This window comes from Melospiza melodia, chromosome 2 (genome assembly GCF_035770615.1).
Source record: "Melospiza melodia melodia isolate bMelMel2 chromosome 2, bMelMel2.pri, whole genome shotgun sequence".
NCBI lineage: Eukaryota > Metazoa > Chordata > Aves > Passeriformes > Passerellidae > Melospiza > Melospiza melodia.
This window is the reverse complement of record NC_086195.1, coordinates 56030499-56101654: the sequence shown is the minus strand read 5'-3', so window position 1 is coordinate 56101654 and position 71156 is coordinate 56030499.

The following is a 71156-nucleotide window of genomic DNA, read 5'->3' as shown; positions in this document are numbered from 1 at the left end:
TGTTTGCCAGGGAAACGGGCCGAGCTTTGTGTCTGGGGGCCTATGGCTGGGAGTGACCGGCTAGGTCCTGAAAAGCTACGATAGGCAGGATGGTGACCAGACCCATGGTGGCACCAGTGCCAAGTTTGGCTGGTTTGATAGTACCAAGTGGCTCCTGCAATCTGCCATCAAATAGTTGGCAGGCGAGTTTTGTTTTCCAGGGAAAAGCGCCGTTGTTTGTGTTTGGGGCCTGTGGCTGGGAGTGGCCGGCCGGCTCCTTAGAACCCATGACACGCAGCATGGTTCCCAGACCAGAGGTGGCACCAGTGCCAAGTTGGGCTGGTTTGATAGCACCAAGTGCGTCCTGCAATCTGCCATTCAGAAGCGGGGTAGCTTACTTTTGTTTGCTAGGGAAACGGGCCGAGGTTTATGTCTCGGGACCTATGGCTGGGAGTGACCGGCTGGCTCCTGAAAAGCTACGATAGGCAGGATGGTGACCAGACCCATGGTGGCACCAGTGCCAAGTTGGGCTGGTTTGATAGTACCAAGTGGCTCCTGCAATCTGCCATCAAAAAGTTGGCAGGCGAGTTTTGTTTTCCAGGGAAAAGGTCCGTTGTTTGTGTTTGGGGGCCTGTGGCTGGGAGTGGCCGGCTGGCTCCTTAGAATCCACGATACGCAGGATGGTTCCCAGACCAGAGGTGGCACCAGTGCCAAGTTGGGCTGGTTTGATAGTACCAAGCGCGTCCTGCAATCTGCCATCCAGAAGCGGGGCAGCTTACTTTTGTTTGCCAGGGAAACGGGCCGAGCTTTGTGTCTGTGGGCCTATGGCTGGGAGTGACCGGCTAGGTCCTGAAAAGCTACGATAGGCAGGATGGTGACCAGACCCATGGTGGCACCAGTGCCAAGTTGGGCTGGTTTGATAGTACCAAGTGGCTCCTGCAATCTGCCATCAAATATTTGGCAGGCGAGTTTTGTTTTCCAGGGAAAAGCGCCGTTGTTTGTGTTTGGGGGCCTGTGGCTGGGAGTGGCCGGCTGGCTAATTAGAATCCACGATACGCAGGATGTTTCCCAGACCAGAGGTGGCACCAGTGCCAAGTCGGGCTAGTTTGATGGTGCAAAGTGGCTCCTGCAATCTGCCATCCAGAAGCAGGGCAGCCTACTTTTGTTTGCCAGGGAAAAGCTCCGAGGATTTGTCTGGGCGCGTATGGCTGGGAGTGACCGGCTAGGTGCTGAAAAGCTACGATAGGCAGGATGGTGACCAGATCCATCCAGTCCCAGGTTGGGCTGGTTTGATAGTACCAAGTGGCTCCTGCAATCTGCCATCCAGAAGCGGGGTAGCTTACTTTTGTTTGCCAGGGAAACGGGCCGAGGTTTTTGTTTGGGGCCCTATAGCTGGGAATGACCGGCTGGCTCCTGAAAAGCTACGATAGGCAGGATGGTGACCTGACCAGAGGTGGCACCAGTGCCAAGTTGGGCTGATTTGATAGTACCAAGTGGCTCCTGCAATCTGCCATCAAAAAGTTGGCAGGCGAGTTTTGATTTCCAGGGAAAAGCGCCGTTGTTTGTGTTTGGGGGCCTGTGGCTGGGAGTGGCCGGCTGGCACCTTAGAATCCACGATACGCAGGATGGTTCCCAGACCCCTGGCGGCACCAGTGCCAAGTCGGGCTGGTTTGATAGTACCAAGCGCGTCCTGCAATCTGCCATCCAGAAGCAGGTCAGCTTACTTTTGTTTGCCAGGGAAACGGGCCGAGCTTTGTGTCTGGGGGCCTATGGCTGGGAGTGACCGGCTGGATCCAGTAAACTACGATAGGCAGGATGGTGACCAGACCCATGGTGGCACCAGTGCCAAGTTGGGCTGATTTGATAGTACCAAGAGGCTCCTGCAATCTGCCATCAAAAAGTTGGCAGGCGAGTTTTCTTTTCCAGGGAAAAGCGCCGTTGTTTGTTTTTGGGGGCCTGTGGTTGGGAGTGGCCGGCTGGATCCTTAGAATCCACGATACGCAGGATGGTTCCCAGACCTGAGGTGGCACCAGTGCCAAGTCGGGCTGGTTTGATAGTACCAAGTGGTTCCTGCAATCTGCCATCCAGAAGCGGGGCAGCTTACTTTTGTTTGCCAGGGAAACGGGCCGAGCTTTGTGTCTGGGGGCCTATGGCTGGGAGTGACCGGCTAGGTCCTGAAAAGCTACGATAGGCAGGATGGTGACCAGACCCATGGTGGCACCAGTGCCAGGTTGGGCTGGTTTGATAGTACCAAGTGGCTCCTGCAATCTGCCATCCAGAAGCGGGGCAGCTTACTTTTGTTTGCCAGGGAAAAGGGCCGAAGTTTTGGTCTGGGCGCCTATGGCTGGGAGTGACCGGCTAGGTCCTGAAAAGCTACGATAGGCAGGATGGTGACCAGATCCATGGTGGCACCAGTGCCAAGTTGGGCTGGTTTGATAGTACCAAGCGGCTCCTGCAATCTGCCATCAAGAGCTGGCAGGCGAGTTTTGTTTTCCAGGTAAAAGCGCCGTTGTTTGTGTTTGGGGGCCTGTGGCTGGGAGTGGCCGGCCGGCTCTTTAGAACCCATGATACGCAGCATGGTTCCCAGACCAGAGGTGGCACCAGTGCCAGGTCGGGCTGGTTTGATAGTACCAAGTGGCTCCTGCAATCTGCTCACAAAAAGTAGGCAGGCGAGTTTTGTTTTCCAGGGAAAAGCGCCGTTGTTTGTGTTTGGGGCCTGTGCCTGGGAGTGGCCGGCTGGCTAATTAGAATCCACGATACGCAGGATGTTTCCCAGACCAGAGGTGGCACCAGTGCCAAGTCGGGCTAGTTTGATGGTGCAAAGTGGCTCCTGTAATCTGCCATCCAGAAGCAGGTCAGCTTACTTTTGTTTGCCAGGGGAAAGGGCCGAGGTTTTTGTCTGGGCGCGTATGGCTGGGAGTGACCGGCTAGGTCCTGAAAAGCTACGATAGGCAGGATGGTGACCAGATCCATGGTGGCACCAGTGCCAAGTTGGGCTGGTTTGATAGTACCAAGTGGCTCCTGCAATCTGCCATCAAAATATTGGCAGGCGAATTTTGTTTTCCAATGAAAAGCGACGTTGTTTGTGTTTGGGGGCCTGTGGCTGGGAGTGGCCGGCTGGCTCATTAGAATCCACGATACGCAGCATGGTTCCCAGACCCCTGGCGGCACCAGTGCCGAGTTGGGCTGGTTTGATAGTACCAAGTGGCTCCTGCAATCTGCCATCCAGAAGCGGGGTAGCTTACTTTTGTTTGCCAGGGAAACGGGCCGAGCTTTGTGTCTGGGGGCCTATGGCTGGGAGTGACCGGCTAGGTCCTGAAAAGCTACGATAGGCAGGATGGTGACCAGACCCATGGTGGCACCAGTGCCAGGTTGGGCTGGTTTGATAGTACCAAGTGGCTCCTGCAATCTGCCATCCAGAAGCGGGGCAGCTTACTTTTGTTTGCCAGGGAAAAGGGCCGAAGTTTTGGTCTGGGCGCCTATGGCTGGGAGTGACCGGCTAGGTCCTGAAAAGCTACGATAGGCAGGATGGTGACCAGATCCATGGTGGCACCAGTGCCAAGTTGGACTGGTTTGATAGTACCAAGCGGCTCCTGCAATCTGCCATCAAGAGCTGGCAGGCGAGTTTTGTTTTCCAGGTAAAAGCGCCGTTGTTTGTGTTTGGGGGCCTGTGGCTGGGAGTGGCCGGCCGGCTCTTTAGAACCCATGATACGCAGCATGGTTCCCAGACCAGAGGTGGCACCAGTGCCAGGTCGGGCTGGTTTGATAGTACCAAGTGTCTCCTGCAATCTGCTCACAAAAAGTAGGCAGGCGAGTTTTGTTTTCCAGGGAAAAGCGCCGTTGTTTGTGTTTGGGGCCTGTGCCTGGGAGTGGCCGGCTGGCTAATTAGAATCCACGATACGCAGGATGTTTCCCAGACCAGAGGTGGCACCAGTGCCAAGTCGGGCTAGTTTGATGGTGCAAAGTGGCTCCTGTAATCTGCCATCCAGAAGCAGGTCAGCTTACTTTTGTTTGCCAGGGGAAAGGGCCGAGGTTTTTGTCTGGGCGCGTATGGCTGGGAGTGACCGGCTAGGTCCTGAAAAGCTACGATAGGCAGGATGGTGACCAGATCCATGGTGGCACCAGTGCCAAGTTGGGCTGGTTTGATAGTACCAAGTGGCTCCTGCAATCTGCCATCAAAAAGTTGGCAGGCGAATTTTGTTTTCCAATGAAAAGCGACGTTGTTTGTGTTTGGGGGCCTGTGGCTGGGAGTGGCCGGCTGGCTCATTAGAATCCACGATACGCAGCATGGTTCCCAGACCCCTGGCGGCACCAGTGCCGAGTTGGGCTGGTTTGATAGTACCAAGTGGCTCCTGCAATCTGCCATCCAGAAGCGGGGTAGCTTACTTTTGTTTGCCAGGGAAACGGGCCGAGGTTTTTGTTTGGGGCCCGATAGCAGGGAATGACCGGCTGGCTCCTGAAAAGCTACGATAGGCAGGATGGTGACCAGACCCATGGTGGCACCAGAGCCAAGTTGGGCTGATTTGATAGTACCAAGTGGCTCCTGCAATCTGCCATCAAAAAGATGGCAGGCGAGTTTTGTTTTCCAGGGAAAAGCGCCGTTGTTTGTGTTTGGGGGCCTGTGGCTGGGAGTGGCCGGCTGGCTCCTTAGAATCCACGATACGCAGGATGGTTCCCAGACCAGAGGTGGCACCAGTGCCAAGTCGGGCTGGTTTGATAGTACCAAGTGGTTCCTGCAATCTGCCATCCAGAAGCGGGGCAGCTTACTTTTGTTTGCCAGGGAAACGGGCCGAGGTTTGTGTCTGGGGGCCTATGGCTGGGAGTGACCGGCTAGGTCCTGAAAAGCTACGATAGGCAGGATGTTGACCAGACCCATGGTGGCACCAGTGCCAAGTTGGGCTGGTTTGATAGTACCAAGTGGCTCCTGCAATCTGCCATCAAATAATTGGCAGGCGAGTATTGTTTTCCAGGGAAAAGCGCCGTTGTTTGTGTTTGGGGCCTGTGGCTGGGAGTGGCCGGCCGGCTCCTTAGAACCCATGACACGCAGCATGGTTCCCAGACCAGAGGTGGCACCAGTGCCAAGTTGGGCTGGTTTGATAGCACCAAGTGCGTCCTGCAATCTGCCATCCAGAAGCGGGGTAGCTTACTTTTGTTTGCTAGGGAAACGGGCCGAGGTTTATGTCTCGGTACCTATGGCTGGGAGTGACCGGCTGGCTCCTGAAAAGCTACGATAGGCAGGATGGTGACCAGACCCATGGTGGCACCAGTGCCAAGTTGGGCTGGTTTGATAGTACCAAGTGGCTCCTGCAATCTGCCATCAAAATGTAGGCAGGCGAGTTTTGTTTTCCAGGGAAAAAGTCCGTTGTTTGTGTTTGGGGGCCTGTGGCTGGGAGTGGCCGGCTGGCTCCTTAGAATCCACGATACGCAGGATGGTTCCCAGACCAGAGGTGGCACCAGTGCCAAGTTGGGCTGGTTTGATAGTACCAAGCGCGTCCTGCAATCTGCCATCCAGAAGCAGGTAAGATTACTTTTGTTTGCCAGGGAAACGGGCCGAGCTTTGTGTCTGGGGGCCTATGGCTGGGAGTGACCGGCTGGATCCAGTAAACTACGATAGGCAGGATGGTGACCAGACCCATGGTGGCACCAGTGCCAAGTTGGGCTGATTTTATAGTACCAAGAGGCTCCTGCAATCTGCCATCAAAAAGTTGGCAGGCGAGTTTTCTTTTCCAGGGAAAAGCGCCGTTGTTTGTGTTTGGGGGCCTGTGGTTGGGAGTGGCCGGCTGGATCCTTAGAATCCACGATACGCAGGATGGTTCCCAGACCTGAGGTGGCACCAGTGCCAAGTCGGGCTGGTTTGATAGTACCAAGTGGTTCCTGCAATCTGCCATCCAGAAGCGGGGCAGCTTACTTTTGTTTGCCAGGGAAACGGGCCGAGCTTTGTGTCTGGGGGCCTATGGCTGGGAGTGACCGGCTAGGTCCTGAAAAGCTACGATAGGCAGGATGGTGACCAGACCCATGGTGGCACCAGTGCCAGGTTGGGCTGGTTTGATAGTACCAAGTGGCTCCTGCAATCTGCCATCCAGAAGCGGGGCAGCTTACTTTTGTTTGCCAGGGAAAAGGGCCGAAGTTTTGGTCTGGGCGCCTATGGCTGGGAGTGACCGGCTAGGTCCTGAAAAGCTACGATAGGCAGGATGGTGACCAGATCCATGGTGGCACCAGTGCCAAGTTGGGCTGGTTTGATAGTACCAAGTGGCTCCTGCAATCTGCTATCAAAAGTTGGCAGGCGAGTTTTGTTTTCCAGGTAAAAGCGCCGGTGTTTCTGTTTGGGGGCCTGTGGCTGGGAGTGGCCGGCCGGCTCTTTAGAACCCATGATACGCAGCATGGTTCCCAGACCAGAGGTGGCACCAGTGCCAAGTCGGGCTCGTTTGATAGTACCATGCGCGTCCTGCAATCTGCCATCCAGAAGCGGGGCAGCTTACTTTTGTTGGCCAGGGAAAAGGGCCGAGGTTTATGTCTCGGGGGCTATGGCTGGGAGTGACGGGATGGCTCCTGAAAAGCTACGATAAGCAGGATGGTGACCAGATCAGAGGTGGCACCAGTGCAAAGTTGGGCTGGTTTGATAGTACCAAGTGGCTCCTGCAATCTGCCATCCAGAAGCGGGGTAGCTTACTTTTGTTTGCCAGGGAAACGGGCCGAGGTTTTTGTTTGGGGCCCGATAGCTGGGAATGACCGGCTGGCTCCTGAAATCTACGATAGGCAGGATGGTGACCAGACCCATGGTGGCACCAGAGCCAAGTTGGGCTGATTTGATAGTACCAAGTGGCTCCTGCAATCTGCCATCAAAAAGATGGCAGGCGAGTTTTGTTTTCCAGGGAAAAGCGCCGTTGTTTGTGTTTGGGGGCCTGTGGCTGGGAGTGGCCGGCTGGCTCCTTAGAATCCACGATACGCAGGATGGTTCCCAGACCAGAGGTGGCACCAGTGCCAAGTCGGGCTGGTTTGATAGTACCAAGTGGCTCCTGCAATCTGCCATCCAGAAGCGGGGCAGCTTACTTTTGTTGGCCAGGGAAACGGGCCGAGCTTTGTGTCTGGGGGCCTATGGCTGGGAGTGACCGGCTGGCTCCTGAAAAGCTACGATAGGCAGGATGGTGACCAGACCCATGGTGGCACCAGTGCCAAGTTGGGCTGGTTTGATGGTAGCAAGTGGCTCCTGCAATATGCCATCAAAAAGTTGGCAGGCAAGTTTTGTTTTCAAGGGAAAAGCGCCGTTGATTGTGTTTGGGGGCCTGTGCCTGGGAGTGGCTGGCTGGCTCCTTAGAACCCATGACACGCAGCATGGTTCCCAAACCAGAGGTGGCACCAGTGCCAAGTTGGGCTGGTTTGATGGTGCAAAGTGGCTCCTGCAATCTGCCATCCAGAAGCAGGGCAGCTTACTTTTGTTTGCCAGGGAAAAGCGCTGAGGTTTTTGTCTGGGCGCGTATGGCTGGGAGTGACCGGCTAGGTCCTGAAAAACTACGATAGGCAGGATGGTGACCAGATCCATCCAGTGCAAAGTTGGGCTGGTTTGATAGTACCAAGTGGCTCCTGCAATCTGCCATCAAAAAGTTGGCAGGCGAGTTTTGTTTTCCAGGGAAAAGCGCCGTTGTTTGTGTTTGGGGGCCTGTGGCTGGGAGTGGCCGGCTGGCTCCTTAGAATCCACGATACGCAGGATGGTTCCCAGACCCCTGGCGGCACCAGTGCCGAGTTGGGCTGGTTTGATAGTACCAAGTGGCTCCTGCAATCTGCCATCCAGAAGCGGGGTAGCTTACTTTTGTTTGCCAGGGAAACGGGCCGAGGTTTTTGTTTGGGGCCCTATAGCTGGGAATGACCGGCTGGCTCCTGAAAAGCTACGATAGGCAGGATGGTGACCAGACCAGAGGTGGCACCAGTGCCAAGTTGGGCTGATTTGATAGTACCAAGTGGCTCCTGCAATCTGCCATCAAAAAGTTGGCAGGCGAGTTTTGTTTTCCAGGGAAAAGCGCCGTTGTTTGTGTTTGGGTTCCTGTGGCTGGGAATGGCCAGCTGGCTCCTTAGAATCCACAATACGCAGGATGGTTCCCACACCCCTGGCGGCACCAGTGCCGAGTTGGGCTGGTTTGATAGTACCAAGTGGCTCCTGCAATCTGCCATCCAGAAGCGGGGTAGCTTACTTTTGTTTGCCAGGGAAACGGGCCGAGGTTTATGTCTCGGGACCTATGGCTGGGAGTGACCGGCTGGCTCCTGAAAAGCTACGATAGGCAGGATGGTGACCAGACCCATGGTGGCACCAGTGCCAAGTTGGGCTGGTTTGATAGTACCAAGTGGCTCCTGCAATCTGCCATCAAAAACTTGGCAGGCGAGTTTTGTTTTCCAGGGAAAAGCTCCGTTGTTTGTGTTTGGGGGCCTGTGCCTGGGAGTGGCCGGCTGGCTCCTTAGAATCCACGATACGCAGGATGGTTCCCAGACCAGAGGTGGAACCAGTGCCAAGTTGGGCTGGTTTGATAGTACCAAGTGGCTCCTGCAATCTGCCATCCAGAAGCGGGGCAGCTTACTTTTGTTGGCCAGGGAAACGGGCCGAGGTTTATGTCTCGGGGGCTATGGCTGGGAGTGACCGGCTGGCTCCTGAAAAGCTACGATAGGCAGGATGGTGACCAGACCCATGGTGGCACCAGTGCCAAGTTGGGCTGGTTTGATAGTACCAAGTGGCTCCTGCAATCTGCCATCAAAAAGTTGGCAGGCGAGTTTTGTTTTCCAGGGAAAAGCGCCGTTGTTTGTGTTTGGGGGCCTGTGGCTGGGAGTGGCCGGCTGGCTCCTTAGAATCCACGATACGCAGGATGGTTCCCAGACCCAAGGTGGCACCAGTGCAAGTTGGGCACGTTTGATAGTACCAAGTGCGTCCTGCAATCTGACATCCAGAAGCGGGGCAGATTACTTTTGTTTGCCTGGGAAAATGCCCGAGGTTTGTGTCTGGGGGCTTATGGCTGGGAGTGACCGGCTGGCTCCTGAAAAGCTACGATAGGCAGGATGGTGACCAGACCCATGGTGGCACCAGTGCCAAGTTGGGCTGATTTGATAGTACCAAGTGGCTCCTGCAATCTGCCATCAAATAGTTGGCAGGCGAGTTTTCTTTTCCAGGGAAAAGCGCCGTTGTTTGTGTTTGGGGGCCTGTGGCTGGGAGTGGCCGCCTGGCGCCTTAGAATCTACGATACGCAGCATGCTTCCCAGAGCCAAGGTGGCACCAGTGCCAAGTCGGGCTGGTTTGATAGTACCAAGTGGCTCCTGCAATCTTCCATCAAAAAGTTGGCCGGCGAGTTTTGTTTTCCAGGTAAAAGCGCCGTTGATTTTGTTTGGGGGCCTGTGGCTGGGAGTGGCCGGCCGGCTCCTTAGAACCCATGATACGCAGCATGGTTCCCAGACCAGAGGTGGCACCAGTGCAAAGTCGGGCTGGTTTGATAGTACCAAGCGCATCCTGCAATCTGCCATCCAGAAGCGGGGCAGCTTACTTTTGTTTGCCAGGGAAAGGGGCCGAGGTTTATGTCTGGGGGTCTATGGCTGGGAGTGACCGGCTGGCTCCTTAAAAGCTAGGATAGGCAGGATGGTGACCAGACCCATGGTGGCACCAGTGCCAAGTTGGGCTGGTTTGATAGTAGCAAGTGGCTCCTGCAATCTGCCATCAAAATGTTGGCAGGCGAGTTTTGTTTTCCAGGGAAAAGCGCCGTTGTTTGTGTTTGGGGGCCTGTGGCTGGGAGTGGCCGGATGGCTAATTAGAATCCACGACAGGCAGGATGGTTCCCAGACCAGAGGTGACACCAGTGCCAAGTCGGGCTAGTTTGATGGTGAAAAGTGGCTCCTGCAATCTGCCATCCAGAAGGGGGTTAACTTACTTTTGTTTCCCAGGGAAAAGGGCCGAGGTTTTTGTCTGGGGGCCTATGGCTGGGAGTGACCGGCTGGCTCCTGAAAAGCTACGATAGGCAGGATGTTGACCAGACCCATGGTGGCACCAGTGCCAAGTTGGGCTGGTTTGACAGTACCAAGTGGCTCCTGCAATCTGCCATCAAAAAGTTGGCAGGCGAGTTTTGTTTTCCAGGGAAAAGCGCCGTTGTTTTTGTTTGGGGGCCTGTGGCTGGGAGTGGCCGGATGGCTAATTAGAATCCACGATACGCAGCATGGTTCCCAGACCTGAGGTGGCACCAGTGCCAAGTTGGGCTGGTTTGATGGTGCAAAGTGGCTCCTGCAATCTGCCATCCTGAAGCAGGGCAGCTTACTTTTGTTTGCCAGGGAAAAGCGCCGAGGATTTTGTCTGGGCGCGTATGGCTGGGAGTGACCGGCTAGGTCCTGAAAAGCTACGATAGGCAGGATGGTGACCAGATCCATCCAGTGCCAAGTTGGTCTGGTTTGATAGTACCAAGTGGCTCCTGCAATCTGCCATCAAAAAGTTGGCAGGCGAGTTTTGTTTTCCAGGGAAAAGCGCCGTTGTTTGTGTTTGGGGGCCTGTGGCTGGGAGTGGCCGGCTGGCTCCTTAGAATCCACGATACGCAGGATGGTTCCCAGACCCCTGGCGGCACCAGTGCCGAGTTGGGCTGGTTTGATAGTACCAAGTGGCTCCTGCAATCTGCCATCCAGAAACGGGGTAGCTTACTTTTGTTTGCCAGGGAAACGGGCCGAGGTTTTTGTTTGGGGCCCTATAGCTGGGAATGACCGGCTGGCTCCTGAAAAGCTACGATAGGCAGGATGGTGACCAGACCAGAGGTGGCACCAGTGCCAAGTTGGGCTGATTTGATAGTACCAAGTGGCTCCTGCAATCTGCCATCAAAAAGATGGCAGGCGAGTTTTGTTTTCCAGGGAAAAGCGCCGTTGTTTGTGTTTGGGTTCCTGTGGCTGGGAGTGGCCGGCTGGCTCCTTAGAATCCACGATACGCAGGATGGGTCCCAGACCCCTGGCGGCACCAGTGCCGAGTTGGGCTGGTTTGATAGTACCAAGTGGCTCTTGCAATCTGCCATCCAGAAGCGGGGCAGCTTACTTTTGTTTGCCAGGGAAACGGGCCCAGGTTTATGTCTCGGGACCTATGGCTGGGAGTGACCGGCTGGCTCCTGAAAAGCTACGATAGGCAGGATGGTGACCAGACCCATGGTGGCACCAGTGCCAAGTTGGGCTGGTTTGATAGTACCAAGTGGCTCCTGCAATCTGCCATCAAAAACTTGGCAGGCGAGTTTTGTTTTCCAGGGAAAAGCTCCGTTGTTTGTGTTTGGGGGCCTGTGCCTGGGAGTGGCCGGCTGGCTCCTTAGAATCCACGATACGCAGGATGTTTCCCAGACCAGAGGTGGCACCAGTGCCAAGTTGGGCTGGTTTGATAGTACCAAGCGCGTCCTGCAATCTGCCATCCAGAAGCGAGGCAGCTTACTTTTGTTGGCCAGGGAAACGGGCCGAGGTTTATGTCTCGGGGGCTAAGCCTGGGAGTGACCGGCTGGCTCCTGAAAAGCTACGATAGGCAGGATGGTGACCAGACCCATGGTGGCACCAGTGCCAAGTTGGGCTGGTTTGATAGTACCAAGTGGCTCTTGCAATCTGCCATCAAAAAGTTGGCAGGCGAGTTTTGTTTTCCAGGGAAAAGCGCCGTTGTTTGTGTTTGGGGGCCTGTGGCTGGGAGTGGCCGGCTGGCTCCTTAGAATCCACGATACGCAGGATGGTTCCCAGACCCAAGGTGGCACCAGTGCAAGTTGGGCACGTTTGATAGTACCAAGTGCGTCCTGCAATCTGACATCCAGAATCGGGGCAGATTACTTTTGTTTGCCTGGGAAAAGGGCCGAGGTTTCTGTCTGGGAGCTCATGGCTGGGAGTGACCGACTGGCTCCTGAAAAGCTACGATAGGCAGGATGGTGACCAGACCCATGGTGGCACCAGTGCCAAGTTGGGCTGATTTGATAGTACCAAGTGGCTCCTGCAATCTGCCATCAAATAGTTGGCAGGCGAGTTTTCTTTTCCAGGGAAAAGCGCCGTTGTTTGTGTTTGGGGGCCTGTGGCTGGGAGTGGCCGCCTGGCGCCTTAGAATCTACGATACGCAGCATGGTTCCCAGAGCCAAGGTGGCACCAGTGCCAAGTCGGGCTGGTTTGATAGTACCAAGTGGCTCCTGCAATCTGCCATCAAAACTTGGCCGGCGAGTTTTGTTTTCCAGGTAAAAGCGCCGTTGATTTTGTTTGGGGGCCTGTGGCTGGGAGTGGCCGGCCGGCTCCTTAGAACCCATGATACGCAGCATGGTTCCCAGACCAGAGGTGGCACCTGTGCAGAGTCGGGCTGGTTTGATAGTACCAAGCGCATCCTGCAATCTGCCATCCAGAAGCGGGGCAGCTTACTTTTGTTTGCCAGGGAAAGGGGCCGAGGTTTATGTCTGGGGGTCTATGGCTGGGAGTGACCGGCTGGCTACTTAAAAGCTAGGATAGGCAGGATGGTGACCAGACCTATGGTGGCACCAGTGCCAAGTTGGGCTGGTTTGATAGTAGCAAGTGGCTACTGCAATCTGCCATCAAAATGTTGGCAGGCAAGTTTTGTTTTCCAGGGAAAAGCGCCGTTGTTTGTGTTTGGGGGCCTGTGGCTGGGAGTGGCCGGATGGCTAATTAGAATCCACGACAGGCAGGATGGTTCCCAGACCAGAGGTGACACCAGTGCCAAGTCGGGCTAGTTTGAAGGTGAAAAGTGGCTCCTGCAATCTGCCATCCAGAAGGGGGTTAACTTACTTTTGTTTCCCAGGGAAAAGGGCCGAGGTTTTTGTCTGGGGGCCTATGGCTGGGAGTGACCGGCTGGCTCCTGAAAAGCTACGATAGGCAGGATGGTGACCAGACCCATGGTGGCACCAGTGCCAAGTTGGGCTGGTTTGACAGTACCAAGTGGCTCCTGCAATCTGCCATCAAAAAGTTGGCAGGCGAGTTTTGTTTTCCAGGGAAAAGCGCCGTTGTTTTTGTTTGGGGGCCTGTGGCTGGGAGTGGCCGGATGGCTAATTAGAATCCACGATACGCAGCATGGTTCCCAGACCTGAGGTGGCACCAGTGCCAAGTTGGGCTGGTTTGATACTACCAAGTGCGTCCTGCAATCTGCCATCCAGAAGCGGGGCAGCTTACTTTTGTTTGCCAGGGATACGGGCCGAGGTTTTTGTCTGGGGGCTTATGGCAGGGAGTGGCGGCTGGCTCCTGAAAAACTACGATAGGCAGCATGGTTCCCAGACCCATGGTGGCACCAGTGCCAAGTTGGGCTGGTTTGATAGTACCAAGTGCGTCCTGCAATCTGCCATCCAGAAGCGGGGCAGCTTACTTTTGTTTGCCAGGGAAACGGGCCGAGCTTTGTGTCTGGGGGCCTATGGCTGCGAGTGACCGGCTGGCTCCTGAAAAGCTACGATAGGCAGGATGGGGACCAGACCCATGGTGGCACCAGTGCCAAGTTGGGCTGGTTTGATAGTACCAAGTGGCTCCTGCAATCTGCCATCAAAAAGTTGGCAGGCGAGTTTTGTTTTCCAGGGAAAAGCGCCGTTGTTTGTGTTTGAGGGCCTGTGGCTGGGAGTGGCCGGCTGGCTCCTTAGAATCCACGATGCGCAGCATGGTTCCCAGACCAGAGGTGGCACCAGTGCCAAGTCGGGCTGGTTTGATAGTACCAAGTACGTTCTGCAATCTGCCATCCAGAAGCGGGGCAGCTTACTTTTGTTTGCCAGGGAAACGGGCCGAGCTTTGTGTCTCGGGGCCTATGGCTGGGCGTGGCCGGCTGGCTAATTAGAATCCACGACAGGCAGGATGGTTCCCAGACCAGAGGTGGCACCAGTGCCAAGTCGGGCTAGTTTGATGGTGAAAAGTGGCTCCTGCAATCTGCCATCCAGAAGCGGGTTAACTTACTTTTGTTTGCCAGGGAAACGGGCCGAGGATTGTGTCTGGGGGCCTACGGCTGGGAGTGACCGCCTGCCTCCTGAAAAGCTACGATAGGCAGGATGGTGACCAGACCCAAGGTGGCACCAGTGCCAAGTTGGGCTGGTTTGATAGTACCAAGTGGCTGCTGCAATCTGCCATCAAAAAGTTGGCAGGCGAGTTTTTTATCCAGGGAAAAGCGCCGTTGTTTTTGTTTGGGGGCCTCTGGATGGGAGTGGCCGGATGGCTAATTAGAATCCACGATACGCAGGATGGTTCCCAGACCAGAGGTGGCACCAGTGCCAAGTCGGGCTAGTTTGACGGTGCAAAGTGGCTCCTGCAACCTGCCATCCAGAAGCGGGGCAGCTTACTTTTTTTTGCGAGGGAACCGACCGAGGTTTGTGTCTGGGGGCCTATGGCTGCGAGTGACCGGCTAGGTCCTGAAAAGCTACAATAGGCAGGATGGTGACCAGACCCATGGTGGCACCAGTGCCAAGTTGGGCTGGTTTGATAGTAGCAAGTGGCTCCTGCAATCTGCCATCAAAATGTTGGCAGGCGAGTTTTGTTTTCCAGGAAAAAGAGCCGTTGTTTGTGTTTGGGGGCCTGTGGCTGGGAGTGGCCGGCTGGCTCCTTAGAATCCACGATACGCAGGATGGTTCCCAGACCAGAGGTGGCACCAGTGCCAAGTCGGGCTAGTTTGATGGTGCAAAGTAGCTCCTGCAATATGCCATCCAGTAGCGGGGTAGCTTACTTTTTTTTGCCAGGGAAACGGGCCGAGGATTTTGTCTGGAGGCCTATGGCTTGGATTGACCGGCTGGCTCCTGAAAAGCTACGATAGGCAGGATGGTGACCAGACCCATGGTGGCACCAGTGCCAAGTTGGGCTGGTTTGATAGTACCAAGTGGCTCCTGCAATCTGCCATCAAAAAGTTGACAGGCGAGTTTTGTTTTCCAGGGAAAAGCGCCGTTGTTTGTGTTTGCGGGCCTGTGGCTGGGAGTGGCCGGCTGGCTCCTTAGAATCCACGATACGCAGGATGGTTCCCAGTCCCGAGGTGGCACAATTGCCAAGTCGGGCTAGTTTGATGGTGAAAAATGGCTCCTGCAATCTGATATCCAGAAGCGGGGCAGCTTACTTTTGTTTGCCAGGGAAACGGGCAGAGCTTTGTGTCTGGGGGCCTATGGCTGGGAGTGACCGGCTGGCTCCTGAAAAGCTACGAAAGGCAGGATGGTGACCAGACCCATAGTGGCACCAGTGCCAAGTTGGGCTGATTTGATAGTACCAAGTGGCTCCTGCAATCTGCCATCAAAAAGTCGGCAGGCGAGTTTTGATTTCCAGGGAAAGGCGCCGTTGTTTGTGTTTGAGCGCCTGTGGCAGGGAGTGGCCGGCTGGCTGCTCTAGAATCTACGATACGCAGGATGGTTCCCAGACCAGAGGTGGCACCAGTGCCAAGTTGGGCTGGATTTATAGTACGAAGTGGTTCCTGCAATCTGCCATCCAGAAGCGGGGCAGCTTACTTTTGTTTGCCAGGGAAACGGGCCGAGCTTTGTGTCTGGGCGCCTATGGCTGGGAGTGACCTGCTAGGTCCTGAAAAGCTACGATAGGCAGGATGGTGACCATATCCATGGTGGCACCAGTGCCAAGTTGGGCTGGTTTGATAGTACCAAGTGGCTCCTGCAATCCGCCATCAAAAAGTTGGCAGGCGAGTTTTGTTTTCCAGGGAAAAGCGCCGTTGTTTGTTTTTGGGGGCCTGTGGCTGCGAGTGGCCGGCTGGCTCCTTAGAATCCACGATACGCAGGATGGTTCCCAGACCAGAGGTGGCACCATTGCCAAGTCGGGCTAGTTTGATGGTGAAAAGTGGCTCCTGCAATCTGATATCCAGAAGCGGGCCAGCTTACTTTTGTTTGCCAGGGAAACGGGCAGAGCTTTGTGTCTGGGGGCCTATGGCTGGGAGTGACCGGCTGGCTCCTGAAAAGCTACGATAGGCAGGATGGTGACCAGACCCATGGTGGCACCAGTGCCAAGTTGGGCTGGTTTGATAGTACCAAGTGGCTCCTGCAATCTGCCATCAAGAAGTTGACAGGCGAGTTTTGTTTTCCAGGGAAAAGCGCCGTTGTTTGTGTTTGCGGGCCTGTGGCTGGGAGTGGCCGGCTGGCTCCTTAGAATCCACGATACGCAGGATGGTTCCCAGTCCCGAGGTGGCACAATTGCCAAGTCGGGCTAGTTTGATGGTGAAAAATGGCTCCTGCAATCTGATATCCAGAAGCGGGGCAGCTTACTTTTGTTTGCCAGGGAAACGGGCAGAGCTTTGTGTCTGGGGGCCTATGGCTGGGAGTGACCGGCTGGCTCCTGAAAAGCTACGAAAGGCAGGATGGTGACCAGACCCATAGTGGCACCAGTGCCAAGTTGGGCTGATTTGATAGTACCAAGTGGCTCCTGCAATCTGCCATCAAAAAGTCGGCAGGCGAGTTTTGATTTCCAGGGAAAGGCGCCGTTGTTTGTGTTTGAGCGCCTGTGGCAGGGAGTGGCCGGCTGGCTGCTCTAGAATCTACGATACGCAGGATGGTTCCCAGACCAGAGGTGGCACCAGTGCCAAGTTGGGCTGGATTTATAGTACGAAGTGGTTCCTGCAATCTGCCATCCAGAAGCGGGGCAGCTTACTTTTGTTTGCCAGGGAAACGGGCCGAGCTTTGTGTCTGGGCGCCTATGGCTGGGAGTGACCTGCTAGGTCCTGAAAAGCTACGATAGGCAGGATGGTGACCATATCCATGGTGGCACCAGTGCCAAGTTGGGCTGGTTTGATAGTACCAAGTGGCTCCTGCAATCCGCCATCAAAAAGTTGGCAGGCGAGTTTTGTTTTCCAGGGAAAAGCGCCGTTGTTTGTTTTTGGGGGCCTGTGGCTGCGAGTGGCCGGCTGGCTCCTTAGAATCCACGATACGCAGGATGGTTCCCAGACCAGAGGTGGCACCATTGCCAAGTCGGGCTAGTTTGATGGTGAAAAGTGGCTCCTGCAATCTGATATCCAGAAGCGGGCCAGCTTACTTTTGTTTGCCAGGGAAACGGGCAGAGCTTTGTGTCTGGGGGCCTATGGCTGGGAGTGACCGGCTGGCTCCTGAAAAGCTACGATAGGCAGGATGGTGACCAGACCCATGGTGGCACCAGTGCCAAGTTGGGCTGGTTTGATTGTACCAAGTGGCTCCTGCAATCTGCCATCAAAATGTTGGCAGGCGAGTTTTGTTTTCCAGGGAAAAGCGCCGTTGTTTGTGTTTGGGGGCCTGCGGCTGGGAGTGGACGGATGGCTAATTAGAATCCACGATACGCAGGATGGTTCCCAGACCAGAGGTGGCACCATTGCCAAGTCGGGCTAGTTTGATGGTGAAAAGTGGCTCCTGCAATCTGATATCCAGAAGCGGGGCAGCTAACTTTTGTTTGCCAGGGAAACAGGCCGAGCTTTGAGTCTGGGGGCCTATGGCTGGGAGTGACCGGCTGGCTCCTGAAAAGCTACGATAGGCAGGATGGTGACCAGACCCATGGTGGCACCAGTGCCAAGTTGGGCTGGTTTGATAGTACCAAGTGGCTCCTGCAATCTGCCATCAAAAAGTTGGCAGGCGAGTTTTGTTTCCCAGGGAAAAGCTCCGTTGTTTGTGTTTGGGGGCCTGTGGCTGGGAGTGGCCGGCTGGCTGCTCTAGAAACTACGATACGCAGGATGGTTCCCAGACCAGAGGTGGCACCAGTGCCATGTTGGGCTGGATTTATAGTACGAAGTGGTTCCTGCAATCTGCCATCCAGAAGCGGGGCAGCTTACTTTTGTTTGCCAGGGAAACGGGCCGAGCTTTGTGTCTGGGCGCCTATGGCTGGGAGTGACCTGCTAGGTCCTGAAAAGCTACGATAGGCAGGATGGTGACCATATCCATGGTGGCACCAGTGCCAAGTTGGGCTGGTTTGATAGTACCAAGTGGCTCCTGCAATCCGCCATCAAAAAGTTGGCAGGCGAGTTTTGTTTTCCAGGGAAAAGCGCCGTTGTTTGTTTTTGGGGGCCTGTGGCTGGGAGTGGCCGGCTGGCTCCTTAGAATCCACGATACGCAGGATGGTTCCCAGACCAGAGGTGGCACCATTGCCAAGTCGGGCTAGTTTGATGGTGAAAAGTGGCTCCTGCAATCTGATATCCAGAAGCGGGCCAGCTTACTTTTGTTTGCCAGGGAAACGGGCCGAGGTTTGTGTCTGGGGGCCTATGGCTGGGAGTGACCGGCTGGCTCCTGAAAAGCTACGATAGGCAGGATGGTGACCAGACCCATGGTGGCACCAGTGCCAAGTTGGGCTGGTTTGATTGTACCAAGTGGCTCCTGCAATCTGCCATCAAAATGTTGGCAGGCGAGTTTTGTTTTCCAGGGAAAAGCGCCGTTGTTTGTGTTTGGGGGCCTGCGGCTGGGAGTGGACGGATGGCTAATTAGAATCCACGATACGCAGGATGGTTCCCAGACCAGAGGTGGCACCATTGCCAAGTCGGGCTAGTTTGATGGTGAAAAGTGGCTCCTGCAATCTGATATCCAGAAGCGGGGCAGCTAACTTTTTTTTGCCAGGGAAACAGGCCGAGCTTTGAGTCTGGGGGCCTATGGCTGGGAGTGACCGGCTGGCTCCTGAAAAGCTACGATAGGCAGGATGGTGACCAGACCCATGGTGGCACCAGTGCCAAGTTGGGCTGGTTTGATAGTACCAAGTGGCTCTTGCAATCTGCCATCAAAAAGTTGGCAGGCGAGTTTTGTTTCCCAGGGAAAAGCGCCGTTGTTTGTGTTTGGGGGCCTGTGGCTGGGAGTGGCCGGATGGCTAATTAGAATCCACGATACGCAGGATGGTTCCCAGACCTGAGGTGGCACCAGTGCCAGATTGGGCTGGTTTGATAGTACCAAGTGCGTTCTGCAATCTGCCATCCAGAAGCGGGGCAGCTTACTTTTGTTTGCCAGGGAAACGGGCCGAGGTTTGTGTCTGGGGGCCTATGGCTGGGAGTGACCGGCTGGCTCCTGAAAAGCTACGATAGGCAGGATGGTGACCAGACCCATGGTGGCACCAGTGCCAAGTTGGGCTGGTTTGATAGTACAAAGTGGCTCCTGCAATCTGCCATCAAAAACTTGGCAGGCGAGTTTTGTTTCCCAGGGAAAAGCGCCGTTGTTTGTGTTTGGGGGCCTGTGGCTGGGAGTGGCCGGCTGGCTAATTAGAATCCACGACAGGCAGGATGGTTCCCAGACCAGAGGTGACACCAGTGCCAAGTCGGGCTAGTTTGATGGTGAAAAGTGGCTCCTGCAATCTGCCATCCAGAAGCGGGTTAACTTACTTTTGTTTCCCAGGGAAAAGGGCCGAGGTTTTTGTCTGGGGGCCTAGGGCTGGGAGTGACCGGCTGGCTCCTGAAAAGCTACGATAGGCAGGATAGTGACCAGACCCATGGTGGCACCAGTGCCAAGTTGGGCTGGTTTGATAGTACCAAGTGGCTCCTGCAATCTGCCATCAAAAAGTTGGCAGGCGAGTTTTGTTTTCCAGGGAAAAGCGCCGTTGCTTTTGTTTGGGGGCCTGTGGCTGGGAGTGGCCGGATGGCTAATTAGAATCCACGATACGCAGCATGGTTCCCAGACCTGAGGTGGCACCAGTGCCAAGTTGGGCTGGTTTGATACTACCAAGTGGCTCCTGCAATCTGCCATCCAGAAGCGGGGCAGCTTACTTTTTTTTGCCAGGGAAACGGGCCGAAGTTTTTGTCTGGGGGCTTATGGCAGGGAGTGACCGGCTGGCTCCTGAAAAACTACGATAGGCAGGATGGTGACTAGACCCATGGTGGCACCAGTGCCAAGTTGGGCTGATTTGATAGTACCAAGTGGCTCCTGCAATCTGCCATCAAAAAGTTGGCAGGCGAGTTTTGTTTTCCAGGGAAAAGCGCCGTTGTTTGGGTTTGGGGGCCTGTGGCTGGGAGTGGCCGGCTGGCTCCTTAGAATCCACGATACGCAGGATGGTTCCCAGACCAGAGGTGGCACCAGTGCCAAGTTGGGCTGGTTTGATAGTAGCAAGTGGTTCCTGCAATCTGCCATCCAGAAGCGGGGCAGCTTACTTTTGTTGGCCAGGGAAACGGGCAGAGCTTTGTGTCTGGGGGCCTATGGCTGGGAGGGACCGGATGGCTCCTGAAAAGCTACGATAGGCAGGATGGTGACCAGACCCATGGTGGCACCAGTGCCATGTTCGGCTGATTTCATAGTACCAAGTGGCTCCTGCAATCTGCCATCAAAAAGTCGGCAGGCGAGTTTTGTTTTCCAGGGAAAAGCGCCGTTGTTTGTGTCTGCGGGCCTGTGGCTGGAGTGGCCGGCTGGCTCCTTAGAATCCACGATACGCAGCATGGTTCCCAGACCCAAGGTGGCACCAGTGCCAAGTTGGGCTGGTTTGATAGTACCAAGTGGTTCCTGCAATCTGCCATCAAAAAGTTGGCAGGCGAGTTTTGTTTTCCAGGGAACAGCGCCGTTGATTTTGTTTGGGGGCCTGTGGCTGGGAGTGGCCGGCTGGCTCCTTAGAATCAACGATACGCAGGATGGTTCCCAGACCAGAGGTGGCACCAGTGCCATGTCGGGCTGGTTTGATAGTACCAAGTGCGTCCTGCAATCTGCCATCCAGAAGCGGGGCAGCTTACTTTTGTTTGCCAGGGAAACGGGCCGAGCTTTGTGTCTGGGGGCCTATGGCTGGGAGTGACCGGCTGGCTCCTGAAAAGCTACGATAGGCAGGATGGTGACCAGACCCATGGTGGCACCAGTGCCAAGTTGGGCTGGTTTGATAGTACCAAGTGGCTCCTGCAATCTGCCATCAAAAAGTTGGCAGGTGAGTTTTGTTTTCCAGGGAAAAGCGCCGTTGTTTGTGTTTGGGAGCCTGTGGCTGGGAGTTGTCGGCTGGCTAATTAGAATCCACGATACGCAAGATGGTTCCCAGACCTGAGGTGGCACCAGTGACAAGTCGGGCCAGTTTGATGGTGCAAAGTGGCTCCTGCAGTCTGCCATCCAGAAGCGTGGCAGCTTACTTTTTGTTTGCCAGGGAAAGGGGCCGAGGTTTTTGTCTGGGGGCCAATGGCTGGGAGTGACCGGCTGGCTCCTGAAAAGCTAGGATAGGCAGGATGGTGACCAGACCTATGGTGGCACCAGTGCCAAGTTGGGCTGGTTTGATAGTAGCAAGTGGCTCCTGCAATCTGCCATCAAAAAGTTGGCAGGCGAGTTTTGTTTTCCAGGGAAAAGCGCCGTTGTTTGTGTTTGGGGGCCTGTGGCTGGGAGTGACCGGCTGGCTCCTTAGAATCCACGATACGCAGGATGGTTCCCAGACCTGAGGTGGCACCAGTGCCAGGTTGGGCTGGTTTGATAGTACCAAGTGGCTCCTGCAATCTGCCATCCAGAAGCGGGGCAGCTTACTTTTGTTTGCCAGGGAAACGGGCCGAGCTTTGTGTCTGGGGGCCTATGGCTGGGAGTGACCGGCTGGCTCCTGAAAAGCTACGATAGGCAGGATGGTGACCAGACCCATGGTGGCACCAGTGCCAAGTTTGGCTGGTTTGATAGTACCAAGTGGCTCCTGCAATCTGCCATCAAAAAGTTGGCAGGCGAGTTTTGTTTTCCAGGGAAAAGCGCCGTTGTTTGTGTTTGGGGGCCTGTGGCTGGGAGTGGCCGGCTGGCTCCTTAGAATCCAGGATGCGCAGCATGGTTCCCAGACCAGAGGTGGCACCAGTGCCAAGTCGGGCTGGTTTGATAGTACCAAGTGCGTTCTGCAATCTGCCATCCAGAAGCGGGGCAGCTTACTTTTGTTTGCCAGGGAAACGGGCCGAGGTTTGTGTCTGGGGGCCTATGGCTGGGAGTGACCGGCTGGCTCCTGAAAAGCTACGATAGGCAGGATGGTGACCAGACCCATGGTGGCACCAGTGCCAAGTTGGGCTGGTTTGATAGTACCAAGTGGCTCCTGCAATCTGCCATCAAATACTTGGCAGGCGAGTTTTGTTTCCCAGGGAAAAGCGCCGTTGTTTGTGTTTGGGGGCCTGTGGCTGGGAGTGGCCGGCTGGCTAATTAGAATCCACGACAGGCAGGATGGTTCCCAGACCTGAGGTGGCACCAGTGCCAAGTTGGGCTGGTTTGATACTACCAAGTGAGTCCTGCAATCTGCCATCCAGAAGCGGGGCAGCTTACTTTTGTTTGCCAGGGAAACGGGCCGAGGTTTTTGTCTGGGGGCTTATGGCAGGGAGTGACCGGCTGGCTCCTGAAAAACTACGATAGGCAGGATTGTGACTAGACCCATGGTGGCACCAGTGCCAAGTTGGGCTGATTTGATAGTACCAAGTGGCTCCTGCAATCTGCCATCAAAAAGTTGGCAGGCGAGTTTTGTTTTCCAGGGAAAAGCGCCGTTGTTTGTGTTTGGGGGCCTGTGGCTGGGAGTGGCCGGCTGGCTCCTTAGAATCCACGATACGCAGGATGGTTACCAGACCAGAGGTGGCACCAGTGCCAAGTTGGGCTGGTTTGATAGTACCAAGTGGTTCCTGCAATCTGCCATCCAGAAGCGGGGCAGCTTACTTTTGTTGGCCAGGGAAACGGGCAGAGCTTTGTGTCTGGGTGCCTATGGCTGGGAGGGACTGGATGGCTCCTGAAAAGCTACGATAGGCAGGATGGTGACCAGACCCATGGTGGCACCAGTGCCATGTTCGGCTGATTTCATAGTACCAAGTGGCTCCTGCAATCTGCCATCAAAAAGTCGGCAGGCGAGTTTTGTTTTCCAGGGAAAAGCGCCGTTGTTTGTGTCTGCGGGCCTGTGGCTGGAGTGGCCGGCTGGCTCCTTAGAATCCACGATACGCAGCATGGTTCCCAGACCCAAGGTGGCACCAGTGCCAAGTTGGGCTGGTTTGATAGTACCAAGTGGTTCCTGCAATCTGCCATCAAAAAGTTGGCAGGCGAGTTTTGTTTTCCAGGGAACAGCGCTGTTGTTTTTGTTTGGGGGCCTGTGGCTGGGAGTGGCCGGCTGGCTCCTTAGAATCAACGATACGCAGGATGGTTCCCAGACCAGAGGTGGCACCAGTGCCATGTCGGGCTGGTTTGATAGTACCAAGTGCGTCCTGCAATCTGCCATCCAGAAGCGGGGCAGCTTACTTTTGTTTGCCAGGGAAACGGGCCGAGGTTTGTGTCTGGGGGCCTATGGCTGGGAGTGACCGGCTGGCTCCTGAAAAGCTACGATAGGCAGGATGGTGACCAGACCCATGGTGGCACCAGTGCCAAGTTGGGCTGGTTTGATAGTACCAAGTGGCTCCTGCAATCTGCCATCAAAAAGTTGGCAGGTGAGTTTTGTTTTCCAGGGAAAAGCGCCGTTGTTTGTGTTTGGGGGCCTGTGGCTGGGAGTTGTCGGCTGGCTAATTAGAATCCACGATACGCAAGATGGTTCCCAGACCTGAGGTGGCACCAGTGACAAGTCGGGCCAGTTTGATGGTGCAAAGTGGCTCCTGCAGTCTGCCATCCAGAAGCGTGGCAGCTTACTTTTTGTTTGCCAGGGAAAGGGGCCGAGGTTTCTGTCTGGGGGCCAATGGCTGGGAGTGACCGGCTGGCTCCTGAAAAGCTAGGATAGGCAGGAGGGTGACCAGACCTATGGTGGCACCAGTGCCAAGTTGGGCTGGTTTGATAGTAGCAAGTGGCTCCTGCAATCTGCCATCAAAAAGTTGGCAGGCGAGTTTTGTTTTCCAGGGAAAAGCGCCGTTGTTTGTGTTTGGGGGCCTGTGGGTGGGAGTGGCCGGATGGCTAATTAGAATCCACGATACGCAGGATGGTTCCCAGACCTGAGGTGGCACCAGTGCCAGGTTGGGCTGGTTTGATAGTACCAAGTGGCTCCTGCAATCTGCCATCCAGAAGCGGGGCAGCTTACTTTTGTTTGCCAGGGAAACGGGCCGAGCTTTGTGTCTGGGGGCCTATGGCTGGGAGTGACCAGCTGGCTCCTGAAAAGCTACGATAGGCAGGATGGTGACCAGACCCATGGTGGCACCAGTGCCAAGATTGGCTGGTTTGATAGTACCAAGTGGCTCCTGCAATCTGCCATCAAAAAGTTGGCAGGCGAGTTTTGTTTTCCAGGGAAAAGCGCCGTTGTTTGTGTTTGGGGGCCTGTGGCTGGGAGTGGCCGGCTGGCTCCTTAGAATCCAGGATGCGCAGCATGGTTCCCAGGCCAGAGGTGGCACCAGTGCCAAGTCGGGCTGGTTTGATAGTACCAAGTGCGTTCTGCAATCTGCCATCCAGAAGCGGGGCAGCTTACTTTTGTTTGCCAGGGAAACGGGCCGAGGTTTGTGTCTGGGGGCCTATGGCTGGGAGTGACCGGCTGGCTCCTGAAAAGCTACGATAGGCAGGATGGTGACCAGACCCATGGTGGCACCAGTGCCAAGTTGGGCTGGTTTGATAGTACCAAGTGGCTCCTGCAATCTGCCATCAAAAACTTGGCAGGCGAGTTTTGTTTCCCAGGGAAAAGCGCCGTTGTTTGTGTTTGGGGGCCTGTGGCTGGGAGTGGCCGGCTGGCTAATTAGAATCCACGACAGGCAGGATGGTTCCCAGACCAGAGGTGACACCAGTGCCAAGTCGGGCTAGTTTGATGGTGAGAAGTGGCTCCTGCAATCTGCCATCCAGAAGCGGGTTAACTTACTTTTGTTTGCCAGGGAAAAGGGCCTAGGTTTTTGTCTGGGGGCCTATGGCTGGGAGTGACCGGCTGGCTCCTGAAAAGCTACGATAGGCAGGATGGTGACCAGACCCATGGTGGCACCAGTGCCAAGTTGGGCTGGTTTGACAGTACCAAGTGGCTCCTGCAATCTGCCATCAAAAAGTTGGCAGGCGAGTTTTGTTTTCCAGGGAAAAGGTCCGTTGTTTGTGTTTGGGGGCCTGTGGCTGGGAGTGCCCGGCTGGCTCCTTAGAATCCACGATACGCAGGATGGTTCCCAGACCAGAGGTGGCACCAGTGCCAAGTTGGGCTGGTTTAATACTACCAAGTGCGTCCTGCAATCTGCCATCCAGAAGCGGGGCAGCTTACTTTTGTTTGCCAGGGAAACGGGCCGAGGTTTTTGTCTGGGGGCTTATGGCAGGGAGTGACCGGCTGGCTCCTGAAAAACTACGATAGGCAGGATGGTGACCAGACCCATGGTGGCACCAGTGCCAAGTTGGGCTGGTTTGATAGTACCAAGTGGCTCCTGCAATCTGCCATCCAAAATTTGGCAGGCGAGTTTTGTTTTCCAGGGAAAAGCGCCGTTGTTTTTTTTTGGGGGCCTGTGGCTGGGAGTGGCCGGCTGGCTCCTTAGAATCCACGATACGCAGGATGGTTCCCACACCTGATGTGGCACCAGTGCCAAGTTGGGCTGGTTTGATAGTAGCAAGTGGTTCCTGCAATCTGCCATCCAGAAGCGGGGCAGCTTACTTTTGTTTGCCAGGGAAACGGGCCGAGCTTTGTGTCTGGGGGCCTATGGCTGGGAGGGACCGGATGGCTCCTGAAAAGCTACGATAGGCAGGATGGTGACCAGACCCATGGTGGCACCAGTGCCATGTTCGGCCGATACCATAGTACCAAGTGGCTCCTGCAATCTGCCATCATAAAGTCGGCAGGCGAGTTTTGTTTTCCAGGGAAAAGCGCCGTTGTTTGTGTCTGCGGGCCTGTGGCTGGAGTGGCCGGCTGGCTCCTTAGAATCCACGATACGCAGCATGGTTCCCAGACCCAAGGTGGCACCAGTGCCAAGTTGGGCTGGTTTGATAGTACCAAGTGGTTCCTGCAATCTGCCATCAAATAGTTGGCAGGCGAGTTTTGTTTTCCAGGGAACAGCGCCGTTGTTTTTGTTTGGGGGCCTGTGGCTGGGAGTGGCCGGCTGGCTCCTTAGAATCAACGATACGCAGGATGGTTCCCAGACCAGAGGTGGCACCAGTGCCATGTCGGGCTGGTTTGATAGTACCAAGTGCGTCCTGCAATCTGCCATCCAGAAGCGGGGTAGCTTACTTTTGTTTGCCAGGGAAACAGGCCGAGCATTGTGTCTGGGGGCCTATGGCTGGGAGTGACCGGCTGGCTCCTGAAAAGCTACGATAGGCAGGATGGTGACCAGACCCATGGTGGCACCAGTGCCAAGTTGGGCTGGTTTGATAGTACCAAGTGGCTCCTGCAATCTGCCATCAAAAAGTTGGCAGGCGAGTTTTGTTTTCCAGGGAAAAGCGCCGTTGTTTGTGTTTGGGGGCCTGTGGCTGGGAATGGCCAGCTGGCTCCTTAGAACCCACGATACGCCGGATGGTTCCCAGACCAGAGGTGGCACCAGTGCCAAGTTGGGCTGGTTTGATGGTGCAAAGTGGCTCCGGCAATCTGCCATCCAGAAGCGGGGTAGCTTACTTTTCTTTGCCACGGAAACGGGCCGAAATATTTGTCTGGGGGCCTCTGGCTGGGGGTGGCTGGCTGGCTCCTGAAAAGCTACGATAGGCAGGATGGTGACCAGACCCATGGTGGCACCAGTGCCAAGTTGGGCTGGTTTGATAGTACCAAGTGGCTCCTGCAATCTGCCATCAAAAGTTTGGCCGGCGAGTTTTGTTTTCCAGGGAAAAGGACCGTTGTTTGTGTTTTGGGGCCTGTGTCTGGGAGTGGCCAGCTGGCTCCTTAGAATCCACGATATGCAGGATGGTTCCCAGACCCAAGGTGGCACCAATGCCAAGTCGGGCTGGTTTGTTAGTACCAAGTGGTTCCTGAAATCTGCCATCCAGAAGAGGGGCAGTTGAGTTTTGTTTTCCAGAGAAATGGGCTGTGGTTTGTGTTTTGGGCCTATGGCTGAGAGTGACCGGCTGGCCCCTGAAAATCCACGATAGGAAGGATGGTTCCCAGATCCAAGGTGGCAGCAGTGCCATGTTGTGCTGGTGTGATAGTCCCAAGTGGCTCCTGCAATCTGCCATCCAGAAGCGGGGCAGCTGAATTTTGTTTGCCAGAGAAAAAGGCTGTGGTTTGAGTTTGGGGGCCTGTGGCTGGGAGTGGCCGGCTGGCTCCTGAAAATCCATGATACGCAGCATGGTTCCCAGACCCAAGGTGGCACCAGTGCCAAGTGGGGCTGGTTTCACAGTGTCAAGTGCCTCCTGCAATCTCCCATCCAGAAGCGGGGCAGCTGAGTTTTGTTTGCCTGTGAAACGGGCCGTTGTTTTTGATTGGGGTCTGTGGCCGAGAGTGTTCGGCTGGCTCCTGACAACCCACAATACGCAGGATGGTTCCCAGACCCAAGGTGGCACCAGTGCCAAGTTGGGTTGGTTTGATAGTACCAAGTGGCTACTGCAATCTGCCATCCAGAAGCGGTGCAGTTGAGTATTGTTTGCCAGAGAAAAGGGCCGTGGGTTGTGTTTGGGGGCATATGGCTGGGAGTGGCCGGCTCTCTCATTAAAAAGATCGATACGCAGGATGGTTCCCAGACCCAAGGTGGCACCAGTGCCAAGTAGGGCTGTTTTTATAGTACCAAGTGCGTCCTGCAATTTCCCATCCAGAAGAAGGGCAGTTGAGTTTTGTTTGCCAGAGAATAGCGCCGTTGTTTGTGTTTGGGGGCTTGTGGCTGGGAGTGGCCAACTGGCGCCTTAGAATCTGTGTTACGCAGCATGGTTCCCAGACCAGAGGTGGCACCAGTGACAAGTTGGGCTGGTTTGATAGTACCAAGTGGCTCCTGCAATCTGCCATCCAGAAGCGGGGCAGCTTACTTTTGTTTGCCAGGGAAACGGGCCGAGGTTTGTGACTTGGGACCTATGGCTGGGATTGACCAGCTGGCTCCTGGAAAGCTACAATAGGCAGGATGGTGACCAGACCCATGGTGGCACCAGTGCCAAGTTGGGCTGGTTTGATAGTACCAAGTGGCTCCTGCAATCTGCCATCAAAATGTTGGCAGGCGAGTTTTGTTTTCCAGGGAAAAGCGCCGTTGTTTCTATTTGGGGGCCTGTGGCTGGGAGTGGCCGGCTGGCTCCTTTGAACCCACGATACGCAGGATGGTTCCCAGACCCAAGGTGGCACCAGTGCCAAGTCGGGCTGGTTTGATACTACCAAGTGCGTCCTGCAATCTGCCATCCAGAAGCGGGGCAGCTTAATTTTGTTTGCCAGGGAAACGGGCCGTGGTTTTTGTTTGGGGGCATATAGCTGAGAGTGGACGGCTGGCTCCTGAAAATCCACGCTAGGCAGCATGGTTCCCAGATGCAAGGTGGCACCAGTGCCAAGTCGGGCTGGTTTGATGGTGCAAAGTGGCTCCTGCAATCTGCCATCCAGAAGCGGGGCAGCTGATTTTTGTTTGCCAGAGAAAAATTCCGTGGATTGTTTTTGGGGGCATATTGCTGGGAGTGGCCGGCTGGCTCCTGAAAATGCTCGATACGCATGATGGTTCCCAGGCCCAAGGTGTCACCACTACCAAGTCGGCCTGCGGTTTTAGTATCAAGTTCATCCTGCAATTTGCCATCCAGAAGAGGGGGAGTTGAATTTTGTTTGCCAGAGAAACGGGCTGAGGTTTCTGTTTGGGGGCATATGGCTGAGAGTGGCCGGCTGGCCCCTGAATATCCACAATACACAGCATGGTTCCCAGATCCAAGGTGGCACCAGTGCCAAGTTGGGCTGGTTTGATAGTACCAAGTGTCTCCTGCAATCTGCCATCCAGAAGCGGGGCAGCTTACTTTTGTTTGCCAGAGAAATAGGCCTAGGTTTTTGTTTGGGGCCCTGTGGCTAGGAGTGGCCGGGTGGCTCCTAAGAATCCACGATACGCAGGATGTTTCCCAGACCCAAGGTGGCACCAGTGCCAAGTCGGGCTGGTTTGATAGTACCAAGTGGCTCCTGCAAACTCCATCAAAAAGTTGGCAGGGGTGTTTTGTTTTCCAGGGAACAGCGCCGTTGATTTTGTTTGGGGGCCTGTGGCTGGGAGTGGCCGGCTGGCTCCTTAGAATCCACGATACGCAGGATGGTTCCCAGACCCAAGGTGGCACCAGTGCCAAGTCGGGCTGGTTTGATTACACCAAGTGGCTCCTGCAATCTGCCATCCAGAAGTGAGGCAGCTAAGTTTTGTTTGCTAGAAAAAAGGGCCGTGGTTTTTGTTGGGGGCCTGTGGCTGGGAGTACCCGGCTGGCTCCTTAAAATCCACGATAGGCAGGATGGTTCCCAGACCCAAGGTGGCACCAGTGCCAAGTTGGGCTGGTTTGATAGTACCAAGTGGCTCCTGCAATCTGCCATCCAGAAGCGGGGCAGCTGAGTTTTGTTTGCCAGAGAAAAAGGCTGTGGTTTGTGTTTGGGGGCCTGTGGCTGGGAGTGGCCGGCTGGCTCCTGAAAATCCATGATACGCAGCATGGTTCCCAGACCCAAGGTGGCACCAGTGCCAAGTGGGGCTCGTTTGACAGTGTCAAGTGCCTCCTGCAATCTCCCATCCAGAAGCGGGGCAGCTGAGTTTTTTTTGCCAGGGAAACGGACCTTTGTTTTTGATTGGGGTCTGTGGCCGAGAGTGGTCGGCTGTCTCCTGACAACCCACAATACGCAGGATGGTTCCCAGACCCAAGGTGGCACCAGTGCCAAGTCGGGCTGGTTTGATAGTACCAAGTGTCTCCTGCAATCTGCCATCCAGAAGCGGGGCAGCTGAGTTTTGTTTGCCAGAGAAAAGGGCCGTGGGTTGTGTTTGGGGGCATATGGCTGGGAGTGGCCACCTGGCTCCTTAAAATGCACGATACGCCGCATGGTAACCAGACGCAAGGTGGCACCAGTGCCAAGTCGGGCTGTTTTTGTAGTACCCAGTGTCTCCTGCAATTTGCCATCCAGAAGCGGGGCAGCTAAATTTTGTTTGCTAGAGAAAAGGGCTGTGGTTTGTGTTTGGGGGCCTATGGCTGAGAGTGGCCGGCTGGCCCCTGAAAATCAACGATAGGCAGGATGGTTCCCAGATCCAAGGTGGCACCAGTGCCAAGTAAGGCTGGTTGTATGGTTCAATGTGACTCCTGCAATCTGCCATCCAGAAGCGGGACAGCTGAGTTTTTTTTGCCAGAGAAAAGGTCCATGGTTTCTTTTTGGAGCATACGGCTGGGAATTGCCGGCTGGCTCCTTAAAATGCTCGATACGCAGGATGGTTCCCAGAGCCAAGGTGGCACCACTGCCAAGTCGGGCTCTTTTTGTAGTACCAAGTGCGTCCTGCAATTTGCCATCCAGAAGCGGGGCAGTTGGGTTTTGTTTGCCAGAGAAAAGGGCCGAGGTTTGTGTTTGGGGGCATATGGCTGGGAATGACCGGCTGGCCCCTTAAAATCCACGATACGCCAGATGGTTCCCAGATCCAAGGTGGTACCATTACCAAGTCGGGCTGGTTTGATAGTCCCAAGTGGCTCCTGCAAACTGCCATCCAGAAGCGGGGCAGCTGAGTTTTGTTTGCCAGGGAAATGGGCCGTTGTTTGTGTTTGGGGGCCTGTGGCTGGGAGTGTTCGGCTGGTTCCTGAATATGTACGATACGCAGGATTTTTCCCAGATCCAAGGTGGCACCAGAGCCATGTTGTGCTGGTGTGATAGTCCCAAGTGGCTCCTGCAATCTGCCATCCAGAAGTGGGGCAGCTGATTTTTGTTTGCCAGAGAAAAGGTCCGTGGTTTGTTTTTGGGGGCATATGGCTGAGAGTGACCGGCTGGCTCCTGAAAAGCTACAATAGGCAGGATGGTGACCAGACCCATGGTGGCACCAGTGCCAAGTTGGGCTGGTTTGATAGTACCAAGTGGTTCCTGCAATCTGCCATCCAGAAGCAGGGCAGCTGAGTTTTGTTTGCCAGAGAAAAGGGCCTTGGTTTGTGTTTGGGGGCATATGGCTGGGTGTGGCCAGCTGGCTCCTTAAAATGCACGATATGCAACATGGCTCCCAGACCCAAGGTGACACCAGTGCCAAGTTGGGCTGGTTTGATAGTACCAAGTGGCTCCTGCAATCTTCCATGATCACGTGGAGAAATACTTTCTGGTTTCAGCCTCATGCTCTTTCTTCTCTCCCTCAACTTCTCTATCACCTCTCATCTGGTTCACATGCGCTGTCTTCAAGGTCCACAGGCTACTTTTCACAGAATCTTCTGGCCTGATGAAGTAAGAATGATGAATAGAACAGAGCTGGGATCTATTTTCCAGTTTGGATAAAATGCATTCTGCACACAAATCCAAGGAGAACGGGCTGCCCCGATGCCCAGAAAATCTTTCACTCCTGCTAGTGTTCTACGTCAACCGCAACTTAGTCTGAAAGAAAAGCTTTTTCTCTGAGAGCATCTGAGAGGTTTGCATGAAGCACTGATATCTGACATATGCAATTTTGAATAGGAGAGGAAAAAGAAAATGGCAAGGAGTTTTTAATTTTAGTGGTTTCAATTTTAATTTCCGTGCACTTTTTCAAAACTTGTCAGCTCAAATGCCCATCAACATCTTTTAGTCATCTGTAAGTCAGTATTCATATAAAATGTGCTTCAAATCCAAAGAATTTCAAATTTGCACTCCAAGCTTCTATGCCTAGATTTATGATTTCCTACACATATTAGATGAAAGGAAGGCCTTTTTTACTGTGGGAGTGCTGGAACACTGGAACAGGTTGCCCAGAGAAGTTGTGGGTGTCCCATCCCTGAAAGTATTCAAGGTCACCTTGGACGGGGCTTGGAGCAGCAACAAAGGAGAAGCTTGATGGTAGAGAAACAAAGTTGGACTATAGAAGAAACTCGGATTGAAGTATAGGATCAAGTTTTCTCTCAGCTCTTGGGGTAAATTCAAAGTTGTACAAAATGACATTTATCTGTGCTATTCACTACTGTAACAGAAAGTTTCATGAAAACTGTACAGAAGATAGTAAATTTTAAAAGAGATAAGAATTACAGCATAAAATCCATGGGATAGGTTACAACATGAGACACTCTCTAAGAGAAAATCTCTGTGTTTCAGCACTTCATCGGGGTAAGATTTCATGAAGTGCCAAAGAAGGCGGCAAAATATCATTCGGGACATTATTTACTGGAATTCAGCCTGGCCATTAGTAGGAACTGCCTTTGAACATATCATGTAGATATACCACACACGCTTTCCCTTCACTGAAAAATTACTGTTTACAACAAATAAGCAATTGACGATCAAAATTGATTGAAAGCATCTTAAACATGTCAAGTATTTCATTGTAGATGATCTGTGATCCAAATGCTTCTTCCACCTTCGAGAGGGACAGAAGAATTCTTCCATATCATGATGGTTTAAAATTGTATCAACCAATGTTTTCTGCTGAAAAGATATCATCTATTTTTTTCTATTTTTGGAAGAAAATATTCCTAGACATACAACAGGTGAGAACTAAGTAATTTTAAAGAAACAAATGAAATGAAAATATTCTGTAAATAGAATGAAATGAAAAGCTGTGTTTTAAATAGGAGCTAAATATTAAACAGAATTTTTGTACCAGGCATTTGAATTACTGCACCAGCTCTTTTGCCCATCAAGAGAGGCATTTAGCATTTCAGTCTTTTCCAAGGTGTTCATGATCTGCTATGCTGATCTCTGTGTGTGCCTAGGTGTGTGTGGAGGGGGGGGCATATGAAGGGGAGTGTGTATGTTTGCTTTACAATTGTTGTGGCAGATTCATGCCTCAGCTCCACATTTTGTTTTAAAAAGGTCACACCGAGTGGATATGAAGTTTACTATCAACAAGAGATCGATTCCCAAATCATCCATTTGACTCTCCCTTATAAATCATGTGCTTTGTTGCATATTTTATCAAATATACTTTCAAGCCAGATGGAGGAAGGAGGATGTGGGAATCCCTCCACCATCTTGCAACTTTTATGTAAGTAGGTTTTCAAGAAAATCATCATTTCTCTTTTAAATATGTCTGGAACAGGCATGATGGTAGTGTCAACCTGTTGGAGTTTTTGTTGCTGGAAGAAGTTGTACAAAAGGATTGGTTTTTACATTGACCAGTTACTGAATCAAGCGCAGGAATACATTGGAAATTTAGCTGGGGGTTCCTTTTCCCAGCAGACTACTTCTAGAACGAGCTTGTACACTGAAGCTGACTCTTTTGCTCTCTTTTTGTTTCTTTCCTATTTTCTTGGCTTCTTTGCCACTATCTAGACAATTTTGGAACTTTGTTCCCAACTAAAATGGTTTCAATAGTCTGATTGTGATCATACATTTTTACAAGGAATTTTTAAAATCTTTCCTCGAGTCCAGAAAGTCAAGGACTTAGATCTTTTTCTTCCCTTATCAATATTGCCATGAAATTGATAAATAAAGACCAACTCTTTATTTTTGTTTTTAACCCACGTAGATAATTCCCATCCATTAATCCATTTTGTGGACCAATAGCTGCCATTCTGATGGAAGCTGTCACTTCTTAACAATAGGCATTCTGTGACTATGTTGACAGCACTTTGGGTGAAGATCCTAACTGGTCTTAGATATACATAGGGAGAAATTTGCTCAGCCAGTGTCAGTCTTAAGCATGCGTATCAGAAGATCTTTCTAGAGCTGGGAATTTTCCCATGAAAGGGATTCAGTTAGGGAAGAGACACTTGTGCCAGAGTTTTACATTCTTCTTGAACACTGCTTAAGGAACTTAGATGCCATGTCCATTTGGATCTCTGTCTGCACAGAACTTTGTCATGCCAGTGCTTTGAAATGCATCTTGAAGAGAATTCACTAGCACAGAATGAAAGAGAGTGGAAGGGGTTGGTGGGGCTAACCAGGCCCAACCCCCCTGCCTAAACCAGGATACCTAGAGCCTCTTGCCCAGGATTCTATCTGGGTGTACTTTTAATGTCTTCAAAGATCCAGGCTCCACAATCTTTCTGGGCAGTCTGTGCCGTGGTTCAGTCACCCTGACAGTAAAGAAACATTTACTGATGTTCAAAGGCAATCTCCTGTATTTCAGTGTGTGCCCACTGCCTCTTGTCTTTTCCCGCAGCATCACTGAAAAGACACTGATTCCCTCCCCTTTGCACTATTGCTTCCATATGTATGTGTGATGCCATGTAGAGGTATGTCAAAAACCTCCCTGAAGCCCAGGCAGATAATATTCCCTTCATCTACCAGTCAAGTTGATTCATCAGAGGAGTTTAAAGTGATGTTCAGCATGAAATTCCCCTGAAAAATCATGCTAACTACATTATTTGGTCATCTTTCATGTGCCTGGCAAGGATTTCCAGGAAGAGCTGCTTCATCAACTTCCTGGGGATAAAAAAGAGGCTGGCTGGTTTGTACTATGGCGAGTCCTCTTAATTGCCTTTTTTGAAGATGGGTGTCATTTGCTAACATCCACTCTTTAGCCTCTCTTGTCGTCTACATCTTAGCAAAACGCTTTTCCACTATGTCTGGCTAGGAAAAACTGTGCCAGCACAGAAAACATCTCCCATCGTGTTCTAGAAGTTGCACGGATGTCTGCCAAGTGTTTGGCAGGAAGAAAAGAAAAGTTGTCCAAAACAGCTTCCAATCGAATGTTCCTGTGATTGGAAAAGTCAGGAGAGTGCAAAGGTACTGTTTTCTATCAGTTGGCAAGGTGCGCACACAATCCCAGTGTTGTACAGCTTGCTTCTTCACCTTCCCGAAGCTGCCGCTCTCGCCGGCTGCCGGAACCGAAGAAGCGGCTTCTTCGTGCAAAGACGATTGTGCCGCTCACAGTGCTCTCCTTAGCGCGGCTTCTGCCGAAAGACGCCCGGCAGCGGCTCTTAACTCCGGAGAGCATCCTACCTTCGTCTTTAGCTCCTCTTCTCATCTACACCTCGGCAAAAAGCTTTTCCACTATGTCTGGCTAGGAAAAACTGTGCCAGCACAGAAAACATCTCCCATCGTGTTCTAGAAGTTGCACGGATGTCTGCCAAGTGTTTGGCAGGAAGAAAAGAAAAGTTGTCCAAAACAGCTTCCAATCGAATGTTCATGTGATTGGAAAAGTCAGGAGAGTGCAAAGGTACTGTTTTCTATCAGTTGGCAAGGTGCGCACACAATCCCAGTGTTGTACAGCTTGCTTCTTCACCTTCCCGAAGCTGCCGCTCTCGCCGGCTTCCAGAGCCCAAGAAGCGGCTTCTTCGCGCAAAGACGATTGTGCCGCTCACAGTGCTCTCCTTAGCGCGGCTTCTGCCGAAAGACGCCCGGCAGCGGCTCTTACCTCCGGAGAGCATCCTACCTTCGTCTTTAGCTCCTCTTCTCATCTACACCTCGGCAAAAAGCTTTTCCACTATGTCTGGCTAGGAAAAACTGTGCCAGCACAGAAAACATCTCCCATCGTGTTCTAGAAGTTGCACGGATGTCTGCCAAGTGTTTGGCAGGAAGAAAAGAAAAGTTGTCCAAAACAGCTTCCAATCGAATGTTCCTGTGATTGGAAAAGTCAGGAGAGTGCAAAGGTACTGTTTTCTATCAGTTGGCAAGGTGCGCACACAATCCCAGTGTTGTACAGCTTGCTTCTTCACCTTCCCGAAGCTGCCGCTCTCGCCGGCTGCCGGAGCCCAAGAAGCGGCTTCTTCGTGCAACGACGATTGTGCCGCTCACAGGGCTCTCCTTAGCGCGGCTTCTGCCGAAAGACGCCCGGCAGCGGCTCTTACCTCTGGAGAGCATCCTACCTTCGTCTTTCACGTCTTTTGTAGTCTACATCTTAGCAAAACGCTTCTCCACTATGTCTGGCTAGGAAAAACTGTGCCAGCACAGAAAACATCTCCCATCGTGTTCTAGAAGTTGCACGGATGTCTGCCAAGTGTTTGGCAGGAAGAAAAGAAAAGTTGTCCAAAACAGCTTCCAATCGAATGTTCATGTGATTGGAAAAGTCAGGAGAGTGCAAAGGTACTGTTTTCTATCAGTTGGCAAGGTGCGCACACAATCCCAGTGTTGTACAGCTTGCTTCTTCACCTTCCCGAAGCTGCCGCTCTCGCCGGCTGCCGGAGCCCAAGAAGCGGCTTCTTCGCGCAAAGACGATTGTGCCGCTCACAGGGCTCTCCTTAGCGCGGCTTCTGCCGAAAGACGCCCGGCAGCGGCTCTTACCTCCGGAGAGCATCCTACCTTCGTCTTTCGCGTCTTTTGTAGTCTACATCTTAGCAAAACGCTTTTCCACTATGTCTGGCTAGGAAAAACTGTGCCAGCACAGAAAACATCTCCCATCGTGTTCTAGAAGTTGCACGGATGTCTGCCAAGTGTTTGGCAGGAAGAAAAGAAAAGTTGTCCAAAACAGCTTCCAATCGAATGTTCCTGTGATTGGAAAAGTCAGGAGAGTGCAAAGGTACTGTTTTCTATCAGTTGGCAAGGTGTGCACACAATCCCAGTGTTGTACAGCTTGCTTCTTCACCTTCCCGAAGCTGCCGCTCTCGCCGGCTCCCGGAACCGAAGAAGCGGCTTCTTCGCGCAAAGACGATTGTGCCGCTCACAGGGCTCTCCTTAGCGCGGCTTCTGCCGAAAGACGCCCGGCAGCGGCTCTTACCTCCTGAGAGTGGCAGCTTCGGGAAGGTGAAGAAGCAAGCTGTACAACACTGGGATTGTGTGCGCACCTTGCCAACTGATAGAAAACAGTACCTTTGCACTCCTGACTTTTCCAATCACATGAACATTCGATTGGAAGCTGTTTTGGACAACTTTTCTTTTCTTCCTGCCAAACACTTGGCAGACATCCGTGCAACTTCTAGAACACGATGGGAGATGTTTTCTGTGCTGGCACAGTTTTTCCTAGCCAGACATAGTGGAAAAGCGTTTTGCTAAGATGTAGACTACAAAAGACGCGAAAGACGAAGGTAGGATGCTCTCCGGAGGTAAGAGCAGCTGCCGGGCGTCTTTCGGCAGAAGCCGCGCTAAGGAGAGCCCTGTGAGCGGCACAATCGTCTTTGCGCGAAGAAGCCGCTTCTTCGGCTCCGGCAGCCGGCGAGAGCGGCAGCTTCGGGAAGGTGAAGAAGCAAGCTGTACAACACTGGGATTGTGTGCGCACCTTGCCAACTGATAGAAAACAGTACCTTTGCACTCTCCTGACTTTTCCAATCACATGAACATTCGATTGGAAGCTGTTTTGGACAACTTTTCTTTTCTTCCTGCCAAACACTTGGCAGAAATCCGTGCAACTTCTAGAACACGATGGGAGATGTTTTCTGTGCTGGCACAGTTTTTCCTAGCCAGACATAGTGGAAAAGCGTTTTGCTAAGATGTAGACTACAAAAGACGCGAAAGACGAAGGTAGGATGCTCTCCGGAGGTAAGAGCCGCTGCCGGGCGTCTTTCGGCAGAAGCCGCGCTAAGGAGAGCCCTGTGAGCGGCACAATCGTCTTTGCACGAAGAAGCCGCTTCTTGGGCTCCGGCAGCCGGCGAGAGCGGCAGCTTCGGGAAGGTGAAGAAGCAAGCTGTACAACACTGGGATTGTGTGCGCACCTTGCCAACTGATAGAAAACAGTACCTTTGCACTCTCCTGACTTTTCCAATCACAGGAACATTCGATTGGAAGCTGTTTTGGACAACTTTTCTTTTCTTCCTGCCAAACACTTGGCAGACATCCGTGCAACTTCTAGAACACGATGGGAGATGTTTTCTGTGCTGGCACAGTTTTTCCTAGCCAGACATAGTGGAAAAGCGTTTTGCTAAGATGTAGACTACAAAAGACGCGAAAGACGAAGGTAGGATGCTCTCCGGAGGTAAGAGCCGCTGCCGGGCGTCTTTCGGCAGAAGCCGCGCTAAGGAGAGCACTGTGAGCGGCACAATCGTCTTTGCGCGAAGAAGCCGCTTCTTCGGTTCCGGCAGCCGGCGAGAGCGGCAGCTTCGGGAAGGTGAAGAAGCAAGCTGTACAACACTGGGATTGTGTGCGCACCTTGCCAACTGATAGAAAACAGTACCTTTGCACTCTCCTGACTTTTCCAATCACAGGAACATTCGATTGGAAGCTGTTTTGGACAACTTTTCTTTTCTTCCTGCCAAACACTTGGCAGACATCCGTGCAACTTCTAGAACACGATGGGAGATGTTTTCTGTGCTGGCACAGTTTTTCCTAGCCAGACATAGTGGAAAAGCGTTTTGCTAAGATGTAGACTACAAAAGACGCGAAAGACGAAGGTAGGATGCTCTCCGGAGGTAAGAGCCGCTGCCGGGCGTCTTTCGGCAGAAGCCGCGCTAAGGAGAGCACTGTGAGCGGCACAATCGTCTTTGCGTGAAGAAGCCGCTTCTTGGGCTCCGGCAGCCGGCGAGAGCGGCAGCTTCGGGAAGGTGAAGAAGCAAGCTGTACAACACTGGGATTGTGTGCGCACCTTGCCAACTGATAGAAAACAGTACCTTTGCACTCTCCTGACTTTTCCAATCACAGGAACATTCGATTGGAAGCTGTTTTGGACAACTTTTCTTTTCTTCCTGCCAAACACTTGGCAGACATCCGTGCAACTTCTAGAACACGATGGGAGATGTTTTCTGTGCTGGCACAGTTTTTCCTAGCCAGACATAGTGGAAAAGTTTTTTGCCGAGGTGTAGATGAGAAGAGGAGCTAAAGACGAAGGTAGGATGCTCTCCGGAGGTAAGAGCCGCTGCCGGGCGTCTTTCGGCAGAAGCCGCGCTAAGGAGAGCCCTGTGAGCGGCACAATCGTCTTTGCGTGAAGAAGCCGCTTCTTGGGCTCCGGCAGCCGGCGAGAGTGGCAGCTTCGGGAAGGTGAAGAAGCAAGCTGTACAACACTGGGATTGTGTGCGCACCTTGCCAACTGATAGAAAACAGTACCTTTGCACTCTCCTGACTTTTCCAATCACAGGAACATTCGATTGGAAGCTGTTTTGGACAACTTTTCTTTTCTTCCTGCCAAACACTTGGCAGACATCCGTGCAACTTCTAGAACACGATGGGAGATGTTTTCTGTGCTGGCACAGTTTTTCCTAGCCAGACATAGTGGAAAAGCGTTTTGCTAAGATGTAGACGACAAGAGAGGCTAAAGAGTGGATGTTAGCAAATGACACCCATCTTCAAAAAAGGCAATTAAGAGGACTCGCCATAGTACAAACCAGCCAGCCTCTTTTTTATCCCCAGGAAGTTGATGAAGCAGCTCTTCCTGGAAATCCTTGCCAGGCACATGAAAGATGACCAAATAATGTAGTTAGCATGATTTTTCAGGGGAATTTCATGCTGAACATCACTTTAAACTCCTCTGATGAATCAACTTGACTGGTAGATGAAGGGAATATTATCTGCCTGGGCTTCAGGGAGGTTTTTGACATACCTCTACATGGCATCACACATACATATGGAAGCAATAGTGCAAAGGGGAGGGAATCAGTGTCTTTTCAGTGATGCTGCGGGAAAAGACAAGAGGCAGTGGGCACACACTGAAATACAGGAGATTGCCTTTGAACATCAGTAAATGTTCCTTTACTGTCAGGGTGACTGAACCACGGCACAGACTGCCCAGAAAGATTGTGGAGCCTGGATCTTTGAAGACATTAAAAGTACACCCAGATAGAATCCTGGGCAAGAGTCTCTAGGTATCCTGGTTTAGGCAGGGGGGTTGGGCCTGGTTAGCCCCACCAACCCCTTCCACTCTCTTTCATTCTGTGCTAGTGAATTCTCTTCAAGATGCATTTCAAAGCACTGGCATGACAAAGTTCTGTGCAGACAGAGATCCAAATGGACATGGCATCTAAGTTCCTTAAGCAGTGTTCAAGAAGAATGTAAAACTCTGGCACAAGTGTCTCTTCCCTAACTGAATCCCTTTCATGGGAAAATTCCCAGCTCTAGAAAGATCTTCTGATACGCATGCTTAAGACTGACACTGGCTGAGCAAATTTCTCCCTATGTATATCTAAGACCAGTTAGGATCTTCACCCAAAGTGCAGTCAACATAGTCACAGAATGCCTATTGTTAAGAAGTGACAGCTTCCATCAGAATGGCAGCTATTGGTCCACAAAATGGATTAATGGATGGGAATTATCTACGTGGGTTAAAAACAAAAATAAAGAGTTGGTCTTTATTTATCAATTTCATGGCAATATTGATAAGGGAAGAAAAAGATCTAAGTCCTTGACTTTCTGGACTCGAGGAAAGATTTTAAAAATTCCTTGTAAAAATGTATGATCACAATCAGACTATTGAAACCATTTTAGTTGGGAACAAAGTTCCAAAATTGTCTAGATAGTGGCAAAGAAGCCAAGAAAATAGGAAAGAAACAAAAAGAGAGCAAAAGAGTCAGCTTCAGTGTACAAGCTCGTTCTAGAAGTAGTCTGCTGGGAAAAGGAACCCCCAGCTAAATTTCCAATGTATTCCTGCGCTTGATTCAGTAACTGGTCAATGTAAAAACCAATCCTTTTGTACAACTTCTTCCAGCAACAAAAACTCCAACAGGTTGACACTACCATCATGCCTGTTCCAGACATATTTAAAAGAGAAATGATGATTTTCTTGAAAACCTACTTACATAAAAGTTGCAAGATGGTGGAGGGATTCCCACATCCTCCTTCCTCCATCTGGCTTGAAAGTATATTTGATAAAATATGCAACAAAGCACATGATTTATAAGGGAGAGTCAAATGGATGATTTGGGAATCGATCTCTTGTTGATAGTAAACTTCATATCCACTCGGTGTGACCTTTTTAAAACAAAATGTGGAGCTGAGGCATGAATCTGCCACAACAATTGTAAAGCAAACATACACACTCCCCTTCATATGCCCCCCCCTCCACACACACCTAGGCACACACAGAGATCAGCATAGCAGATCATGAACACCTTGGAAAAGACTGAAATGCTAAATGCCTCTCTTGATGGGCAAAAGAGCTGGTGCAGTAATTCAAATGCCTGGTACAAAAATTCTGTTTAATATTTAGCTCCTATTTAAAACACAGCTTTTCATTTCATTCTATTTACAGAATATTTTCATTTCATTTGTTTCTTTAAAATTACTTAGTTCTCACCTGTTGTATGTCTAGGAATATTTTCTTCCAAAAATAGAAAAAAATAGATGATATCTTTTCAGCAGAAAACATTGGTTGATACAATTTTAAACCATCATGATATGGAAGAATTCTTCTGTCCCTCTCGAAGGTGGAAGAAGCATTTGGATCACAGATCATCTACAATGAAATACTTGACATGTTTAAGATGCTTTCAATCAATTTTGATCGTCAATTGCTTATTTGTTGTAAACAGTAATTTTTCAGTGAAGGGAAAGCGTGTGTGGTATATCTACATGATATGTTCAAAGGCAGTTCCTACTAATGGCCAGGCTGAATTCCAGTAAATAATGTCCCGAATGATATTTTGCCGCCTTCTTTGGCACTTCATGAAATCTTACCCCGATGAAGTGCTGAAACACAGAGATTTTCTCTTAGAGAGTGTCTCATGTTGTAACCTATCCCATGGATTTTATGCTGTAATTCTTATCTCTTTTAAAATTTACTATCTTCTGTACAGTTTTCATGAAACTTTCTGTTACAGTAGTGAATAGCACAGATAAATGTCATTTTGTACAACTTTGAATTTACCCCAAGAGCTGAGAGAAAACTTGATCCTATACTTCAATCCGAGTTTCTTCTATAGTCCAACTTTGTTTCTCTACCATCAAGCTTCTCCTTTGTTGCTGCTCCAAGCCCCGTCCAAGGTGACCTTGAATACTTTCAGGGATGGGACACCCACAACTTCTCTGGGCAACCTGTTCCAGTGTTCCAGCACTCCCACAGTAAAAAAGGCCTTCCTTTCATCTAATATGTGTAGGAAATCATAAATCTAGGCATAGAAGCTTGGAGTGCAAATTTGAAATTCTTTGGATTTGAAGCACATTTTATATGAATACTGACTTACAGATGACTAAAAGATGTTGATGGGCATTTGAGCTGACAAGTTTTGAAAAAGTGCACGGAAATTAAAATTGAAACCACTAAAATTAAAAACTCCTTGCCATTTTCTTTTTCCTCTCCTATTCAAAATTGCATATGTCAGATATCAGTGCTTCATGCAAACCTCTCAGATGCTCTCAGAGAAAAAGCTTTTCTTTCAGACTAAGTTGCGGTTGACGTAGAACACTAGCAGGAGAGAAAGTTTTTCTGGGCATTGGGGCAGCACGTTCTCCTTGGATTTGTGTGCAGAATGCATTTTATCCAAACTGGAAAATAGATCCCAGCTCTGTTCTATTCATCATTCTTACTTCATCAGGCCAGAAGATTCTGTGAAAAGTAGCCTGTGGACCTTGAAGACAGCGCATGTGAACCAGATGAGAGGTGATAGAGAAGTTGAGGGAGAGAAGAAAGAGCATGAGGCTGAAACCAGAAAGTATTTCTCCACGTGATCATGGAAGATTGCAGGAGCCACTTGGTACTATCAAACCAGCCCGACTTGGCACTGGTGCCACTATGGGCCTGGAGCCATGTTGCATATCGTGCATTTTAAGGAGCCAGCTGGCCACACCCAGCCATATGCCCCCAAACACAAACCAAGGCCCTTTTCTCTGGCAAACAAAACTCAGCTGCCCTGCTTCTGGATGGCAGATTGCAGGAACCACTTGGTACTATCAAACCAGCCCAACTTGGCACTGGTGCCACCATGGGTCTGGTCACCATCCTGCTTATTGTAGCTTTTCAGGAGCCAGCCGGTCACTCTCAGCCATAGGCCCCCAAACACAAAGCTCGGCCCGTTTCCCTGGCAAACAAAAGTAAGCTGCCCCGCTTCTGGATGGCAGATTGCAGGAGCTACTTAGTACTATCAAATCAGCCCGACTTGGCACAGGTGCCACCTTGGATCTGGGAACCATCCTGTGTATCGTGGATTTTCAGGGGCCAGCCGGCCACTCTCAGCCATATGCCCCCAAACACAAACCACGGACCTTTTCTCTGGCAAACAAAAATCAGCTGCCCCACTTCTGGATGGCAGATTGCAGGAGCCACTTGGGACTATCACACCAGCACAACATGGCACTGCTGCCAACTTGGATCTGGGAACAATCCTGCGTATCGTACATATTCAGGAACCAGCCGAACACTCCCAGCCACAGGCCCCCAAACACAAACAACGGCCCATTTCCCTGGCAAACAAAACTCAGCTGCCCCGCTTCTGGATGGCAGTTTGCAGGAGCCACTTGGGACTATCAAACCAGCCCGACTTGGTAATGGTACCACCTTGGATCTGGGAACCATCCGGCGTATCGTGGATTTTCAGGGGCCAGCCGGTCATTCCCAGCCATATGCCCCCAAACACAAACCTCGGCCCTTTTCTCTGGCAAACAAAACTCAACTGCCCCTCTTCTGGATGGCAAATTGCAGGACGCACTTGGTACTACAAAAAGAGCCCGACTTGGCAGTGGTGCCACTTTGGCTCTGGGAACCATCCTGCGTATCGAGCATTTTAAGGAGCCAGCCGGCAATTCCCAGCCGTATGCCCCAAAAAGAAACCACGGACCTTTTCTCTGGCAAAAAAAAATCAGCTGTCCCGCTTCTGGATGGCAGATTGCAGGAGTCACTTTGAACCATACAACCAGCCTTACTTGGCACTGGTGCCACCTTGGATCTGGGAACCATCCTGCCTATCGTTGATTTTCAGGGGCCAGCCGGCCACTCTCAGCCATAGGCCCCCAAACACAAACCACAGCCCTTTTCTCTAGCAAACAAAATTTAGCTGCCCCGCTTCTGGATGGCAAATTGCAGAAGCCACTGGGTACTACAAAAACAGCCCGACTTGGCACTGGTGCCACCTTGCGTCTGGTTACCATGCGGCGTATCGTGCATTTTAAGGAGCCAGGTGGCCACTCCCAGCCATATGCCCCCAAACACAACCCACGGCCCTTTTCTCTGGCAAACAAAACTCAGCTGCCCCGCTTCTGGATGGCAGATTGCAGGAGACACTTGGTACTATCAAACCAGCCCGACTTGGCACTGGTGCCACCTTGGGTCTGGGAACCATGCTGCGTATCGTGGATTTTCAGGAGCCAGCCGGCCATTGCCAGCCACAGGCCCCCAAACACAAACCACAGCCTTTTTCTCTGGCAAACAAAACTCAGCTGCCCCGCTTCTGTATGGCAGATTGCAGGAGCCACTTGGTACTATCAAACCAGCCCGACTTGGCACTGGTGCCACCTTGGGCCTGGAAACCATCCTGCCTATCGTGGATTTTAAGGAGCCAGCCGGCTACTCCCAGCCACAGGCCCCCAACAAAAACCACGGCCCTTTTTTCTGGCAAACAAAACTTAGCTGCCTCACTTCTGGATGGCAGATTGCAGGAGCCACTTGGTACTATCAAACCAGCCCGACTTGGCACTGGTGCCACCTTGGGTCTGGGAACCATCCTGCGTATCGTGGATTCTAAGGAGCCAGCCGGCCACTCCCAGCCACAGGCCCCCAAACAAAATCAACGGCGCTGTTCCCTGGAAAACAAAACACGCCTGCCAACTTTTTGATGGAGTTTGCAGGAGCCACTTGGTGCTATCAAACCAGCCCAACTTGGCACTGGTGCCACCATGGGTCTGGTAAACATCCTGCGTATCGTGGATTCTTAGGAGCCAGCCGGCCACTCCTAGCCACAGGCCCCCAAACAAAAACCTAGGCCTATTTCTCTGGCAAACAAAAGTAAGCTGCCCCGCTTCTGGATGGCAGATTGCAGGAGACACTTGGTACTATCAAACCAGCCCAACTTGGCACTGGTGCCACCTTGGATCTGGGAACCATGCTGTGTATCGTGGATTTTCAGGGGCCAGCCGGCCACTCTCAGCCATATGCCCCCAAACAGTAACCTCGGCCCGTGTCTCTGGCAAACAAAACTCAACTGCCCCTTTTCTGGATGGCAAATTGCAGGATGAACTTGATACTAAAACCGCAGGCTGACTTGGTATGGTGACACCTTGGGCCTGGGAACCATCATGCCTATCAAGCATTTTAAGGAGCCAGCCGGCCACTCCCAGCAATATGCCCCCAAAAACAATCCACGGAATTTTTCGCTGGCAAACAAAAATCAGCTGCCCCGCTTCTGGATGGCAGATTGCAGGAGCCACTTTGCACAATCAAACCAGCCCAACTTGGCACTGGTGCCACCATGGGTCTGGTAACCATCCTGCCTATTGTATCTTTCCAGGAGCCAGCCGGTCACTCCCAGCCATAGGCCCCCAGTCACAAACCTCGGCCCGTTTCCCTGGCAAACAAAAGTAAGCTGCCCCGCTTCTGGATGGCAGATTGCAGGAGCCACTTGGTACTATCAAACCAGCCCGACTTGGCACTGGTGCCACCTTGGGTCTGGGAACCATGCTGCGTATCGCAGATTCTAAGGCGCCAGTCGGCCACTCCCAGCCACAAGCCCCCAAACACAAACAACGGCGCTTTTCTCTGGCAAACAAAACTCAACTGCCCCTCTTCTGGATTGCAAAATGCAAGACGCACTTGGTACTATAAAAACAGCCCGACTTGGCAATGGTGCCACCTTGGGTCTGGGAACCATGCTGCGTATCATGGATTTTCAGGTGCCAGCCGGCCACTCCCAGCCACAGGCCCCCAAACACAAACCACAGCCTTTTTCTCTGGCAAACAAAATTCAGCTGCCCCACTTCGGGATGGCAGATTGCAGGAGGAACTTGGGACTATCACACCAGCACAACATGGCACTGCTGCCACCTTGGATCTGGGAACCATCATTCCTAACGTGGATTTTCAGGGGCCAGCCGGTCACTCGCAGCCATAGGGCCCAAACACAAACCACGGCCCTTTTCTCTGGAAAACAAAACTCAACTGCCCCTCTTCTGGATGGCAGATTGCAGGAGCCACTGGGTACTATGAAACCAGCCCTACTTGGCACTGGCACCACCTTGGGTCTGGGAACCATGCTGCGTATCATGGATTTTCAGGAGCCAGCCGGCCACTGCCAGCCACAGGCCCCGAAACACAAACAACAGCCTTTTTCTCTGGCAAACAAAATTCAGCTGTCCCGCTTCTGGATGGCAGATTGCAGGAACCACTTGGTAATAACAAACAAGCCCGACTTGGCACTGGTGCCACCTTGGGTCTGGGAACCATCCTGCGTATCGTGGATTCTAATTAGCCAGCCAGCCACTCCCAGCCACAGGCCCCCAAACACAAACAACGGTGCTTTTCCCTCGAAAACAAAACTGGCCTGCCAACTTTTTGATGGCAGATTGCAGGTGCTATTTAGTACTATCAAACCAGCCCGACTTGGCACTGGTGCCACCTCTGGTCTGGGAACCATCCTGCCTATCGTGGATTTTCAGGGGCCAGACGGCCACTCTCAGCCATATGCCCCCAAAAACAAACCACAGCCCTTCTCTCTGATAAACAAAACTCAACTGCCCCTCTTCTGGATGGCAAATTGTAGGACGCACTTTGTACTGCGAAAACCGCCCGACTTGGCACTGGTGCCACCTTGGGTCAGGGAACCATCCTGCCTATCGTAGCTTTTTAAGGAGCCAGCAGGCCACGCCCAGTCATATACCCCCAAAAACAAACCAGGGAACATTTCTCTGGAAAACAAAAATCCGCTGCCCCGCGTCTGGATGGCAGATTGCAGGAGCCACTTTGCACCATCAAACCAGCCCGACTTGGCTCTGGTGCCACCTTGGATCTGGGAACCATCCTGCCTATCGTAGCTTTTCAGGAGCCAGCCGGTTACTCCCAACCATAGGCCCCCAGACAGAAAGCTCTGCCCGTTTCCCTGGCAAACAAAAGTAAGCTACCCCTCTTCTGGATGGCAGATTGCAGGAGCCACTTGGTACTATCAAACCAGTCCGACTTGGCACTGGTGCCACCTTGGGTCTGGGAACCATGCTGCGTAACGTAGATTCTAAGGCGCCAGGCGGCCACTCCCAGCCACAGGCCCCCAAATACAACAACGGCGCTCTTCCCTGGAAAACAAAACTCGCCTGCCAGCTTTTTGATGGCCGATTGCAGGAGTCACTTGGTACTATCAAATCATCCCAACTTGGCACTGGTGCCACTATGGGTCTGGGAATCATCCTGCCTATTGTAGCATTTCAGGAGCCAGCCGGTCACTCCCAGGCATAGGCCCCCAGAGAAAAACCTCGGACCGTTTCCCTGGCAAACAAAATTAAGCTGCCTCGATTCTGGATGGCAGATTGCAGGTGCCACGTGGTAGTGTCAAGCCAGCCCAACTTGGCACTGGTGCCACCATGGGTCTGGTCACCATCCTGCCTATCGTAGCTTTTCAGGAGCCAGCCGGTCACTCCCAGCCATAGGCCCCCAGTCACAAACCTCGGCCCGTTTCCCTGGCAAACAAAAGTAAGCTACCCCGCTTCTGGATGGCAGATTGCAGGAGCCACTTGGTACTATCAAACCAGTCCGACTTGGCACTGGTGCCACCTTGGGTCTGGGAACCATGCTGCGTAACGTAGATTTTCAAGAGCCAGGCGGCCACTCCCAGCCACAGGCCCCCAAATACAACAACGGCGCTCTTCCCTGGAAAACAAAACTCGCCTGCCAGCTTTTTGATGGCCGATTGCAGGAGTCACTTGGTACTATCAAATCATCCCAACTTGGCACTGGTGCCACTATGGGTCTGGGAATCATCCTGCCTATTGTAGCATTTCAGGAGCCAGCCGGTCACTCCCAGGCATAGGCCCCCAGAGAAAAACCTCGGACCGTTTCCCTGGCAAACAAAATTAAGCTGCCTCGATTCTGGATGGCAGATTGCAGGTGCCACGTGGTAGTGTCAAGCCAGCCCAACTTGGCACTGGTGCCACCATGGATCTGGTCACCATCCTGCCTATCGTAGCTTTTCAGGAGCCAGCCGGTCACTCCCAGCCATAGGCCCCCAGTCACAAACCTCGGCCCGTTTCCCTGGCAAACAAAAGTAAGCTACCCCGCTTCTGGATGGCAGATTGCAGGAGCCACTTGGTACTATCAAACCAGCCCAACTTGACACTGGTGCCACTTTGGGTCTGGGAACCATGCTGCGTAACGTAGATTCTAAGGCGCCAGGCGGCCACTCCCAGCCACAGGCCCCCAAATACAAACAACGGCGCTTTTCCCTGGAAAACCAAACTCGCCTGCCAGCTTTTTGATGGCAGATTGCAGGAACCACTTGGTACTATCAAATCATCCCAACTTGGCACTGGTGCCACTATGGGTCTGGGAACCATCCTGCCTATTGTAGCATTTCAGGAGTCAGCCGGTCACTCCCAGCCATAGGCCCCCAGACACAAACCTCGGACCGTTTCCCTGGCAAACAAAATTAAGCTGCCCCGATTCTGGATGGCAGATTGCAGGAGCCACTTGGTAGTGTCAAACCAGCCCGACTTGGCACTGGTGCCACCTTGGGTCTGGGAACCATCCTGCGTATCGTGGATTCTAATCAGCCACCCGGCCACTCCGTGCCACAGGCCCCAAAACACAAACAACGGCGCGTTTCCCTGGAAAACAAAACTCGCCTGCCAACATTTTGATGGCAGATTGCAGGAGCCACTTGGTAATATCAAACCAGCCCAACTTGGCACTGGTGCCACCATGGGTCTGGTCACCATCCTGCCTATCGTAGCTTTTCAGGAGCCAGCTGGTCACTCCCAGCCATAGGCCCCCAGACAAATACCTCGGCCCGTTTCCCTGGCAAACAAAAGTAAGCTGCCCCGCTTCTGGATGGCAGATTGCAGGAGCCACATGGTACTATCAAAACAGGCCAACATGGCACTGGTGCCACCTTGGCTCTGGGAACCATCCTGCCTATCGTGGATTTTCAGGGGCCAGCCGGCCACTCTCAGCCGTATGCCCCCAAACACAAACCACGGCCCTTTTCTCTGGTAAACAAAACTCAACTGCCCCTCTTCTGGATGGCAAATTGCAGGACGCACTTGGTACTACGAAAAGAGCCCGACTTGGCACTGATGCCACATTGGGTCAGGGAACCACCCTGCGTATCGATCTTTTTAAGGAGCCAGCCGGCCACGTCCAGCCATATACCCCCAAAAAAAAAACCACGGAACTTTTCTCCAGCAAACAAAAATCCGCTGCCCCGCGTCTGGATGGCAGATTGCAGGAGCTATTTAGTATTATCAAACCAGCCCGACTTGGCACTGGTGCCACCATGGGTCTGGGAACCATCCTGCCTATCGTAACTTTTCAGGAGCCAGCCGGTCACTCCCTGCCATAGGCCCCCAGACAAATACCTCGGCCCGTTTCCCTGGCAAACAAAAGTAAGCTACCCCGCTTCTGGATGGCAGATTGCAGGAGCCACTTGGTACTATCAAACCAGCCCAACTTGGCACTGGTGCCACCTTGGGTCTTGGAACCATCCTGAGTATCCTGGGTTCAAAGGAGCCAGCCGGCCACTCTCATCCACAGGCCTCCAAACACAAACAACGGCGCTTTTCCCTGGAAAACAAAACTCGCCTGCCAAGTTTTTGATGGCAGATTGCAGGAGCCACTTGGTACTATCAAACCAGCCCAACTTGGCACTGGTGCCACCATGGGTCTGGTCACCATCCTGCCTATCGTAGCTTTTCAGGAGCCAGCCGGTCACTTCCAGCCATAGGCCCCCAGACACAAACCTCGGACCGTTTCCCTGGCAAAAAAAAGTAAGCTGCCCCGCTTCTGGATGGCAGATTGCAGGAACCACTTGGTACTATCAAACCAGCCCAACTTGTCACTGGTGCCACCTTGGGTTGGGAACCATCCGGCATATCGTGTGTTGCAAGGAGCCAGCCGGCCACTCCCAGCCACAGGCCTCCAAACAAAAACAACGGCGCTTTTCCCTGGAAAACAAAACTCAACTGCCCTTCTTCTGGATGGAAAATTGCAGGACGCACTTGGTACTACAAATACAGCCAAACTTGGCAATGGTGCCACCTTGGCTCTGGGAACCATCCTGCGTATCGAGCTTCTTAAGGAGCCAGCCGGCCACTCCCAGCCATATGCCCCCAAAAACAAACCACGGAACTTTACTCAGGCAAACAAAGATCCGCTGCCCCGCGTCAGGATGGCAGATTGCCCGAGCCACTTGGTACTATCAAACGAACCCGACTTGGCACTGGTGCCACCTTGGGTCTGGGAACCATCCTGCGTATCGTGGATTTTAAGGAGCCAGCTGGCCACTCCCAGCCACAGGCCCCCAAACACAAACAACGGCGCTTTTCCCTGGAAAACAAAACTCGCCTGCCAACTTTTTGATGGCAGATTGCAGGAGCTACTTGGTACTATCAAATCAGCACAACTTGGCACTGGTGCCACCTCTGGTCGGGTCACCATCCTGCCTATCGTAGCTTTTCAGGAGCCAGCCGGTCACTCCCAGCCATAGGCCCCCAGACAAAAACCTCGGCCCGTTTCCCTGGCAAACAAAAGTAAGCTGCCCCGCTTCTGGATGGCAGATTGCAGGACGCACTTGGTACTATCAAACCAGCCCAACTTGGAAATGGTGCCACCTTGGGTCTGGGAACCATCCTGCGTATCGTGGATTCTAAGGAGCCAGCCGGTCACTCCCAGCCATAGGCCCCCAGACAAAAACCTCGGCCCGTTTCCCTGGCAAACAAAAGTAAGCTGCCCCGCTTCTGGATGGCAGATTGCAGGAGCAACTTTGCACCATCAAACTGGCCCGACTTGCCACTGGTGCCACCTCAGGTCTGGGAACCATCCTGCGTATCGTGGATTCCAAGTAGCAAGACGGCCACTCCCAGCCACAGGCCCCCAAACACAAACAACGGCGCTTTTCCCTGGAAAACAAAACTCGCCTGCCAACTTTTTGATGGCAGATTGCAGGAGCCACTTGGTACTATCAAACCAGCCCAACTTGGCACTGGTGCCACCATGGGTCTGGTCACCATCCTGCCTATCGTAGCTTTTCAGGAGCCAGCCGGTCACTCTCAGCCATAGGGCCCAAACACAAAGCTCGGCCCGTTTCCCTGGCAACAAAAGTAAGCTGCCCCGCTTCTGGATGGCAGATTGCAGGAACCACTTGGTACTATCAAACCAGCCCAACTTGGTACTGGTGCCACCTCTGGTCTGGGAACCATCCTGCGTATCGTGGATTCTAAGGAGCCAGCCGGCCACTCCCAGCCACAGGCCCCCAAAAAAAAACAACGGCACTTTTCCCTGGAAAACAAAACTCGCCTGCCAACATTTTGATGGCAGATTGCAGGAACCACTTGGGACTATCAAACCAGCCCAACTTGGCACTGGTGCCACCTTGGGTCTGGGAACAATCCGGCGTATCGTGTGTTGAAAGGTGCCAGCCGGCCACTCCAGCCACAGGCCCGCAGACACAAACAACGGCGCTTTTCCCTGGAAAACAAAACTCGCCTGCTGACTTTTTGATGGCAGATTGCAGGAGCCACTTTGTACTTTGAAATCAGCCGAACATGGCTCTGGTGCCACCATGTGTCTGGTCACCATCCTGCCTTTGGTAGCTTTTCAGGACCTAGCCGGTCACTCCCAGCCATAGGCCCCCAGACACAAAGCTCGGCCCGTTTCCCTGGCAAACAAAAGTAAGCTGCCCCGCTTCTGGATGGCAGATTGCAGGAACCACTTGGTACTATCAAACCAGCCCGACTTGGCACTGGTGCCACCTTGGGTCTGGGAACCATCCTGAGTATCGTGGATTCTAAGGAGCCAGCCGGCCACTCCAAGCCACATGCCCCCAAACACAAACAACGTGGCTTTTCCCTGGAAAACAAAACTCGCCTGCCAACATTTTGATGGCAGATTGCAGGAGCCACTTGGTACTATCAAACCAGCCCAACTTGGCACTGGTGCCACCTCTGGTCTGGGAACCATCCTGCGTATCGTGGATTCTAAGGAGCCAGCCGGCCACTCCCAGCCACAGGCCCCCAAACATAAACAACGACGCTTTTCCCTGGAAAACAAAACTCGCCTGCCAATTTTTGATGACAGATTGCAGGAGCCACTTGGTGCTATCAAACCAGCCAAACTTGGCACTGGTGCCACCATGGGTCTGGTCACCATCCTGCACATCGTAGCTTTTCAGGAACCAGCCGGTCATTCCCAGCCATAGGCCCCCAGAAACAAATCTCGACCCGTTTCCGTGGCAAACAAAAGTAAGCTTCCCCGCTTCTGGATGGCAGATTGCAGGAGCCACTTGGTATAATCAAACCAGCCCGACTTGCCACTGGTGCCACCTCTGGTCTGGGAACCATCCTGCGTATCGTGGATTCTAAGGAGCCAGCCGGCCACTCCCAGCCACAGGCCCTCAAACACAAACAACGGCGCTTTTCCCTGGAAAACAAAACTCGCCTGCCAACTTTTTGATGGCAGATTGCAGGAGCCACTTGGTACTATCAAACCAGCCCAACTTGGCACTGGTGCCACCATGGGTCTGGTCACCATCCTGCCTATGGTAGCTTTTCAGGAGCCATCCGGTCACTCCCAGCCATAGGCCCCCAGACACAAAGCTCGGCCCGTTTCCCTGGCAAACAAAAGTAAGCTGCCCCGCTTCTGGATGGCAGATTGCCGGACGCACGTGGTACTATCAAACCAGCCCAACTCGGCACTGGTGCCACCTCTGGTCTGGGAACCATCCTGCGTATCGTGGGTTCTAAGGAGCCAGCCGGCCACTCCCAGCCACAGGCCCCCAAACACAAACAACGGCGCTTTTCCCTGGAAAACAAAACTCGCCTGCCAAATTTTTGATGGCAGATTGCAGGAGCCACTTGGTGCTATCAAACCAGCCCAACTTGGCACTGCTGCCACCATGGGTCTGGTCACCATCCTGCCTTTGGTAGCTTTTCAGGACATAGCCGATCACTCCCAGCCGTAGGCGCCCAGACACAAAGCTCGGCCCGTTTCCCTGGCAAACAAAAGTAAGCTGCCCTGCTTCTGGATGGCAGATTGCAGGAACCACTTGTTACTATCAAACCAGCCCGACTTGGCACTGGTGCCACCTTGGGTCTGGGAACCATCCTGCGTATCGTGGATTCTAAGGAGCCAGCCGGCCACTCCAAGCCACATGCCCCCTAACAAAAACAACGTCGCTTTTCCCTGGAAAACAAAACTCGCCTGCCAACATTTTGATGGCAGATTGCAGGAGCCACTTGGTACTATCAAATCAGCCAAACTTGGGACTGGTGCCACCATGGGTCTGGTCACCATGCTGCCTATCGTAGCTTTTCAGGACCTAGGCGGTCACTCCCAGCCATAGGCCCCCAGACACAAACCTCGGCCCGTTTCCCTGGCAAACAAAAGTAAGCTGCCCCGCTTCTGGATGGCAGTATGCAGGAACCACTTGGTATTATCAAACCAGCCCAACTTGGCACTGGTGCCACCTTGGGTCTGGATACCATGCTGCGTATCGTGGATTCTAAGGAGCCATCCGGTCACTCCCAGCCATAGGCCCCCAGACAAAAACCTCGGCCCTTTTCCCTGAAAAACAAAAGGAGGCTGCCCCGCTTCTGGATGGCAGATTGCAGGAGCCACTTTGCACCATCAAACTGGCCCGACTTGTCACTGGTGCCACCTCAGCTCTGGGAACCATGCTGCGTATCGTGGATTCCAATTAGCAAGCCAGCCACTCCCAGCCACAGGCCCCCAAACACAATCAACGGCGCTTTTCCCTGGAAAACAAAACTCGCCTGCCAACTTTTTGATGGCAGATTGCAGGAGCCACTTGGTACTATCAAATCAGCCCAACTTGGCACTGGTGCCACCATGGGTCTGGTCACCATCCTGCCTATCGTAGCTTTTAAGGACCTAGACGGTCACTCCCAGCCATAGGCCCTGAGACACAAACCTCGGCCCGTTTCCCTGGCAAACAAAAGTAAGCTGCCCCGCTTCTGGATGGCAGATTGCAGGAGCCACTTTGCACCATCAAACTAGTCCGACTTGGCACTGGTGCCACCTCAGGTCTGGGAACCATCCTGCGTATCGTGGATTCTAAGGAGCCATCCGGCCACTCCCACCCACAGGCCCCCAAACACAAACAACGGCGCTTTTCCCTGGAAAACAAAAGTAAGCTGCCCTGCTTCTGGATGGCAGATTGCAGGAGCCACTTGGTACTATCAAACCAGCCCGACTTGGCACTGGTGCCACCTCTGGTCTGGGAATCATCCCGCGTATCGTGGATTCTAAGGAGCCAGTCGGCATCTCCTAGCCACAGGCCCCCAAACACAAACAACGGCCCGTTTCCGTGGCAAACAAACGTAAGCTGCCCCGCTTCTGGATGGCAGATTGCAGAAGCCACTTGGTACTATCAAACTAGCCCAACTTGGCACTGGTGCCACCTCTGGTCTGGGAACCATCCTGCGTATCATGGGTTCTAAGGAGCCAGCCGGCCACTCCCAGCCACAGGCCCCCAAACACAAACAACGGCGCTTTTCCCTGGAAAACAAAACTCGCCTGCCAACTTTTTGATGGCAGATTGCAGGAGCCACTTGGTACTATCAAACCAGCCCAACTTGGCACTGGTGCCACCATGGGTCTGGTCACCATCCTGCCTATCGTAGCTTTTCAGGAGCCAGACGGTCACTCCAAGCCATAGGCCCCCAGACAAAAACCTCGGCCCGTTTCCCTGGCAAACAAAAGTAAGCTGCCCCGCTTCTGGATGGCAGATTGCAGGAACCACTTGGTACTACAAAACCAGCCCAACTTGTCACTGGTGCCACCTTGGGTTGGGAACCATCCGGCATATCGTGTGTTGCAAGGAGCCAGCCGGCCACTCCCAGCCACAGGCCTCCAAACAAAAACAACGGCGCTTTTCCCTGGAAAACAAAACTCAACTGCCCTTCTTCTGGATGGAAAATTGCAGGACGCACTTGGTACTACAAAAACAGCCAAACTTGGCAATGGTGCCACCTTGGCTCTGGGAACCATCCTGCGTATCGAGCTTCTTAAGGAGCCAGCCGGCCACTCCCAGCCATATGCCCCCAAAAACAAACCACGGAACTTTACTCAGGCAAACAAAGATCCGCTGCCCCGCGTCAGGATGGCAGATTGCCCGAGCCACTTGGTACTATCAAACGAACCCGACTTGGCACTGGTGCCACCTTGGGTCTGGGAACCATCCTGCGTATCGTGGATTTTAATGAGCCAGCTGGCCACTCCCAGCCACAGGCCCCCAAACACAAACAACGGCGCTTTTCCCTGGAAAACAAAACTCGCCTGCCAACTTTTTGATGGCAGATTGCAGGAGCTACTTGGTACTATCAAATCAGCACAACTTGGCACTGGTGCCACCTCTGGTCGGGTCACCATCCTGCCTATCGTAGCTTTTCAGGAGCCAGCCGGTCACTCCCAGCCATAGGCCCCCAGACAAAAACCTCGGCCCGTTTCCCTGGCAAACAAAAGTAAGCTGCCCCGCTTCTGGATGGCAGATTGCAGGACGCACTTGGTACTATCAAACCAGCCCAACTTGGAAATGGTGCCACCTTGGGTCTGGGAACCATCCTGCGTATCGTGGATTCTAAGGAGCCAGCCGGTCACTCCCAGCCATAGGCCCCCAGACAAAAACCTCGGCCCGTTTCCCTGGCAAACAAAAGTAAGCTGCCCCGCTTCTGGATGGCAGATTGCAGGAGCAACTTTGCACCATCAAACTGGCCCGACTTGCCACTGGTGCCACCTCAGGTCTGGGAACCATCCTGCGTATCGTGGATTCCAAGTAGCAAGACGACCACTCCCAGCCACAGGCCCCCAAACACAAACAACGGCGCTTTTCCCTGGAAAACAAAACTCGCCTGCCAACTTTTTGATGGCAGATTGCAGGAGCCACTTGGTACTATCAAACCAGCCCAACTTGGCACTGGTGCCACCATGGGTCTGGTCACCATCCTGCCTATCGTAGCTTTTCAGGAGCCAGCCGGTCACTCTCAGCCATAGGGCCCAAACACAAAGCTCGGCCCGTTTCCCTGGCAACAAAAGTAAGCTGCCCCGCTTCTGGATGGCAGATTGCAGGAACCACTTGGTACTATCAAACCAGTCCAACTTGGTACTGGTGCCACCTCTGGTCTGGGAACCATCCTGCGTATCGTGGATTCTAAGGAGCCAGCCGGCCACTCCCAGCCACAGGCCCCCAAAAAAAAACAACGGCACTTTTCCCTGGAAAACAAAACTCGCCTGCCAACATTTTGATGGCAGATTGCAGGAACCACTTGGGACTAACAAACCAGCCCAACTTGGCACTGGTGCCACCTTGGGTCTGGGAACCATCCTGCGTATCGTGTGTTGAAAGGAGCCAGCCGGCCACTCCAGCCACAGGCCCGCAGACACAAACAACGGCGCTTTTCCCTGGAAAACAAAACTCGCCTGCTGACTTTTTGATGGCAGATTGCAGGAGCCACTTTGTACTTTGAAATCAGCCGAACATGGCTCTGGTGCCACCATGTGTCTGGTCACCATCCTGCCTTTGGTAGCTTTTCAGGACCTAGCCGGTCACTCCCAGCCATAGGCCCCCAGACAAAATGCTCGGCCCGTTTCCCTGGCAAACAAAAGTAAGCTGCCCCGCTTCTGGATGGCAGATTGCAGGAACCACTTGGTACTATCAAACCAGCCCGACTTGGCACTGGTGCCACCTTGGGTCTGGGAACCATCCTGAGTATCGTGGATTCTAAGGAGCCAGCCGGCCACTCCAAGCCACATGCCCCCAAACACAAACAACGTGGCTTTTCCCTGGAAAACAAAACTCGCCTGCCAACATTTTGATGGCAGATTGCAGGAGCCACTTGGTACTATCAAATCAGCCCAACTTGGCACTGGTGCCACCTCTGGTCTGGGAACCATCCTGCGTATCGTGGATTCTAAGGAGCCAGCCGGCCACTCCCAGCCACAGGCCCCCAAACATAAACAACGACGCTTTTCCCTGGAAAACAAAACTCGCCTGCCAATTTTTGATGACAGATTGCAGGAGCCACTTGGTGCTATCAAACCAGCCCAACTTGGCACTGGTGCCACCATGGGTCTGGTCACCATCCTGCACATCGTAGCTTTTCAGGAACCAGCCGGTCATTCCCAGCCATAGGCCCCCAGAAACAAATCTCGACCCGTTTCCGTGGCAAACAAAAGTAAGCTTCCCCGCTTCTGGATGGCAGATTGCAGGAGCCACTTGGTATAATCAAACCAGCCCGACTTGCCACTGGTGCCACCTCTGGTCTGGGAACCATCCTGCGTATCGTGGATTCTAAGGAGCCAGCCGGCCACTCCCAGCCACAGGCCCTCAAACACAAACAACGGCGCTTTTCCCTGGAAAACAAAACTCGCCTGCCAACTTTTTGATGGCAGATTGCAGGAGCCACTTGGTACTATCAAACCAGCCCAACTTGGCACTGGTGCCACCATGGGTCTGGTCACCATCCTGCCTATGGTAGCTTTTCAGGAGCCATCCGGTCACTCCCAGCCATAGGCCCCCAGACACAAAGCTCGGCCCGTTTCCCTGGCAAACAAAAGTAAGCTGCCCCGCTTCTGGATGGCAGATTGCCGGACGCACGTGGTACTATCAAACCAGCCCAACTCGGCACTGGTGCCACCTCTGGTCTGGGAACCATCCTGCGTATCGTGGGTTCTAAGGAGCCAGCCGGCCACTCCCAGCCACAGGCCCCCAAACACAAACAACGGCGCTTTTCCCTGGAAAACAAAACTCGCCTGCCAAATTTTTGATGGCAGATTGCAGGAGCCACTTGGTGCTATCAAACCAGCCCAACTTGGCACTGCTGCCACCATGGGTCTGGTCACCATCCTGCCTTTGGTAGCTTTTCAGGACATAGCCGATCACTCCCAGCCGTAGGCGCCCAGACACAAAGCTCGGCCCGTTTCCCTGGCAAACAAAAGTAAGCTGCCCTGCTTCTGGATGGCAGATTGCAGGAACCACTTGGTACTATCAAACCAGCCCGACTTGGCACTGGTGCCACCTTGGGTCTGGGAACCATCCTGCGTATCGTGGATTCTAAGGAGCCAGCCGGCCACTCCAAGCCACATGCCCCCTAACAAAAACAACGTCGCTTTTCCCTGGAAAACAAAACTCGCCTGCCAACATTTTGATGGCAGATTGCAGGAGCCACTTGGTACTATCAAATCAGCCAAACTTGGGACTGGTGCCACCATGGGTCTGGTCACCATGCTGCCTATCGTAGCTTTTCAGGACCTAGGCGGTCACTCCCAGCCATAGGCCCCCAGACACAAACCTCGGCCCGTTTCCCTGGCAAACAAAAGTAAGCTGCCCCGCTTCTGGATGGCAGTATGCAGGAACCACTTGGTATTATCAAACCAGCCCAACTTGGCACTGGTGCCACCTTGGGTCTGGATACCATGCTGCGTATCGTGGATTCTAAGGAGCCATCCGGTCACTCCCAGCCATAGGCCCCCAGACAAAAACCTCGGCCCTTTTCCCTGAAAAACAAAAGTAAGCTGCCCCGCTTCTGGATGGCAGATTGCAGGAGCCACTTTGCACCATCAAACTGGCCCGACTTGTCACTGGTGCCACCTCAGCTCTGGGAACCATGCTGCGTATCGTGGATTCCAATTAGCAAGCCAGCCACTCCCAGCCACAGGCCCCCAAACACAATCAACGGCGCTTTTCCCTGGAAAACAAAACTCGCCTGCCAACTTTTTGATGGCAGATTGCAGGAGCCACTTGGTACTATCAAATCAGCCCAACTTGGCACTGGTGCCACCATGGGTCTGGTCACCATCCTGCCTATTGTAGCTTTTCAGGAGCCAGCCGGTCACTCTCAGCCATAGGCCCCCAAACACAAACCTCGGCCCGTTTCCCTGGCAAACAAAAGTAAGCTGCCCCGCTTCTGGATGGCAGATTGCAGGAGCCACTTTGCACCATCAAACTAGTCCGACTTGGCACTGGTGCCACCTCAGGTCTGGGAACCATCCTGCGTATCGTGGATTCTAAGGAGCCATCCGGCCACTCCCAGCCACAGGCCCCCAAACACAAACAACGGCGCTTTTCCCTGGAAAACAAAAGTAAGCTGCCCCGCTTCTGGATGGCAGATTGCAGGAGCCACTTGGTACTATCAAACCAGCCCGACTTGGCACTGGTGCCACCTCTGGTCTGGGAACCATCCTGCCTATCGTGGATTCTAAGGAGCCAGTCGGCATCTCCTAGCCACAGGCCCCCAGACAAAAACCTCGGCCCGTTTCCGTGGCAAACAAACGTAAGCTGCCCCGCTTCTGGATGGCAGATTGCAGAAGCCACTTGGTACTATCAAACTAGCCCAACTTGGCACTGGTGCCACCTCTGGTCTGGGAACCATCCTGCGTATCGTGGATTCTAAGGAGCCAGCCGGCCACTCCCAGCCACAGGCCCCCAAACACAAACAACGGCGCTTTTCCCTGGAAAACAAAACTCGCCTGCCAACTTTTTGATGGCAGATTGCAGAAGCCACTTGGTACTATCAAACCAGCCCAACTTGGCACTGGTGCCACCATGGGTCTGGTCACCATCCTGCCTATTGTAGCTTTTCAGGAGCCAGCCGGTCACTCCCAGCCATAGGCCCCCAGACACAAAGCTCGGCCCGTTTCCCTGGCAAACAAAAGTAAGCTGCCCCGCTTCTGGACGGCAGATTGCAGGAATCACTTGGTACTATCAAACCAGCCCAACATGGCACTGGTGCCACCTTGGGTCTGGGAACCATCCTGAGTATCGTGGATTCTAAGGAGCCAGCCGGTCACTCCCAGCCACAGGCCCCCAAACACAAACAACGGCGCTTTTCCCTGGAAAACAAAACTCGCCTGCCAACATTTTGATGGCAGATTGCAGGAGCCACTTGCTACTATCAAATCAGCCCAACTTGGCACTGGTGCCACCATGGGACTGGTCAACATCCTGCCTATCGTAGCTTTTCAGGAGCCAGCCGGTCCCTCCCTGCCATAGGCCCCCAGAGAAAAACCTCGGCCCGTTCCCCTGGCAAACAAAAGTAAGCTGCCCCGCTTCTGCATGGCAGATTGCAGGAGCCACTTTGCACCATCAAACTAGTCCGACTTGGCACTGGTGCCACCTCAGGTCTGGGAACCATCCTGCGTATCGTGGATTCTAAGGAGCCAGCCGGCCACTCCCAGCCACAGGCCCCCAAACACAAACAACGGCGCTTTTCCCTGGAAAACAAAACTCGCCTGCCAACTTTTTGATGGCAGATTGCAGGAGCCACTTGGTACTATCAAACCAGCCCAACTTGGCACTGGTGCCACCATGGGTCTGGTCACCATCCTGCCTATCGTAGCTTTTCAGGAGCCAGCCGGTCACTCCCAGCCATAGGCCCCCAGAAACAAACCTCGGCCCGTTTCCCTGGCAAACAAAAGTAAGCTGCCCCGCTTCTGGATGGCAGATTGCAGGACGCACTTGGTAGTATCAAACCAGCCCGACTTGGCACTGGTGCCACCTCTGGTCTGGGAACCATCCCGCGTATCGTGGATTCTAAGGAGCCAGTCGGCAACTCCCAGCCACAGGCCCCCAAACAAAAACAACGGCCCGTTTCCGTGGCAAACAAAAGTAAGCTTCCCCGCTTCTGGATGGCAGATTGCAGAAGCCACTTGGTACTATCAAACTAGCCCAACTTGGCACTGGTGCCACCACTGGTCTGGGAAACATCCTGCGTATCGTGGGTTCTAAGGAGCCAGCCGGCCACTCCCAGCCACAGGCCTCCAAACAGAAACAACGGCACTTTTCCCTGGAAAACAAAACTCGCCTGCCAGCTTTTTGATGGCAGATTGCAGGAGCCACTTGGTACTATCAAATCAGCCCAACTTGGCACTGGTGCCACCATGGGTCTGGTCACCATCCTGCCTATCGTAGCTTTTCAGGAGCCAGCCGGTCACTCCCAGCCATAGGCCCCAAGACACAAACCTCGGCCCGTTTCCCTGGCAAACAAAATTAAGCTGCCCCGCTTCTGGATGGCAGATTGCAGGACGCACTTGGTACTATCAAACCAGCCCGACTTGGCACTGGTGCCACCTCTGGTCTGGGAACCATCCTGCGTATCGTGGATTCTAAGGAGCCAGCCGGCCACTCCCAGCCACAGGCCCCCAAACACAAACAACTGCTTTTTCCCTGGAAAACAAAACTCGCCTGCCAACTTTTTGATGGCAGATTGCAGGAGCCACTTGGTACTATCAAACCAGCCCAACTTGGCACTGGTGTCACCATGGGTCTGGTCACCGTCCTGCCTATGGTAGCTTTTCAGGAGCCAGCCGGTCACCCTCAGCCATAGGCCCCGAGACAAAAACCTCGGCCCGTTTCCCTGGCAAAAAAATTTAAGCTACCCCGCTTCTGGATGGCAGATTGCAGGAACCACTTGGTACTATCAAACCAGCCCAACTTGGCACTGGTGCCACCTTGGGTCTGGGAACCATCCTGCGTATCGTGGATTCTAAGGAGCCAGCCGGCCACTCCCAGCCACAGGCCCCCAAACACAAACAACGGCGCTTTTCCCTGGAAATTAAAACTCGCCTGCCAACTTTTTGATGGCAGATTGCAGGAGCCACTTGGTACTATCAAACCAGCCCAACTTGGCACTGGTGCCACCATGGGTCTGGTCACCATCCTGCCTATCGTAGCTTTTCAGGAGCCAGCCGGTCACTCCCAGCCATAGACCCCCAGACACAAAGCTCGGCCGGTTTCCCTGGCAAACAAAAGTAAGCTGCCCCGCTTCTGGACGGCAGATTGCAGGAATCACTTGGTACTATCAAACCAGCCCAACATGGCACTGGTGCCACCTTGGGTCTGGGAACCATCCTGCGTATCGTGGATTCTAAGGAGCCAGCCGGTCACTCCCAGCCACAGGCCCCCAAACACAAACAACGGCGCTTTTCCCTGGAAAACAAAACTCGCCTGCCAACATTTTGATGGCAGATTGCAGGAGCCACTTGCTACTATCAAATCAGCCCAACTTGGCACTGGTGCCACCATGGGTCTGGTCACCATCCTGCCTATCGTAGCTTTTCAGGAGCCAGCCGGTCCCTCCCTGCCATAGGCCCCCAGAGAAAAACCTCGGCCCGTTTCCCTGGCAAACAAAAGTAAGCTGCCCCGCTTCTGGATGGCAGATTGCAGGAGCCACTTTGCACCATCAAACTAGTCCGACTTGGCACTGGTGCCACCTCAGGTCTGGGAACCATCCTGCGTATCGTGGATTCTAAGGAGCCATCCGGCCACTCCCACCCACAGGCCCCCAAACACAAAAAACGGCGCTTTTCCCTGGAAAACAAAAGTAAGCTGCCCCGCTTCTGGATGGCAGATTGCAGGAGCCACTTGGTACTATCAAACCAGCCCGACTTGCCACTGGTGCCACCTCTGGTCTGGGAACCATCCCGCGTATCGTGGATTCTAAGGAGCCAGTCGGCATCTCCTAGCCACAGGCCCCCAAACACAAACAACGGCCCGTTTCCGTGGCAAACAAAAGTAAGCTGCCCCGCTTCTGGATGGCAGATTGCAGAAGCCACTTGGTACTATCAAACTAGCCCAACTTGGCACTGGTGCCACCTCAGGTCTGGGAACCATCCTGCGTATCATGGGTTCTAAGGAGCCAGCCGGCCACTCCCAGCCACAGGCCCCCAAACACAAACAACGGCGCTTTTCCCTGGAAAACAAAACTCGCCTGCCAACTTTTTGATGGCAGATTGCAGGAGCCACTTGGTACTATCAAACCAGCCCAACTTGGCACTGGTGCCACCATGGGTCTGGTCACCATCCTGCCTATCGTAGCTTTTCAGGAGCCAGACGGTCACTCCAAGCCATAGGCCCCCAGAGAAAAACCTCGGCCCGTTTCCCTGGCAAACAAAAGTAAGCTGCCCCGCTTCTGGATGGCAGATTGCAGGAGCCACTTTGCACCATCAAACTAGTCCGACTTGGCACTGGTGCCACCTCAGGTCTGGGAACCATCCTGCGTATCGTGGATTCTAAGGAGTCAGCCGGCCACTCCCAGCCACAGGCCCCCAAACACAAACAACGGCGCTTTTCCCTGGAAAACAAAACTCGCCTGACAACTTTTTGATGGCAGATTGCAGGAGCCACTTGGTACTATCAAACCAGCCCAACTTGGCACTGGTGCCACCATGGGTCTGGTCACCATCCTGCCTATCGCAGCTTTTCAGGAGCCAGCCGGTCACTCCCAGCCATAGGCCCCCAGAAACAAACCTCGGCCCGTTTCCCTGGCAAACAAAAGTAAGCTGCCCCGCTTCTGGATGGCAGATTGCAGGACGCACTTGGTAGTATCAAACCAGCCCGACTTGGCACTGGTGCCACCTCTGGTCTGGGAAACATCCCGCGTATCGTGGATTCTAAGGAGCCAGTCGGCCACTCCCAGCCACAGGCCCCCCAACACAAACAACGGCCCGTTTCCGTGGCAAACAAAAGTAAGCTGCCCCGCTTCTGGATGGCAGATTGCAGAAGCCACTTGGTACTATCAAACTAGCCCAACTTGGCACTGGTGCCACCTCTGGTCTGGGAAACATCCTGCGTATCATGGGTTCTAAGGAGCCCGCCGGCCACTCCCAGCCACAGGCCTCCAAACAGAAACAACGGCACTTTTCCCTGGAAAACAAAACTCGCCTGCCAGCTTTTTGATGGCAGATGCAGGAGCCACTTGGTACTATCAAATCAGCCCAACTTGGCACTGGTGCCACCATGGGTCTGGTCACCATCCTGCCTATCGTAGCTTTTCAGGAGCCAGCCGGTCACTCCCAGCCATAGGCCCCAAGACACAAACCTCGGCCCGTTTCCCTGGCAAACAAAATTAAGCTGCCCCGCTTCTGGATGGCAGATTGCAGGAACCACTTGGTACTATCAAACCAGCCCGACTTGGCACTGGTGCCACCTCTGGTCTGGGAACCATCCTGCGTATCGTGGATTCTAAGCAGCCAGCCGGCCACTCCCAGCCACAGGCCCCCAAACACAAACAACGGCTTTTTCCCTGGAAAACAAAACTCGCCTGCCAACTTTTTGATGGCAGATTGCAGGAGCCACTTGGTACTATCAAACCAGCCCAACTTGGCACTGGTGTCACCATGGGTCTGGTCACCGTCCTGCCTATGGTAGCTTTTCAGGAGCCAGCCGGTCACCCTCAGCCATAGGCCCCGAGACAAAAACCTCGGTCCGTTTCCCTGGCAAAAAAATTTAAGCTACCCCGCTTCTGGATGGCAGATTGCAGGAACCACTTGGTACTATCAAACCAGCCCAACTTGGCACTGGTGCCACCTTGGGTCTGGGAACCATCCTGCGTATCGTGGATTCTAAGGAGCCAGCTGGTCACTCCCAGCCACAGGCCCCCAAACAAAATCAACGGCGCTTTTCCCTGGAAAACAAAACTCGCCTGCCAACATTTTGATGGCAGATTGCAGGAGCCACTTGGTACTATCAAATCAGTCCAACTTGGCACTGGTGCCACCATGGGTCTGGTCACCATCCTGCCTATCGTAGCTTTTCAGGAGCCAGCCGGTCACTCCCAGCTATAGGCCCCCAGACAAAAACCTCGGCCCGTTTCCCTGGCAAACAAAAGTAAGCTACCCCGCTTCTGGATGGCAGATTGCAGGAGCCACTTGGTACTATCAAACCAGCCCGACTTGGCACTGGTGCCACCTCTGGTCTGGGAACCATCCTGCGTATCGTGGATTCTAAGGAGCCAGCCGGTCACTCCCAGCCACAGGCCCCCAAACACAAACAACGGCGCTTTTCCCTGGAAAACAAAACTCGCCTGCCAACTTTTTGATGGCAGATTGCAGGAGCCACTTGCTACTATCAAATCAGCCCAACTTGGCACTGGTGCCACCTTGGGTCTGGTCACCATCCTGCCTATCGTAGCTTTTCAGGAGCCAGCCGGTCACTCCCAGCCATAGGCCCCCAGACAAAAACCTCGGACATTTTCCCTGGCACACAAAAGTAAGCTACCCCGCTTCTGCATGGCAGATTGCAGGAGCCACTTTGCAGCATCAAACTAGCCCGACTTGGCCCTGGTGCCACGTCAGGTCTGGGAACCATCCTGCGTATCATGGATTCCAATTAGCAAGCCGGCCACTCCCAGCCACAGGCCCCCAAACACAACAACGGCGCTTTTCCCTGGAAATCAAAACTTGCCTCCCAAATTCTTGATGGCAGATTGCAGGAGCCACTTGGTACTATCAAACCAGCCCAACTTGGCACTGGTGCCACCATGGGTCTGGTCACCATCCTGCCTATCGTAGCTTTTCAGGACCTAGCCGGTCACTCGCAGCCATAGGTCCCCAGACACAAACCTCGTCCCCTTTCCCTGGCTAACAAAAGTAAGCTGCCCCGCTTCTGGATGGCAGATTGCAGGACGCACTTGGTAGTATCAAACCAGCCCAACTTGGCACTGGTGCCACCTTGGGTCTGGGAACCATGCTGCGTATCGTGGATTCTAAGGAGCCAGCCGGCCACTCCCAGCCACAGGCCCCCAAACACAAACAACGGCGCTTTTCCCTGGAAAACAAAACTCGCCTGACAACTTTTTGATGGCGGATTGCAGGAGCCACTTGGTACTATCAAACCAGCCCAACTTGGCACTGGTGCCACCATGGATATGGTCACCATCCTGCCTATCGTAGCTTTTCAGGACCTAGCAGGTCACTCCCAGCCATAGGCGCCCAGACACAAAGCTCGGCCCGTTTCCCTGGCAAACAAAAGTAAGCTGCCCCGCTTCTGGATGGCAGATTGCAGGAACCACTTGGTACTATCAAACCAGCCCGACTTGGCACTGGTGCCACCTCTGGTCTGGGAACCATCCTGCGTATCGTGGATTCCAAGCAGCCAGCCGGCCACTCCCAGCCACAGGCCCCCAAATACAAACAACAGCGCTTTTCCCTGGAAAACAAAACTCGCCTGCCAACATTTTGATGGCAGATTGCAGGAGCCACTTGGTACTATCAAATCAGCCCAACATGGCACTGGTGCCACCATGGGTCTGGGAACCATCCTGCCTATCGTAGCTGCTCAGGCGCCAGCCGGTCACTCCCAGCCATATGCCCCCAGAGAAAAACCTCGGCCCTTTTCCCTGGAAAACAAAAGTAAGCTGCCCCGCTTCTGGATGGCAGATTGCAGGAGCCACTTTGCACCATCAAACTAGCCCAACTTGTCACTGGTGCCACCTCAGGTCTGGGAACCATGCGGCGTATCGTGGATTCCAATTAGCAAGCCGGCCACTCCCAGCCACAGGCCCCCAAACACAAACAACGGCGCTTTTGCCTGGAAAACAAAACTCGCCTGCCAACTTTTTGATGGCAGCTTGCAGGAGCCACTTGGTACTATCAAATCAGCCCAACTTGGCACTGGTGCCACCATGGGTCTGGTCACCATCCTGCCTATCGTAGCTTTTCAGGAGCCAGACGGTCACCCCCAGCCATAGGCCCCCAGACACAAACCTCGGCCCGTTTCCCTGGCAAAAAAAAGTAAGCTGCCCCGCTTCTGGATGGCAGATTGCAGGATCCACTAGGTATTATCAAACCTGCCCGACTTGGCACTGGTGCCAACTCTGGTCTGGGAACCATCCTGCGTATCGTGGATTCTAAGGAGCCAGCCGGCCACTCCAAGCCACATGCCCCCACACAAAAACAACGGCGCTTTTCCCTGGAAAACAAAACTCGCCTGCCAACATTTTGATGGCAGATTGCAGGAGCCACTTGGTACTATCAAATCAGCCAAACTTGGGACTGGGGCCACCATGGGTCTGGTCACCATGCTGCCTATCGTAGCTTTTCAGGACCTAGGCGGTCACTCCCAGCCATAGGCCCCCAGACACAAACCTCGGCCCGTTTCCCTGGCAAACAAAAGTAAGCTGCCCCGCTTCTGGATGGCAGTATGCAGGAACCACTTGGTATTATCAAACCAGCCCGACTTGGCACTGGTGCCACCTTGGGTCTGGATACCATGCTGCGTATCGTGGATTCTAAGGAGCCATCCGGTCACTCCCAGCCATAGGCCCCCAGACAAAAACCTCGGCCCTTTTCCCTGAAAAACAAAAGTAAGCTGCCCCGCTTCTGGATGGCAGATGGAAGGAGCCACTTTGCACCATCAAACTGGCCCGACTTGTCACTGGTGCCACCTCAGCTCTGGGAACCATGCTGCGTATCGTGGATTCCAATTAGCAAGCCAGCCACTCCCAGCCACAGGCCCCCAAACACAAACAACGGCGCTTTTCCCTGGAAAACAAAACTCGCCTGCCAACATTTTGATGGCAGATGGCAGGAGCCACTTGGTACTATCAAATCAGCCCAACTTGGCACTGGTGCCACCATGGGTCTGGTCACCATCCTGCCTATCGTAGCTTTTCAGGACCTAGACGGTCATTCCCAGCCATAGGCCCTGAGACACAAACCTCGGCCCGTTTCCCTGGCAAACAAAAGTAAGCTGCCCCGCTTCTGGATGGCAGATTGCAGAAGCCACTTGGTACTATCAAACCAGCCCGACTTGGCACTGGTGCCACCTCTGGTCTGGGAACCATCCTGCGTATCGTGGATTCTAAGGAGCCATCCGGCCACTCCCACCCACAGGCCCCCAAACACAAACAACGGCCCGTTTCCGTGGCAAACAAAAGTAAGCTGCCCCGCTTCTGGATGGCAGATTGCAGAAGCCACTTGGTACTATCAAACTAGCCCAACTTGGCACTGGTGCCACCTCTGGTCTGGGAAACATCCTGCGTATCATGGGTTCTAAGGAGCCAGCCGGCCACTCCCAGCCCCAGGCCCCCAAACACAAACAACGGCGCTTTTCCCTGGAAAACAAAACTCGCCTGCCAACTTTTTGATGGCAGATTGCAGGAGCCACTTGGTACTATCAAACCAGCCCAACTTGGCACTGGTGCCACCATGGGTCTGGTCACCATCCTGCCTATCGTAGCTTTTCAGGAGCCAGACGGTCACTCCAAGCCATAGGCCCCCAGACAAAAACCTCGGCCCATTTCCCTGGCAAACAAAAGTAAGCTGCCCCGCTTCTGGATGGCAGATTCCAGGAACCACTTGGTACTATAAAACCAGCCCTACTTGGCACTGGTGCCACCTCTGGTCTGGGAACCATGCTGCGTATCGTGGATTCTAAGGAGCCAGCCGGCCACTCCCAGCCACAGGCCCCCAAACACAAACAACGGCGTTTTTCCTTGGAAATTAAAACTCGCCTGCCAACTTTTTGATGGCAGATTGCAGGAGCCACTTGGTACTATCAAACCAGCCCAACTTGGCACTGGTGCCACCATGGGTCTGGTCACCATCCTGCCTATCGTAGCTTTTCAGGAGCCAGCCGGTCACTCCCAGCCATAGGCCCCCAGACACAAAGCTCGGCCTGTTTCCCTGGCAAACAAAAGTAAGCTGCCCCGCTTCTGGACGGCAGATTGCAGGAATCACTTGGTACTATCAAACCAGCCCAACATGGCGCTGGTGCCACCTTGGGTCTGGGAACCATCCTGCGTATCGTGGATTCTAAGGAGCCAGCCGGTCACTCCCAGCCACAGGCCCCCAAACACAAACAACGGCGCTTTTCCCTGGAAAACAAAACTGGCCTGCCAACATTTCAATGGCAGATTGCAGGAGCCACTTGCTACTATCAAATCAGCCCAACTTGGCACTGGTGCCACCATGGGTCTGGTCACCATCCTGCCTATCGTAGCTTTTCAGGAGCCAGCCGGTCCCTCCCTGCCATAGGCCCCCAGAGAAAAACCTCGGCCCCTTTCCCTGGCAAACAAAAGTAAGCTGCCCCGCTTCTGGATGGCAGATTGCAGGAGCCACTTTGCACCATCAAACTAGTCCGACTTGGCACTGGTGCCACCTCAGGTCTGGGAACCATCCTGCGTATCGTGGATTCTAAGGAGCCATCCGGCCACTCCCACCCACAGGCCCCCAAACACAAACAACGGCGCTTTTCCCTGGAAAACAAAAGTAAGCTGCCCCGCTTCTGGATGGCAGATTGCAGGAGCCACTTGGTACTATCAAACCAGCCCGACTTGGCATTGGTGCCACCTCTGGTCTGGGAACCATCCCGCGTATCGTGGATTCTAAGGAGCCAGTCGGCATCTCCTAGCCACAGGCCCCCAAACACAAACAACGGCCCGTTTCTGTGGCAAACAAAAGTAAGCTGCCCCGCTTCTGGATGGCAGATTGCAGAAGCCACTTGGTACTATCAAACTAGCCCAACTTGGCACTGGTGCCACCTCTGGTCTGGGAACCATCCTGCGTATCATGGGTTCTAAGGAGCCAGCCGGCCACTCCCAGCCACAGGCACCCAAACACAAACAACGGCGCTTTTCCCTGGAAAACAAAACTCGCCTGCCAACTTTTTGATGGCAGATTGCAGGAGCCACTTGGTACTATCAAACCAGCCCAACTTGGCACTGGTGCCACCATGGGTCTGGTCACCATCCTGCCTATCGTAGCTTTTCAGGAGCCAGACGGTCACTCCAAGCCATAGGCCCCCAGACACAAACCTCGGCCCGATTCCCTGGCAAACAAAAGTAAGCTGCCCCGCTTCTGGATGGCAGATTCCAGGAACCACTTGCTACTATAAAACCAGCCCTACTTGGCACTGGTGCCACCTCTGGTCTGGGAACCATGCTGCGTATCGTGGATTCTAAGGAGCCAGCCGGCCACTCCCAGCCACAGGCCCCCAAACACAAACAACGGCGCTTTTCCCTGGAAAACAAAACTCGCCTGCCAACTTTTTGATGGCAGATTGCAGGAGCCACTTGGTACTATCAAACCAGCCCAACTTGGCACTGGTGCCACCATGGGTCTGGTCACCATCCTGCCTATCGTAGCTTTTCAGGAGCCAGCCGGTCACTCCCAGCCATAGGCCCCCAGACACAAAGCTCGGCCGGTCTCCCTGGCAAACAAAAGTAAGCTGCCCCGCTTCTGGACGGCAGATTTCAGGAATCACTTGGTAGTATCAAACCAGCCCAACATGGCACTGGTGCCACCTTGGGTCTGGGAACCATCCTGCGTATCGTGGATTCTAAGGAGCCAGCCGGTCACTCCCAGCCACAGGCCCCCAAACACAAACAACGGCGCTTTTCCCTGGAAAACAAAACTCGCCTGCCAACATTTTGATGGCAGATTGCAGGAGCCACTTGCTACTATCAAATAAGCCCAACTTGGCACTGGTGCCACCATGGGTCTGGTCACCATCCTGCCTATCGTAGCTTTTCAGGAGCCAGCCGGTCCCTCCCTGCCATAGGCCCCCAGAGAAAAACCTCGGCCCGTTTCCCTGGCAAACAAAAGTAAGCTGCCCCGCTTCTGGATGGCAGATTGCAGGAGCCACTTTGCACCATCAAACTAGTCCGACTTGGCACTGGTGCCACCTCAGGTCTGGGAACCATCCTGCGTATCGTGGATTCTAAGGAGCCAGCCGGCCACTCCCAGCCACAGGCCCCCAAACACAAACAACGGCGCTTTTCCCTGGAAAACAAAACTCGCCTGCCAACATTTTGATGGCAGATTGCAGGAGCCACTTGGTACTATCAAACCAGCCCAACTTGGCAATGGTGCCACCATGGGTCTGGTCACCATCCTGCCTATCGTAGCTTTTCAGGAGCCAGCCGGTCACTCCCAGCCATAGGCCCCCAGAAACAAACCTCGGCACGTTTCCCGGGCAAACAAAAGTAAGCTGCCCCGCTTCTGGATGGCAGATTGCAGGACGCACTTGGTAGTACCAAACCAGCCCGACTTGGCACTGGTGCCACCTCTGGTCTGGGAACCATCCCGCGTATCGTGGATTCTAAGGAGCCAGTCGGCAACTCCCAGCCACAGGCCCCCAAACACAAACAACGGCCCGTTTCCGTGGCAAACAAAAGTAAGCTGCCCCGCTTCTGGATGGCAGATTGCAGAAGCCACTTGGTACTATCAAACTAGCCCCACTTGGCACTGGTGCCACCTCTGGTCTGGGAAACATCCTGCGTATCATGGGTTCTAAGGAGCCAGCCGGCCACTCCCAGCCACAGGCCACCAAACAGAAACAACGGCACTTTTCCCTGGAAAACAAAACTCGCCTGCCAGCTTTTTGATGGCAGATTGCAGGAGCCACTTGGTACTATCAAATCAGCCCAACTTGGCACTGGTGCCACCATGGGTCTGGTCACCATCCTGCCTATCGTAGCTTTTCAGGAGCCAGCCGGTCACTCCCAGCCATAGGCCCCAAGACACAAACCTCGGCCCGTTTCCCTGGCAAACAAAATTAAGCTACCCCGCTTCTGGATGGCAGATTGCAGGACGCACTTGGTACTATCAAACCAGCCCGACTTGGCACTGGTGCCACCTCTGGTCTGGGAACCATCCTGCGTATCGTGGATTCTAAGCAGCCAGCCGGCCACTCCCAGCCACAGGCCCCCAAACACAAACAACGGCTCTTTTCCCTGGAAAACAAAACTCGCCTGCCAACTTTTTGATGGCAGATTGCAGGAGCCACTTGGTACTATCAAACCAGCCCAACTTGGCACTGGTGTCACCATGGGTCTGGTCACCATCCTGCCTATGGTAGCTTTTCAGG